Raw genomic sequence first — 72,089 nt, 5'->3', positions numbered from 1 at the left:
GGTTGAAAAAATTTTAGTCAGCCTGAGTCCAAGTGAATCCGCTTGAGGAAAATTTTGGTAAGTCTGAGTTCGAGTGAGCCCCAAGGGCAAAATATATTTCATGAGTGAGTCAGGGTGAGCTTCACATTTTTTGCCGACCTATTCAAGGGGGCTATTCATTGATAGGAGAACCCTGTTTCATCGATATGTGTAGCAAACATTTGAAGTGTAGTAAAAAAAACAGCCTTTTGTTCATGTCTCTGACAAACACAATGAACAAAGACAAACACGCACCACACAATGCTGCCGAGGTCGTTGCAGGCGGCGGCGTACTCTGCGCAGGTGCTCGGCATGCAGGCCCTGTGGTCCTCGAAACAGGTTCACTACGCGGTTGCGCTGCTGCTGGCTCCCGTTGTGGTGGTGGTGGCAGCTCAGCTGCTGCTGGCAGCAGCTCAGCATCCTTGGTGTCGTCATCGTGCCCTTCGAAGACAGGCTCACGTGCCGCCAACGCAATGTCGTGGAGAGCTGCACAAGCAGCAATGATGGCGGCTGCTCGATCGGGATTGTAGAGCAGGGCCCGATAACGCTGTAAGCTTTGGAACCTGCTCTTTAGGAACCCGATGCACCTCTCCACAACATTGCGCATGGCGGTATGGGCCTTGTTGTAGTGGTTCTCAGGGGTGCCAGGAGCTGGTCGTCCGGCACTGGTGTCAGGAGGCACGGTTCCAATGGATAGCTGGAGTCTCCTGCACGAAGGTGGCATGACAGCTGTAGTGATAACGTCTTGAATGGTGCAAGCATTGACAGCACTTACCAAGCAAGCCGAAGCTTTGCTTCCAGGTGCTGACGGAGAGGGCTCCCCCGCCATACCCACGCGTCATGACATGACCCCATGAAACATGGACTGACATCCAGAGGTCGGCATCACATGTCTGCACAATTCAATTCAGTCAAAATTGTACCCATAAAAGACCTTGGGTACAATGTTGGGTATTATGTTAATGTAACTACATCTGTTTGCACTGTTACTGACTCTTAAAACATAGCTATGAACAAACCATCGACAGGGTAGGACTTGTACCATAAGTTCTAACACGCGGAAAATGCAGTGTCAAAGGGTAGTCTGCATGTTTACTGCTTGGAACAACCCATCTTCCAGCCACCAAAGCCTTTTAACCAAATTACTGCTGTATGTTTAAGGCAATGTATCACAAAATACCTACAACATGAAAAACTTGCGACCGAAAAAAGGGTCATGAAACAATGCGTAGTTAATGTACTTGTATTGATCCATGTAACGTCCATCACGGCAATGAACAATAAGGACATACTACGGCACCTTCCGGGAGCGCTAATCTCAACAAATAGAAATCGAGAATCAAGATTCGGGTACACATGGCGAACGAGCAACCGTAATATTATGCACTGTGCAGGCCGCTGAACCAAAGTGTACCCCGCGTCGCATGATTTCATCGCCTTCCCTAAGCGAAGTGCCCTGAAATGAACCAATTCCCGTTATGCATAGATCGAAAATACCGCTCCCACTATACTCAATCGCAACAGCCTCGGTAAACGGAAAGTTTAAGCAATATAAATGAAACAATTCGCTACGCATATAATGCATGAATAATACTCACGATCATGGTGTTGAATGCGTAGAATCCCTTCCGCGACATGTAATGCGTCGTGTCCGCGAAGCTCAGGACATGGGGCTTCTGGATGGCGATGAGCGTACCATCCACGCACCCGACCACAACGGGAATCCGCCCGAGCCGCGCGAACGCCGCCTTTGTTCGCTCTTCGCGTCTGTGGTCTCCGGAAAAGGCCACCCACCGTTTTTGCCCGCGAACGACAGTAATGGCGTGTTCCTGACGGACGACTGCGATAGGCCGAGGAACTCCTCGCTGCCGACAGCTCGCTGGAAGCATCCGATCGCAAAAAAATCTCAGCGCGCACGACACCTTCCGCTCTGTTTAAATCCCACTGGTTCTTTGGCACCCGATGACGGGGCCGAGTTCGTCGCACGACCAAGGTACAGTACGTTTCGAGAAACGAAAGTGATGCCGGAATTCCCACTCGTTCATCTCTTCAAACGCATTTCGCACCTCCTACTGTTCTAAATCTGCTTCGAGAAACGCCAAAGTAGCAAGGAAGCACCGTTGCAAGGGCCATTTTCTCAGAATCAGCTGTTGCGGCAGCCGCAACGGCCGCATCACTCCAAATACATGCCGTGCGACGCCATTGTTCGCTCGAGAGAACGCGCGCGAACGGTCTCGCTCTCCATTCGTTTGTAGCAGACGACATGCTCGTTATGACGCGGCATGACGTCACCAAAAATAGCAAATATCAAGGAAAAAAAAGAACTGGCCACGCCCCTTAGAGTGGCGTGAGTTCTCCGGCTTCAGCCAATCACATGCGCTCATCAGAACGAACGCGAACGAACGGTGCAGAACAGAGATCTGCGATCGCCCACTAGGCAAATTTGTGCACTACCCATCATTCCCATGGCAGCTGAGTGACCGCAGCGCCAGATTCCCCTATAGTTAATTTTAGGAATCTATATGTTTCGGGCAGCCCGACGGCAGCCCGAGGACTCATTTCTGATAGGAAATGACGTGAATCATGCGTCACTGTCACCAGGGGCAAAATTCTCGGGCAAGCGTGGGGCAGCGCGAGGCTGCCGCCACAGCATCACAATAATCGTCTCGCTAGCGCACCCGCGTTCGCTCTTTGTCGTCTGCTATATGGTCGGCCAGTAGACATAGCGGCTTCGGCACACGACTTCGTTGTGCTGCTAAGAGCAGTCGCAGATCTGCTACGCGCCTACGACGCGATTAGAGCGGCAAGTGATGATGTGGAGCATCACACCATCCACCTAATGTTGGCCCGGCTAATGAGGCAGTTTCGGCCCCATGTTCCGTTTTGCGTCGAGTGGGTTGTACCAGCTTATGTGGACCTGGTAAATGTTTCGACTGTCCAGAAGCACATCTTAGGCTTTTGTGGAAGAATCTGAGAGGCCCGCATTTATCCGCAGGGCTCGCGTCGGACGTAGGAACGAAGCTGTCAGCTGAAAAGAAGACCGTGCTGATAGGACTGAGCTATCTCGGCACGCAAACTAGAATGCAGGCTATTGCGGAAAACTTCAAAGTGAATGAGTCGAGTTTGCACGGCGCAACTCGGCGTGTTCTTGACTTGCTAACTGCTATCAGTGCGAGAGAGATCAAGTGGCGAGGCAGCAACGACATCGCACGAAGCAAGCCTGCATTTCGTGCTCCAAGGGGTGGAAGCCCGCCTGCCGGCCTTCCGTCCCGTTGACGGCTACCACAGTCGCATATCACGGCCATCAGAATCGGAGGAGAGACCGAAAGAGTCTTCGATGCCGCGCGAGGGCATCAATTCGAAGTAAACAACACGAAAATTACTCGCACGACAGTGAATTCTCTTACCTTCGGTCACATACACGGGACTACCGTCGTGCAGCACGACGCAACGGTTCTTCAAAAGAAGGCGCACTTCTGTCTGCACCTCGTTTAAAATAATATTTCGTGGCGTTAAGAGAGACGTCATGCTATACGCGGTAATGCCACAACTGAAATGCACTTCCAACTACCGTGAAAGCTGTGAATCAAAAAAGACCGTGAAGACGAGCGCCGAACTTCTGTTCCAAGAATGAACGAGCAGACGACGCGACGAAAAAAAAAACAACAGGCAAAAGAGCGCGTCGTCTGCTCCCATAGAGTTTCTTACAATAATACCTAGAGGGGAATATGGCGCTAGTGTATACGCGGGCTCCAAGGAGGTTAAAAAACTCCTTGCGGGCTCCCTGAGCGGCGCTTCAACCACCATGGGAATGGTGGGAAGTACATTCTTTGGATTTGCTTCGGATGGATTAGGTTCTTGAGATTCGCGACGCTTGTTTGCCCAGTGTAAAACAAGGCAATATAAAGTTATTTCCTATTAAAACTTGCTTCACACTTTTGTACGTAAATCTTATTACAAAAATTTCGCTTGACCGTGAGATGGAAATGTATCCTGGACAAATTCAACCACCAGAATGTGCATTGCTCTGCAATGGTGTTCCAGATTTGGCATCACCAGACAAAGAATTATTTTTTTACAACACTTGAAAACAAACACGCTTGTTTTCCATCGAAAGTACGCATTATCTGTTTATGAAATATTGAGTGAGAAATACTTAACGTAGCGTCTGCTGCGATGCCAGGTGCGTCTGTCCAAGTGATCTGCCTACAACGCATCTCTCGTTTTGTTGTGAAGTCAAGTCAGAGGAGCGTGGCGGTGCGTCTACTTAGCTTCGCCGTCCTTTTGAAGCCGATTTGAACGAGTATTGGCAAGGCGCGCTTACCAGAAGACGTGAACTCCATGCAATTTCCTGCACTGTCATGGGACGCTACATCTATGCGCAGCGGTCAGTGCACGACGCTTTATTAAAACTGCCATATACAACATGTAAAGCTGCAATGAAACAGCAAATCAAAATATCTAGCGGTCTTCAGCCTCTTTGAACAACAAAGGCGCTGCTTGAGTGCTTTGCCACGCACCCCACTACCCACGCCTCGCGAAGAACAAAACTGAAACTGTAGAAAAAGATCCGTAGACAGTTTGCTAGCTAACGCTATCCAATCCGAAGCCTGTACTTCCCATCATTCCCATGGTGGTTGAACGATCGCAGCGCCAGTTTCCTCTTTAGGGTATTGTATGAAACTCTATGTCTGCTCCATTCCTCAATGGTCTGCTCGCGGCCAGGGCCAAATCGTTCCGGCAGGAGAGCGAGTCCGCGGGCAGCCAGCGGGCGGCCGGAGAAGGAAAACCTACGCGTTTGCGGCAGCGTTCCGGCAGGCGGGCGGAGCTTCGGCGCTGCCCCAGAGCTGCCCGAGAAAAAATGCCCCCACCTTCCCGAAGGGAATCGTGAGGAAATGCGAATGCATTTCTTGCGCCGAGAGTACACGGCGTAGTAAATTTAATGGCGTAAATTATTGACGAGACGAGGATTTGTACCGTAACCATTTATTTACACATTCATCAGCACCTGTTTGTTTTGTCATTGTACCTGACGGCCATAATCTCAGCCTTGTGGTCGCCGTTGGCGTTTCACAGCGGCGTCTCGAGCACACATTTGCGGATGTTCTTGAGAGGGCCCAGCCAGCGAACGGTCGAGATTGAGGCGCAAGCGGACGGGAGAGTGGGGCGCAGGGAGGAAAGAGAGCGAACGGCGAGAGAAGCAGCGGCGAAGCACTGCACCTACCCTCTCCTACATTCTCTCGCACCACATGCTCCGGTTGCTAGGGGCGAGGATAAGCGAGCGCGCCCGCCGCTGTTGCTATGGGAGAGGGAGTTAGAGCGGAGAGATAACACCTGCCGTCGCGCGGACAACGCCGGACGCCTGACATAGCCCTACTACGAAATGCATTCGCATTTAAAACGAACGTCTAGCAGGCAGTCGGGCAGCCCACTCGCTGCCGCCTGGCAGCCCGAGCGAATAATCGAAGACGCTCACTGTCCGCTACCTAATCATGGGGAAAGGATAAACTGAAGAGGGGCCCTGACGTCATTCTCTCTGAAGCCTCGGTGAAGCGAGAAGCCGGCCATATTGACTGGGGCATATCCTCCAGTCTTGTTTACGTACGAACAGCAGAGCAGAAGGCACATCTCTCTCTCTGGCTCTAAAACCTCGTGGGCTGCGCGGCGCCGTGGCGATCCGAAACTTATGGAAAGGAACTCAACACGCTTTGCAGCGTGATACCGTTGGCGAACACGGGCCCGATCATCGTTCCTGTGCTGTCCCCCGCCCCACCCTCAAAAAAAGTATATATATACGCAGCTTGCACTTGTGCCGGGAGGCTGGAGCCATCAGCGGAGCTATTGTTCGACCATATCTAAAGTTTTGCTAGCGTTGCCAAGCTTTGGTCGAACAATAGCTCCGCTGATGGCTCCAGCCTCCCGCCACAAGTGCAAGCTGCGTATTTTTTTAGCTAAGTTTTGCTAGCATTGCCCAGATTTTGCGATTTGTTTTTCTACCAATCCTGGGAGCTGCCGCTCCCTTCATGCAAGAATGGATGAAGAAGCCTCTAAGGACCTTCCTGGCGCGCAACCGTCACGTCCGGCAGCGTCAAGAAAACGGGGGAATGCCTCAAGCGGCACGGACAGCGAGGCAATGGAGTTCTACTCGGAGAGCTTCGACTCATCGGACGACGGCTTCACCGTTGTCATGAGCCGAAATGCAAAAAGAAGACTACTGCGGACACCATTGTCGGCAAGTGTATCCACCGTGAAGACTACACCACAGCGCTGGCCGCACACTATGCCCTTCATGGCCATAGACCCTGAGGCCAATTTACAACTGCTAAACAGGCAAGTCCTCTCTGCATTTCTCGAGGGGCTTGTGCCAAATGAGAATAAAGACCTGAGGATCAACCCACGGAAGAATGTCCTGGCAGTAGATGTTCTGCACCGTAGCGCGCTGCGAAGCTTACGGAACGTGACGGAGACTGACAATGTCAAAGTGAGATAAGTGATCCCCACAGACTTTAACGGCAGTGTTGGCGTCATTTAGGATGTCGACGTTGCCATCCCAACTGACGACTTTCCGATTTTAATAAAGCCAACTACAGAAGGTGCCCTCATCACGCACATCGCAAGGCTCGGCCACTCACGTTGCTAGAAGCGTGTGTTTGAGGGCGACAGCCTTCCGTCACACGTCACAGTTGGCCACGTTCATACATACTGAAACCCCTTCAATGCTACAAATATTTCAAGATAGGACATGTAAAGGTGTCTGTACCAACAATGTTCTGTGCCCGCGGTGTGCTGAACCCCATTCAGGTGACGTCTGTCAGGCAATTGTGTTGAAGTGCCCCAACTGCCACGGTGCTCATGAAGCGTCATCTGAGAATTGCCCGCGAGTGCGGAACGACCGTGCGGTACTCAAACGTATGGTGCGCGACAATTCAACACACAGAGAGTCTGCTGCTGCTCTCAAGCGAGGATGGCATCGTCATATATCACGAAACGTCGCATCTGCCGATAGAGACTCGTCATCTACCGCCAAAACAACTGGCCACCGATCTCCAAACTTTGCAAAGACGGATACAACGAAAACAGAGGCAGGGTCGACAGTCGCACCTCTGAAGAGAGGCCCTCACTTTCACGAGCGCAACCTGATTCAGAGTCACATCGGATCCCCCTACCCTCGATGTCTTCACGAGCCAATGATGCAAAGCCGACTGAAGATCGACAAGTCATAGTCATGTTGCAATCACTTATGAGCACAATGCGCATTCTTTTGAGCAATATTAAGACCCCGTCTGTGCAGAGCGCGCTGCAGGTGCTGGACACTTTGAGTCCGGTGCTTGCAGCTCTAGGGTAAAATCATGGCCCGCGAGATGCTATCGTTTCGTGAGGAGGTCAAGAATTCATCTGTCTTTCAGTGGAACGCAAGAGGGCTTAAGCCGGTCATGTCCGACTTTATACAGTATGTGTTCACCAACAAGTTCCCTATCGTTGTGATTTGAGAGCCCAACCTGTCAGCTCCTATAAGACTATCCGGATATGAATGCTTTGTGTCCTCCACCCACGGAGAATGCAGCAAGGTTATTATTTTTATAAGCCGCGACTTGACTTACGTTCGTCAACCAGTACCCCGGGATGCTCGCCGAGAGAAGGGATGCTCGCCGGTTCAACTAAAAACCATTTATTAGCAAAAAAACTACCGTTATAGCGACCTGGGCAAAACACAATAACTAGTTCACGACGAAGTTTCACCGTTCCACGAACAGCTTCCGCGCCGGTGCCGCTAACCCTGGCCCCGGCGGACCGCACGCCGCGCACACACGCGCACCTCTCGACAGTTCGCCGGCAACTCCCCCCTGACCGTTCGCCGTGCCCGCTTATAAAGCTTGTCTGTATCCGGGCGCATGCGCAGTGGCCCTCGCTGCTGTGCCTTGTCACCGCCGGTGCTGACATGGGCGATGGTGGTGACCTGGTGACTATCCACGGTTCCCCACAACACTAATAAGAGTACCGGACCGGATGGAATACCAAATGTGTTCTTGAAGCGTTATGCGGAGTGGAACGCTCGTTATTTAGCGATAATTTTTCGTAAATCATTAGACACATGTACAGTGTCGACAATTTGGAAAATCGCCAATGTAATTCCTTTGTTTAAATCGGGTAATAAACAACAAATATCAACTACAGGCCTATTTCCTTAACGTGTACTTGTTGCAAGCTCTTAGAGCACATAATTCATAAGCATATTCTTCGGTACATGTCTGAAAATGACATACTATTGCAGAACCAGCATGGTTTCCGCTCTGGCCTTTCCACAACTACCCAACTCATTGAATTCACCCATGACATCGCTTCAGCCCTGAATAATCGAGGTCAAGTTGATGCCATATTTATAGATTACAAAAAAGAATTTGATATGGTGTGTCACAGAAAACTTGTTTTTAAGCTCAGCAAAATTATTAGTGACGAGAAAATACTAGGTTGGATAGCTGATTGGTTACGTTTAAGGACAGAATTTGTCACATTCAATCACGCACAGTCACCGTCGGTCGCGGTTACTTCCAGTGTACCGTAGGGCTTGGTTCTTGGGCCCCTGCTATTCATTATTTACATTAATGATGTGGCACAGGTCATTAGGAACACACCGGTGAGACCGCGGTTGTACGCTGACGACTGCGTGCTCTATAACTGTGAACTAACATAGGTGATCAAGAGGGTCTCAACAATGGATTTTCATCTATTTGTGCATGGAGCACCGCGTGACAAATGAGCATCAATTACCAAAAGACGGTACAAATGACTTTTACTAACAAAAAGCAGCCGCTAGTTTTGCGCTACAGTTACCATGGGCACTACCTTAACTCTGTGAAAACATTCGAATATCTCGGAATTACATTCACCGAAAATCTAAAGTGGCACCTGCACATTGAAACCATTTGTGCTAGGGCGCTTAGGAAACTGGGATACCTGAAACGAACCCTCAAGCACTCTACCAGGCACTGCAAATTAACTGCTTACAAATCCCTCGTCAGGCCGTTACTAGAGTACGCCTCGGCGGTAGGTCGCCCTACACTGCAGTTGACATAAGTAAGCTTGAGGCCATACAAACAAAGTAATACTGTTGATTTTTCGCAGATATGACCGCGATTTTTCTCCTTCTGCTCACGCATGCGCTTTGTCGTTAGAATCTTTGCCTCATCGACGCACGCTTGAGCGTATCGCACTACTTCATCAGATTGTACACGGCCACAGTCGCATCCAAGCGTCGATATATTTCAGTCATTCCACTAGGCGTGCCACGCGCCGATCCCACCCATTTACTGTTATTCCTTTTCAGCCATTTGTAAATTGCTTTAAATACTCTTTTTTTCCAAGCGTTGTCAAAATTTGGAGCAGCTTAGATGGCTCCTTGCGGGAAAGGCCAAATGAACAGTTTGTGGAAAATTGCCGAACCACATTTCGTGATGCTTTTATGATGCCTTGTAGATCGAGTATCATGCATTGTAACTCGTGTCCCCTCTTCTGCTTTGTATGATTCAATGTTTTGTATGCTTGTAGTTTTATTTACTAACTCATGTACCCACTCCTGCTATGTCTCGTTCTATCGAGGTAGCAGTATTTGTAAATAAATAAATAAACAAACAAATAAATAAATAAATAAATAAATAAACTCCCCTGCTGCAGAGAAATCGGAACTGTGAAAAATGCAGAATTCGGCTTGTAAGGTTCGCAGAAACCAGCGAGCCGCGGGAAGGCCGTTGGCGCCTGTATGACCGCAGCGTCGTCCGTGCAAACAAAGAGCAGGCGCAGGCGTTGGTCAAGACGGCCACCGGGGCAATGAACAATGCCACCATTACTGGACTGCATGGTCAGTCACCGGAGGCAAGTTGGCGCTGAGGGAAGACAGCCGGTGGCGGCAACTCTCCCGAGTATGCTATCAGGGAAGAACTCCGAAAGTCACCCCTCCCCTTCGGCAGAGCTCTTTCTCCGCAGGTGCAGCTGGACAGACGCTAGGAATAGGCGTGCCAAGGTCGGCGACACCACGTGACTGCAAGGCAGAAAGTAGGTGCTCAAAGGGGGACAAAATGGCTCGACCGTGGAAAGAAGGGCAGTCTGGTCTGAGTGGTGTTACTGCTAGGCAGTGCTCGGGGCCCCCGAAGTTGGACGATGTCCATAGTAGCCGGCCAGAAGTTGTAAATACCTTGTATATATGTTCTTGTAACCACTTCTGTATATAAATCTGCTTGCTCCACAATCTCCAAGCCTCTGACTTGCAAGTCGCCGCAACGACCGTCTCTGACGGGGCACCTCGAGTGTAAAGACTTCACTAGCCTGGTGGTCAGCCTCTGGCTTATTCGCGATCCTCGGATCGCGGGTGAAAAACTCAACATTACACGGCTATAGACGATGAGTCCGAAGAAGAATCTCGCAGTCTGAAGTCGCTCATGCCGAAGGAACAAGCGGAGATGCGTCTACATAAGAAACGCGAATACGAGCGCGAATACAGCTTTGGTGGTCATCCAGCTCCTATGATCGTTGCGTCCTCAAGAATATTTTCCCCGAGACATGTTTTGAACATGTCCACGACATTCATATTGTTGTAAGAGACGTACAGTTGTTTTTTAACGTAACCCACGACGGTGAATGGTGCACTGAAGTGTTTGATTATGATTTGTAACAGGTTATCATAGGTGATGCAGTGTCTGGGACATCTGACGCAGAACGAGCCAAGGTATGCGCTACATCCGGGTGGTGTGTTCAATCATGGGAAAATAAAACAGACAATTTGGTTGGCCTGGTGAAATAAAATCGCTTTATTTGTAGATGACCGGCAATCAACATTCTGATAATATTATTTATGAGGTGACGTTTGTCGCACAACTTCGTTCATTTCAGAAAGTAATATAACAAAAAAACGACAGGCCTGCGCTGAAACCGCAGCACAGCCACAGCGAAAGCTGGAAGACGGCGTTTCTAGAGCCCGTTGTAAGCTCTCTTGAGGCTACTAATACAAGTACACTAGCAAGGTACCCACTACGCCATAAATCACAATTTTTGTGCAGTTGAGAAGCACCTACTAAGCCATTATTCGTCATTCTTCGGGGAAGCGAGGCACCAGCTAGACCTCTGTAAGGCATTATGTGCACTTTGTTGACGCGACGACTGATGACGATGAAGAATTATGGCTCAGCCTTTGTAATGGGTTGGAAGCTTTAAACGGCCCACCAGTTATGTAATTTGCATTAGGTGACGCCCGGTCGCTATTTCCCTCTCCCGTCATGCTGTATAACATTCGTTGACGTGGCAGAGAGACGGGAGGGGGGGGGGGGGCGAAGAACTTTACTGAGACCCTGAGGAAATAGATCATGCGCTTATGGGCTTCCTTGGCAACCAATACAAGTGCACTTGCGAAGAACCCACTACGCTATAAATCATTGTAATTTTACTGAGACCCCGAGGAAATGGATCATGCGCTTATGGGCTTCCTTGGCAACCAATACAAGTGCACTTGCAAGGAACCCACTACGCTATAAATCATTTTAATTTTTGAGATGTAGCGCAGCAAGCACTGTGGAATTTTTCGCCATTCTACAAAGAGCCGTGGTACCTGCTAAACGCATGTAAGGCATTATGCGCACTTTGTTGATGATGTGCCTGATGACGATGAAGAATTATGGCAGAGTCCTTTGCAATGGGTTGGAAGCATTCAACAACCTACTCGTTGCGCAATTCGCATTGTTTGACGCCTGGTTACAGAATTCGCGTTGTGCGACGCTTGGTGCTTATTTTACTCTTCTACCACGCTATATTGCATATGCTAATGTGGTTCCTTCCCGACATGAAGCCGGTATAGGACCTTTTTGCAAAGCAGTTTCAAGCACCGGCATGGCTCAGAGGTTGAATACTGGGCTCCCACGCAGAGGGCCCAGGTTCGAACCTCGTTCCATCCTGGAATTTTTTTCTTATTTCGTTTTTTTTTATTTCGAGCGATACTGGTTACGGACACCGGCAGCGGCGGCGGCGGCGGCGGACAACTACGGCGCCAAAAACGGCCGGTGAAATGATCTCATAACAGCTTTCGCTGTAAAAACTAAAATTCTACAACTTGTAGTGGAACATTTGGGAAATAATGACAAAATGTATTGCTGTTTCAGTTCTATTGAGGCTCTAATATTTAGCCGAAGGCTGGTGTACTTGTTCTCAAATAAGTAACAACAATATTTGATGGCACTGCACGAAGGGAGAATGAGTTCTGGTATCCCGAAGATATCAGTTGTCACGTGTCACAAGGCATTTGCGTAGCATTGCTTCGAATTAACTTCCTGTTTAAACCACTAATCTTACCCGTGTATGACCCTAGATGAGGACAGCAGCAAAAAGAAAGGTAAGAAGGCAGACAACGAGAAAGATGACAAGGCGAAAATTAACAAGAGGAAAGATAAGAACAAGAATAACGGCATGAGTAGTGGCCACGGAAGAGCATGAAATGGTTAGTAAAGTGCACAATCAGGTATGTGTTTTGTGCCATCCGCCTACCATGCCGTAACTTTCGGCGTCAATGAGAAGCACGCGTAGAGTAGGATAGCAAATAAAGCTGTGCAACTTGCAGTTTTCACACCAATCTGCGTACGCAAAATGAGACATTAAAGACAACCTGAATTTCTAATTGGCGTTGTCATCTCTTCATAGGATTATATATACATATATATATATATATATATATATATATATATATATATATATATATATATATATATATATATATATATATATATATATATATATATATATATATATATATATAGTAGTGGGAAAAGAATCACGCGGACCCCGATAGAATAAGGCATGAAGAAAGAAACTACGACTTTCGTTGGTTTGGCACTGTATATTTTCACTAACGTTTCGTCTGGTGGACCAGACTTTGTCAAAGTAACAAGTACATCGCGGTGGGTTTCCTTATAAACACGCTTAAAGTAGATAGATAGTTTCAAAGAACTTATCGATAGCAAGAATGACAACATAAGATAGCGGTCACGCGCAGTCGACATGGATTCATGCGGGCACATTTGGGACTCGTGGCAGCGAAATCAGGTTACACAGGGTAACATAGATTGCACACGCAGTTGATATGGCATTACACACTAGTGATATGACAGAATTGTTGGATTGCACGTCACATGGAAGAAAAGGTGGGGGGGGGGAATGACATCAGATCTGCGCTTTACCTATTTTTTTCGCAGGAACGTAATCACATGCTAGCATTAAACTGCGAACAGTCTGAAATCGCAAACAGAAAATCTACTCAGCACTAAGGTCAATTTTTACTTTTAAGTTCTCCTGAAGTACGCTTCAAACACATCAAGGTTAATACGAGAAGAAGCTAAAAAAACTGAAAAACAGCACAGACACCGTACATGATGCACACAACTCAGTACGTATGCACGTAGTCTGGTACGAAAGCTGAAAAATTGTGGGTGATTACCAACGTAACCGTAGAAGAAACACGAGCGATATTAGAAACAGAGCTGCCTATCCCGTGGAAGACCAGGTTATGATTAACAGTGCTTAGTGGGAACGCTTGTAAGTGTGCCTATGCTTTCGTTGATACCGGATGAGACGGTGTTAAACTTATAGATTAGGTAAGATTCGCGGGCTTCACGATCATGATGAGAACGAAAGCCTGACTCAAGTATAGTGGCCCGAATATTTTCAAAAGAATGCCCAGGTAAACGAATGTGTTTTGATAATGGTAGGCTAGGAAGCTTATTGGAATGCGATCTATGGTTGTTAAAGCGTATTCTAAATGAAGTTTCCGTTTGGCCAATGTACTGTTTTTTGCAGACGGTACACTCAAGCATGTATATAACGTTAGAACTATCGCAATTAAATGAACCTCGAATGTTAAGGGAGAAGTCTGAAAACGTGCTATTGGCTTTCTGTGTCGTTTGCATATGTATGCACACCTTGCAACGTGCTTTGTTGCAGGGTGCACAGCCAGTTATTTCGGGCTTATTTACTTTCGATGACGTTAATAAATCTCGGAGATTTTTAGACCGTCGGTACACAAAGCGAGGTGGTTCAGGAAAAATACTCTTGAGATGTTCGCTTTGGGCAAGGATATTGTAGTGGCGTTTTAATATAGAGTGTACCTTTGGTGCTGATGCTGAGTGTGTTAGTACAAGGTTGGTGCTATTCTGTTTTTCGGGCAAACGGTTCCCCCTCAGAATTTCCGCTCTATTTAATTTATCTGCTCGACCTATTGCGTCATCGATTAAAGCCGATGGATATTGCCGTTTAGTGAGAGAAGTTTTAAGTTGTTCGCAATTCGCTATGAAATCCTCGCGGTTGGAGCACAATCGTTTAAAGCGATGGGCCTGACTATAGGGAATGGCGGTCTTGCAATGTCGTACACGACTGCTCTTGAAATGCAGAAGTGGGTTTTTATCAGTAGGTTTACGATATAGTTTAGTCAGCAGTTTTCCTTCGCATAGCGACACAGTGACGTCTAGGAAGTTTACCGAAAGTGGCGAGTAACTATGCGACAGTTTGATTGACGGGTGGAAATGATTAAACGCATCTATAAATTTCAAGAGGTTTTGTTCCCCATATGTCCAAATCAAGAAAATATCATCAATGAATCGCTTATAAAAGAAAGGCTGCATGTCAGTGCTGGATAAGAAATCATTCTCCAAAATACCCATAAAGATATTAGCATAATTCGGACCTATTCGGGTTCCCATCGAAGTACCGCTTACCTGAACGTAATAGCTATCATTGAATTCGAAGTTATTAAGTTCAAGAATAAGTTTTAGGAGCGATCCCAGGGTTTCTTTATCAAAAGGCTTTTCGACACGACAGTCTTCATACGCTTTAAGGACTGCTGAAATCCCATCGGCATGCGGTATGTTAGTGTAAAGCGAGGTGACGTCGAGAGTTACAAGGATTGAATTATGCGGAATGGTAAGGTGTAATATATCTTGGAGAAAACTATTGGTATCCTTTACGAATGACGGAAATGTTCCAGGAATCTCGTTAATAAGGGAGTCTACATAGCGTGAAAGGTTTTCCGTTGTAGTGTTCACACCGGAAATGATCGGGCGGCCTGGGTTACCTTGTTTGTGAATCTTTGGTAGCAAGTAAAACCTACCAGCCACGGGACTGAGCGGTATGAGAGACCTAACGGTTTTTTCGTCTAGTTTTTTCTGCTTTAGTAATTTTGTGAGCTGATCTATCATCATCATCATCATCATCATCATCATCATCAGCCTGTCTACGCCCACTGCAGGGCAAAGGCCTCTCCCATGTTCCGCCAATCAACTCGGTCCTGTGCTTTCTGCTGCCACGTTATACCTGCAAACTTCTTAATCTCATCTACCCACCTGATCTATCAAAATGGACCTAAAGTTATCGGTTGGGTCGGTTGCGAGGGGTTTATAAAAAGTGGTATCCGAGAGTTGTCTGATCGCTTCCATGATATAATCACTCTTATTGAGAACAACAATCGCTCCTCCCTTATCTGCGGGTTTAATGACGATATCATGATTATTTAAAAGCTCTTCAAGCGCTGTTTTTTCTTCCTTCGTCATATTCTGTCGGTAACGGACACGGGTTTTGTACGCCTCCAGTATTTCACGTTGCACTGCACTTATATACAAATCTAGACATTTATCACGTTGCGCTGGTGGGGTCCAGTGTTTGTATGAGGGCATAGATAGTTTAGCGTCACTAGGATTTTCACGGTTATGGAAGTACTCTCTTAGGCGCATGGTTCGAGCAAAGTTGTCAAGGTCTTTTAAAAGCTGAAATTCATTGAATCCACCAGAGGTTGGGCAAAATGTAAGACCCTTCGATAAGGCCGATATGTGAGCACCAGAAAGAACGAACATTGAAAGGTTAACAACATTGTCGCATGGTTCAGTTGGTCTGCTTCTGAGTGATGGTTCAGTAGGAACAGTATCTATGTTAGCAATACATATAGAAGGGTCTATGCCATCACGAATAAATTTATTGTGTTTGAGCGTGCATAAGTTTTTCTTCTTATTCTGTTTAAATTCTGCCAGGCATTCTAATTCACGTGGCGTTAACTGTGACGTGAAGTGGCTTTCTTCGCTATGTAGACGCATCGTACATGATTTGTAATGGTTAACAACAATACGCAGTAATTCCAAAGAGGCGTTGCTTAGTACTCTTTGCCAATCGGCTTTGTTCGACTCAGAAAGGTCGCAAGTGGCCGGCTTCAGTCTTAGCTGTAAGCCTTTCGGTACTTTAGAAGCATTCAGGTACGTCGACAGTGCGGTTACATGCAGTTCAGAGCGGATGCTTTTCTCGGCAATTTTTCTAGCCCTTAAGAATGTCCTAGAAGGAAGACGCTGAACAGAGTTACCAGGAATCGGCAGTCAATTGACGGCTTTGTCACGAGCGGGGTTCTTCCGGGTAGGGTAGCGGCGGCCCAAAGACGGAGTGGTCTGTGTGCCTCCCTCGTGAAGGTGGCGGCTGTTTGTGACGGGAGAGCCGCGGCTGGTGCCTGGGGAAGTTAAAGAACAGTTCTTACTTGGAGGGGTACGGCTGGAACCCCGATGGTTCCGATGGCTTGAGACTGAAAGGTCCTTGTTGGCGTCTGCTGAGGGTTGACTGTAGCGCGTTCCAGAAGAAGTACGGCTGGCACCGGGAAGGCCACGGTGGTTCGAGACTGGAGGCCAGTGGTCGACGTCTGGGGAAGGCTGCGCGGAGCACGTTCTAGGCGAAGTCTGGGCGGCACCGCTGTGGAGGACACACGATGCGAAATCACGCCACTGTGATACATCGTTGTCAGTGTGTTTGAAGAAAAGTTCACGGATATGGCTGGCCATGAGTGCGACGCCTTCAAAACTCGGGTGGAGGCCGTCGGCGGCTAGAACACGGCCTGGGGGCAGGTACTGGAATCCGTGGTCCACGAAGAAGACTTTCCTCGAGTGGCTGCAAAATCCACGCAGTAGTTTATTGAAGTAGCTGGCTTCTCGGTTGCAGCGTCGGACGAACAAGAGGTGGCGGTTACCATGACGACGATTGGTACAACGAGGGAGAATGAGTGTAGCATAGTGAAAATATACAGTGCCAAACCAACGAAAGTCGTAGCTTTTTTCTTCATTCCCTATATATATATATATATATATATATATATATATATATATATATATATATATATATATGCCGGGTGTCCCAGCTATCTTTAGCCAAGGGTTAGAAAATGTAGTCTTAGAGGCAGGCTAGTGAAGTCAGTTGCAAATTGCTGACAGTCACCTTGCTTGCGCATCGCAGACAATTTTTGTTCTGTAATTAAGTAAATTGTTATTTAGGATTATTTCACTAAATTGTTAAATATTGACTTCAGGCAAGAAATGCGACTTGCAAAGTTTGAAAGCGTCTTCAGAGACCCCCATTGCATTATTTGGGATAAAGAAAGTCTCACGTATACCATTTTTTCCAAGCTGCAAAGAAAGCACGCGAAATGCAAGCAGAACCACGTGACTAGTGCATTCGCGCGACAGCGAACGTGGTGCTCTCAGCCATGGTTTGAGCGAACGAAATCAGTCGTGGCCGCGACTCGCCGGCTCTGTTGCAGCGGTAGGCTGATAAGTTAACGGTGGTTTGTATGCATATATATGTGTATATATGCATGCAACGTTTGCCGTTTAGCAAAATAAACCAGACGTTGGAAATTAGCGCTGTGTCTGCGTGGTTCTTTTCAGCCACTGTAATTTTTGTGTACTATTATGAAAAATAATGTGTATTAACAACGTGCCTGAACATATGCTCCTTGAAGCACTAACTGTGTTTCTCCGCTATATTTTTAACAACTTTAACAAGAGGGAACACTATGGTCTCCTATTTTCGATACTGCACCAACGCATGAACAGCGTGTACTTTCATCGTTGCAGACAATACGAAAATTAGGATATCAACACAAAGAGATAATGCCGACCGGCGAGAGTTAATATGTTTTCCACACTTAAGATCTGCCTTTCAAGGAAATGCTTTTTAATACGTACACCCAAAACTCAAACACTTGCAGCCTTCTCCTATCATATTCTAGCAAGGTACACGACTGGCACCTATCGTAACAGAATGGATGGCGTAGTTGCTGAACAATATATGTTGGCCACGCATGGTTAGTTCAGCATTGGCAATAATATTTACTCACCTGAGGGGGTGATGCAAGTAGTGAAAATTCATGTCTTTTCACTCTGTGGTGGTTCTTAACTGCTTCGATATTGGTTGTGATCAACGTAGGCTTTTGACTTTGGATTGGAAATAAATATTTGCCTCCCCTTATCTCACGCGCATCTGTGCGAACCTATATGTAATTCTTAGAAATCGTGCAGTAAGGTAAAAGCAAACAGTTTGCAGCAAGATATCATTTCGTGACTCCCTATTGAAGGAATGATGAATTGTGGGACAATTAATTAAATACAATAAAATTCAGTTCATTTCAGGTCTTGCTTTAGGAGACAGAGGCTAAAGGCTTTATTCGCCTGACGGTGGCCTCTGCTGTCGCAACAAGTGCAGTACAGAAACCAAATTACAAGAATGTATAAATAAATACACATATATAAGTAAAAAGGTACAGACTAAAATGGCAATCACCATGATACACCGGTGGTGATCGTTATGACACAAAGTTTTGGTCGCCTCCATACAAAAACAAACGCAGATTTCTTCGCATGAAAAGTGTTACTAAAAGAGGACGGCTTATTTTATTGGCAACAAAGACAAATAATGCACTCAACCTTACACAGCAATACGAAATATATACTACTCTAAACGCGGTATATTTCACCAATACAAAAATATATGCAGGATAATGTTAGGGAGCTAGCTACACGACCACGGATTAATGCAGTGCTCTCCAAGGTGGTGAAAAAGACAAGTGTGTTTCGTGAAACGCTCGCGCTCGTGACTCGTCAGTCATCTTGTCTAACTCTTTTAGATATTTGTAACACCTACCTCTCGCCTCTGTCACGGTATATACTAAATATCTCCTACAATTATGAAAGGGAACTGTTTCACTTACAAAAAATTGCGTGACGCTTAAGCTTCGCCTTTAAGAGTTGAACGCGATAGCGATATCCTGCCCCTAGTGCGCACTTTGAACACTACGAGTGTTTAATAAAATGCGCGCACTAAGGTGCGTGCCTCATGTAATGGGTAGCATGCTTTAAAGCAGGAGCAATTATGCGCGAGAAACGTTTTCGAAGTTGCGATGCACCCACTACGTGGTCTTAAGGGAATACGCGCAGTAATGGGTGTGCCTTTTGTAATGGGTGGCTCTCTTTAAACCACGAAGTCGTTATGACATTGACATGGTGTGACGCCCGATGGCAATGTACGCTTGTACCACGCAAAATTACTGCGATATTAAATGTCGTACTGTGACACCTGTATACAGGACGCGTATTTTTGGGAATCATGAAAGTTACTTTCAGTGCAGCTCCAAGCAGAGGCGTGGCTCTTCATCAGCTGTAAAGACGCCATACTCTTCTGGGACGTTCTACAAAGGGCTTTTAAAAAACAACTCGATTTAAATTCGTATAGCATACGTTATCTCATGCCACCCAAAAGCCATTCTATTCCTGTTGACATGCTATTACTAATGGGTATGCACAGTTTATGGAAAACTCGCATGCTAGACAGACATGCGGAACCCATGGTATCATCGCGGTTGCATCTCATTCAAATGGCTCTTCAGCTAAAAGACTTTTACAAACAATTAGAGTTTCAACCGGACTGGTATCCACTCTTCATGAAATGTATAGCTTTAATACCCTTTTAGGGCTTCTGTGTATCGCTTGCACGCTGGTAGAGACCGCCTTGAATATTTTGTTCGCTATGTATGCTAGTTACACACATTTGTAATAAATACCATGAAAGAAAAAAAAAAAAAAAAAAAAAAAAGCAGAGGCGTGGCTGTGTGGTAGATCACCTGCTTGCCACGCAGACGGCCTGGGTTCGATTCTCACTCGGACCCAACATTTTTATTATTTATTTTATTTGCAGCTTTTTCGATTTTTCGGTCACGGACAAGATGATGATTTTTCGCTCACAACCAACAACGCCGACGCCGACGGCGGAATTTCTGCGATACGAGCTCTTTAACGCTATCGCGTTAAAATCAAAATTGGCCACAACCCAAAAACTGGGCTTGCTCGCTCGGTAATACTGTAGAGTGCAACGTTGTTTCAGGGTTTCCTCTATGGGCAAAGGAATTTCCTCTATTGCTATTCATCGTCCTCATCATCTGCACGAGTTTACCAATGGAATAGCGTGCAACACCTGAACTTTTTACTTAAGCACAATGAAAGTTTCTTTTTTTAGTCGAAGATTTATTTTTCGCGTGTGATATCACACGATTGTTTGTGTTGCTTATAGCATTCGTTCCAGGAAAACATAGTGCCCTCTAGCCAGCTTTGGAGGCAGTTTTAAGAATGGCGACGCTTGTATGCTGTTGCTTGACAAAAAAGAACCTGCTCTGCTGGTGACCTAGTTGGTACCTACAGTTTTTGCTCTCGTTGGGGAAAACACGAGATACCAGAAAGTCCACTTTTTCTAAATACCCTCTAATAACCCGTGGTTGTTAGTTCAGCGCTTGTGTCTGTCGTTCTTCTTCTCCGTCCCGTGTTTAGCGCTGTTTGATCTCTTCTTAATCATGTACCAACCAGCTCAGTTAAGCACACTCCTGCACCCTCTAATGTAAAAGAAGAAATGTGGACTCTCCTCAACGATGTCAACTCGCATGCAACGAAATAGTTAACGCTATGAAAGGCAAGGATATTTTATCAAATTTGTACTCATTCTGCACCACCGTTATCATAAGAACAATTGGACAATCGTAATTTTGCTGGTGCCGATTAGGTTTCGAAATATGGGTATACTGGTGGGAGCAACTTCTTCTTAAGCATCCTAAAACCTTCGACGAGTTCTTATGAGCGAGGACACTATCACGCTTTGTATATAAAGAGGAGGGATTGGAAAAATGATATTAAAATTAAGCAATTTGCAGAAATAAATAAAGTGAGCCCCGCAGGTCATGACAAAGTGGAAATCATTGGCAGAGGATTTCGTCCTGCAGTGGAAATAAGATAGGCTGAAGGTGGTGTTCATGATATGATAGGGTGTGATAGGTCCGATATCACATACCAATATGTATGACGAGACAACAGGATTAAATGAATTCAGTTATGTAAATTAACAGTGATGAATAAAGGTTTTAAGGTTTTCACTGTTGAAAAAGTTCGTCCGGGCAAACTGATACCAAGTGTGATCCTTGATGAGAAATGAACCCCGTGGTATCTGTTCCTGAGTCAAAAGATTTGGCAGTCGACAGAAACGCCGCCATAAATACTACGATGAAATTACGAGAACGAGAAGTGCCGCATTGTTGCTGCTCACAGACAATGTCACGAACGGCGCCTATCTACACTTAGAGTGCATTAGCGCAGCATTATTCGTGCTCACCGTCGTGTCGGTAAGGCGCTGCTCTTTGCGTCGGCCCCATGTGCGCATAAGGCCCTTGATGACAAGGTTTACATTATTCTTACTTTTGAACACGAAAGAAGAGCTTGCAAGTTTGCACCTGCTTCTGCTCGCATGAGCTATAGCCACATAATTGTTCTATTGAGGTGCGTTACGTTCCAGGGAATTCAGCACTGCGAAGATGGATGAAGACGTACTTGAGACAGAATAATGCAACCGTAGTCGCATTCTGCCGTTATAAACAACAATGCCAGCTGGTTATTAGGTGTAGGTGCTGTCCGATAGCTTTCTACAGAGTCGCGTGTCCGGTATACATGCATAAACGTGCCGGAAATTGAATCCTACGGGCTGACGAGTATGGGTCTTTAGGCTACAATGAACGTTGCCTTTGTCGCTCTAGCACTACACACCATCGCAGTAATATTCACGGAAATAGATCTCGCTGATGCAAGTGAGTGAATCTTGAGGATATTACCTGCTGTTTCAAGTTTGCCTGCTATTTCCGAACGTCTGGCTAAACTAGCTTGCTCTTTCTCCGCAGCGTCCGCTTTATGCTCGAATTGACCTACTCACACGTTACTTTCAGCTCCACTCTGGCTTGCTTGGGTGACCTGAAATGAAATAGTGCATGAAATGACATGACGGAGTTCTTGAAGTTGCCACCTAAACAGCCTCTAGATAAGTTTGTAGTCAATGAAAGGCAGGCAGCCTTCATGTGAAAATTTAAGAGAAACAGAAGAAAGGGTATTTATGGGCTCTATTTCGGTTAGTAACAACGATTATATGATGACGACGTATGACACACACACACACGCGCGCGCGCACACATACATACGTACGTACATACATACATACATACATACATACATACATACATATAAATATATCTTCACGGTCCTTGAATCCGGTGATTAAAAAGTAATATGAAGCGTGCGCGCACGTACAAAAAAGATGAAATTCCAATTATTCGACGTATCGACATTTAGGGGCGAAGCTCTTTATAGCATCACCGGGTCGGTCGTAGCTCCATCCGGCGTGCCCCCGCCATCGGGTCTGCCGTATCATTCATTAGGTGGCGCAGTCCCATAGAGATGTGTGCAATGTGTGCAAAAAAAGAAAGAAAAAAACAAAAAAAGGGAAAAATAAGAACGACAAAAAGAAAAAAAGCAGTGGCCCCCTGCACGCTAGATGGCGTGCAGTAATCTAAGCGGCGTATCGCTTTGATTACTGCTGGGCGAAACCACTGAATATTTTAGGGTGTAACCATGATTGCTTCAGGAGCTTCGCCCAAGCTCTTCTTCATTCACCCGTGGATATGCTGTAATTTATTCAAGAGTGGAGTTGACAGGTGCCGTCTCTGAATTTATACACGCTCGTTCTGAGAGAGTTACGAGGTACGAGTAGCCATTTTCTTGGCATTGTAATGAAACTCTTACTTCGCACCTCCCTCAGAGCCAACGCGTATCAGCGACTGCATCTGTGAACGCCATTCTTGAAAAAGACCGGTCCCGGTCGAAATGTCGAATAACTGTAAATGCTCCTGTGTTATACGTGCGCCTGCACAAGCACACACACACAGGAGTGTGTGTGTGTGTACACATTTTTCATATATTGGATTGTTTGTGTATGATGTATTTACTGAAGCAGAGAACATTTCACTGAGCATAGAGTTTCCTACAATTACCTAGAGGGACCTATGGCGCTGCGATCGATCAGCCACCATGAGAATGACAATGACAATGACAATGACTTTTATTTTCGCATCAATACAGTGATTGATAAGAAGGGGCGGGCGGAAAAAGCTGTCGTTTAGACAGCTTGACGAGCCTGCCGGCCCCCTCATTAGCGCTACCAGCAGCGATACATTAACAATATATCAACATAATTCAGCAATATATAACACAAGACGCATATAGAAAAAAAGGCACATATGGAGAAAAAAAGCAGCAGTCTAAACAGCAGCGATATGTTAACAATATATAAACATAATTCAGCAATATATAACACAAGACACATATAGAGAAAGTACAATAATGTCTAATTCTACAAAATTGCAATCCTTTGCAGAGACAAAGAAAAAATTACACCATCTCCCGCTAAAGGGGACCATGAGGCGATGCGAAGCCGGAGCACTTGCACAATCGCGTTCCGTTGGCGTTCGTTGGGCATCCTACCGACCTCGCGTCGTGGAACGCGAAGAGGGACGCTACGCGCGTCGTGTCTTCCATCTAGCCTCGCCGTTAATTCTCACAGGGCGAGCGGGGAACGCGTTCGACAGGCGGGCGAGAGGGGGGCAGCGTAGGAGAGGAGAGAGAAGGGGAGGGGACGCGCATGCGCTCGAGCTCATCGCGGCGTTGCGCAGGAGAGAATTTCGGCATGTCTAGCCCACGTTTGAGAGGAAGAGTGGAAAGGAGGAGGGGAGAAGGAAAGTGAAGAGAGGAAGGGGAGAGGGAAAGTGGAGAGGGGCATGGGAGAGGGGGAGGGGAGAGGGTGACTGGAGATGGGAAGGGGAGAGGTGGTGTCGAGAGGGTATGCGCATGCGCAGTAAGGGTGGTCACGCCGCACACCACCACCACCACCACCACCGGATTGAGCTCCGCCTTAAGATACTTCGCATCTAAAAAACCGCGAGATAATAACATTACTCACATGTAACCTTGGTTATTGTAGAACACCAAAAAAGAAAGAAAACACACACACGTGTGCAAGATTTAGAAGTGACAGGCATCAGAAGAATGTTTTTCCATAATATCTGTCTTGAGTTCAAAATAACTGCGTATAGCTTTAAAATACATGTTCTCTAATTGTGACCCTTCGCAAATAAGCTGTTTAATAATCTTGGTAAGTTTTTCCGAGTGTTTGTTTTCCATATCTTGTTCGCACTGTCGGTATTTTCCAGTATTCCTTTTTACGTGTTGCATAAGAGATACTCGCGTGTGTGGAAGTGACTTGGGACATTTTCAATTGTGTGTAGGAACTTTTTTTGTAGAACGTGTATTATGTGTAGATATCCTTGAGTAGTGGTGTCCCAAACTAAATGACAGTAATTAAGTATGGACTGAAACAAACTGTTGCAAATCAGCATCATAACATTCTGCGGCAGTATATGACGATTGCGGTAAACAATACCAATCACTTAGACAGCTTTGTTGCTAGGCAATCGACATGTGCATCCCCGCATAATGTTTCCTGAAAGACGACGCCTAATGTTTTAAAGCTGGATACGAGGGCGATGGGCGAGGAGTTTAGTGTTATAACTTTATTAACCGTAATCTGTATTTTTACTGCGAAATAACATACCTTTTGTTTTGAATGATGGGCAGTACACGGAGTTGCCTAATATTCGTGCTTACGGCTTCTAACGCACTTGTGGCTTTGTTTATTGCTGTGTTTTGGCGTTCGCTTCGGATAAAAGAATAGACCGCTGTGAACTTCGTGACCAGGTTTTAATTAGTCAGCCTAAAAAGGTTAAAGTGGTGAAGTGGAACTGCTGACTTTTGTTGAACTTCCTTTTGCGGCAAAACGGATGCAGTCGACGCGGAGCCAAACCTAGCCGAAAGAACGAAGTTTAGAGAAATCGGCGTACTACCCATGATTTCCATGCTGGCTGAAGCGCCATGCGTTGCAGCTCCCATAGACACTAGCGCCAGAGTTCCCTCTAGTAAGTAGTGTAGGAAACTCTATGGCACTGAGGCTGTTGCTGACGTAAGAAATTCAATGTAAAAATCACACCATCTCCCGCTAAAGGGGACCATGAGGCGATGCGAAGCAGCGTTTCGGCATGTAGAGTCCGCGTTTCAGATGGGGAGAGGAGAGGGGAGAGGAGAGAGAGGGAAAGGGGAGAGGGGAAGTCGAGACGGGAGGGCCGAGAGAGAAAGGGGAGATGGGGAGGGGGAAAGGGGAGAGGAAGAAGGGAGAGGAAAGAGGGGAAGTGGTGAGGGTGAGGGGGAAAGGGGAGGGGAAATGGGAAGTGGAGAGGGAGAGGAGGTGTGCGGGGAGGGCTTGCGCATGCGCAGTAAGGGTGGTCACGCCGCACACAACCACCGGATTAACTCCGCTATGAGATGCTTCACATCTAATAAAATGAAGTGTTGCCGTGTCTTTGCTCTCTGCGCCATCAACTTACCAAAGATTGGAGGAAGGTGTGCTTAGGAGGCTTCGAGCCAGTGGGATCCTTACACGGTCGCTCATTACTGCGTGGAATTGGTAACTTATAACCAGTGTGTTACGGGCCCATATGTTTCCATTCTATAGACAGGTCCTATACAGGCACTACAGACAGGCCCAGGCACGCGACTAATCGGAAACGTTTGATAGGTGATTCCATAAATTTTCGTCCTGACCAACTCTTACCTCGCAGCACAACACAACTGCGTCGCTCTAATGTGATCTCCCTGCACTTCAGCATATTTTTCGTAACCCTGATCTATCATTTAATTCCACAGAGAAAAGAGTATGGACTTTTGTCAGTGGACGGAATTCTTCACTCATTCTCAAGAACATTATTTCTTCGCCTCGGAGATCTTTCTTCAGGCTTAAAGGGCCAGTAAACAGACCCCAACCTTTTTTTACACCTCTCAAACAAAGCTGCTTCATTCGTTCATGTAGCCGTAGTGATCACATTTCGTGAATATCACAGCGCAGACGTCTCATTTTCAAAAACAATTTCCGTGGCCCTTTCGTGCGTCTTACCAGTCTTCTTTTCCCGCGATATGTCATAATGTTGTCTTTCGGAAACTTTATGCAGCACTGACCTCGTTGATTGGTCCTCTGCACTACGAAACAGCGCCTTGGCCGTTTCGGTTATGTGGTTTTGACAGCGCAGTTGTCGCGCCTGTTGCGTGTCTGTTTACTTCGTCCGTGCCTCGCACCGCGCTTCCTCACCGCGCCGCCTGCGTTCAACTGCCACGACCAACACGTTGTGGAAGCCTTGCTCGCTCGTTGGCTGCGCGTCCATGACGCATTCGGTCACGCCGAGCAACGTTGCCGATGTGGGCGTAGTCACGACGAAAGACTACGCCTGCACTTTTGAGCGACGGAGAAGGGTGGCGAGGCTGAGCGCCAAAGCAAAACCAGCCGAAAATTATTGTTCCATTCATTGCAACTTTCATATAATGTATTATTCGCAAAATTCTTGTGGCAGCATGTTCACATCGGACAAGTGCGCAGTTATATCTCAATCACAACTTTCGGACCCCGGGGTTGTTTACTAACCCTTAAGAAGAGGCAGTAGTCACTGGGCCTGATGTCGAAGCTGTAGGGTGTCTGATCTATTCACTACAAGCTGCAGACCTTCGCTGTAGCCTTCATAGCGCTCGCTGTGTGAATTGAAGCGTTGTAGTGAAGCAGGCGGACGCCACAATAAGAATGCATTGGGTGTTCTCCTTTATTGCATTATGCAGTTCATGTACACTTGCGTACCGAGTTCGAACTCATACCGAGGTCTCTTAATAGATGGCGCTATGTGCCTGAGACGGACGTTTTAACAGCGAAGCGGTTCCAACTAGGCGTAAAATGTGTGGTCGTACCCGAAAATTATCAGGGTTATGAACGGGTATGTGCCACAGAATTTAGGCAAATACCACTACTCACCGCTACGGCGTGACCTGTAATAACCCTGATGAGTGAGAGAACGTGTACAGAGAGAGTGAGAGAACGAAAGAAAGAGGGAAACAGAGAGACAGAAAGAAAGACATAAAGAAAGAAAAAAGAGAGAAGTTCTTGCCAAAAAGAAAGTATTCACGAGGCGGGATTCGAACTCGCGTACTCTCCACTCGATAGGCGAGCGTCCTAGCCACTCGGCTATCCAGGCACACTAGCAGAACATGGTATAGCCTTGTATAGTATAGCGTAGCAAGGAGTTGGGAAAGGAAAGTGAGCGTGAGGAGGAGCGAAATGAAGATGGGAGAGAGTAAAGCGTAGCACAGCAAGATTGGGAAAGAGAGAAATAGAGAGAAAGAAAGAAAGAAGATCAACGAAAGGGAGAGAAAGAAAAAAAAGAGAGGAGGCAAGCATCGCGTCGTCTAGCGACCAGATACCGCACCACCTGGCCAAGCTGCTCATGTGCAGTATCTGAGTTACGTCTACCGACGGAGACATTGCGCCAACCTCGGCTAAGTGGTGCATAGACTGGCTGCACCCGATCGTGCCCAGAGAGTCGTTGGGCGTGCTAAGAAAGTGCGAACACCCGAGGAGGAAGCCGCGCATCTCGATGCTAATAGAATGCGTTGCTGGGCGAGTTGGTGAATTGTCTGAAAATAAAAGCAGAGCGCAAAAATACGGGACACAAGAGACAAGAAGACGGGACGGGCGCTCCTACTCATTCCTTGAATGGACCGACAACTGGACAGAACGTGTGATTAGATCCTGGTAGAAATGAAAAGACCGTGGAATACAGTGACAGATTCTAGCATCCTTTTCGCGTTGTGAGTAGGATTTATATTTTTAATTCGTGCTTAAATGTAACAAAAACCGGTATTTCGCGCAGCCTAGAGGAAGAGCCTTGAAGCAGGATTATGAAGACGGTCACTTTGCTGTACGTAGTCTGTTGCTGGCGTGCGTGCCATAATTGGTCCTCAAAGTTAGAGTATGTATATTATTATCTATTTCCGCTCTGTTCTGTGTTGCCTACGAGGTAAAAGGAGTTGCACGGTGAGAAGCAGCGCTGCCTTCGCGGCTGCCAGTGGGTCATGCAGAGCCGCGGCGCATGTGCGCGGAGTGCCCGCATGCGCAGTAAACCACCGCGCTCGAACAAGAACAGCTCTCGCGCTCACTTTTTGCAGCTTGTGTTGTCAAGTGTGTATAGATTCGCCGCAGATAGAAAAATTCTTATTAAAAATGTTTCATGGCGCTTTCCACGTTACCATTCCGTGGCTAGACACGCTGACTAGTTAGCCTTCCAATGCGCTGAAGAAAACAGGTGCCCTAAAAATTGGTTGTCAATCCCTTTAACGGCAGGCTAGACGTGTCGGTCGACGGGGACTACGAGCGTCGACGAGCCCGTGCTTCGCTGTGCCAAGGTTTGCGCGACTTAGAGCAAAATGCCCACATTTATAAAATAGCTTTGCTTTTTCAATGCCAGGCAGGAAATTTTGGGAATCACCCGTATGTTGCTGCAAGCCGGCCTCCGCTACTGTTCTATGAACAGCAATAATCCCTGGATACTACACGCATATATTAGTCTACAAAACAGTGCTTCAATTCGTGCGCGACGCAGGTTTCGCAGCACAAAAATAACACACAAAATATTTCGCCTTGTGGCAAGCCTTCGTAGCAATTGAATTGAATTGAAAACCACTGCATTTGGTAAGGCTGAACAGAAAAAAGAAAACAACATTCACAACAACGTCCTTCTAAGAGCTCAAGACTGACATCAACGTTCTATCTTGCAAAAAAAAAACATTTTCTTCAACGTTCTCGAGAGGTGCTCTCGCTATTTGATACGCGCAAAAATAGCTGGAAGAAAAACAAGACGTCGTCTCCCAGTTGCTTTCACGATCAATGAGCAATGAAATGCGTTTGTTGAACAAACCACCTCGACAAACCAGCCAACGCAAAGCACTTTGCATGACGCTACAATCATATTTCAAGAACTGAACAGCGCCGCTTTAGACTCGTGTAATGGTGGCCACTCCGTAAGCCTCCCATGACACGAGCTGGAGTGATTTTTTTTGCCATGTCTTTTGTGACAGCAATTCGAGCACGAAGACTAACGGTATACAATGTAATATATTGATAATTAAAAGAGATGCAGCTAGTAAGTAGTGTGATAGTGACTTCCTCCTCAATAACATGCACCTACATACGCCTGATCACTTTCTGCTGTTCGTTGAACTTATAGCAATTCTACTGCATTGAAGTGCGAATGTTCTTAGACGCAGGAGATTTACAAGTGCCTTATTATGTGTCTTCAGAGATAGGTCGCAATACCGCAACACTTCCTCGCCGTCAACAGATGCAACAATCGAGTGAGTAAAAACTTCTATCTTTTTAAAAACGCGAAACTTACTAAGCACTGAGCGCATGTACGGGCAATGTCGCATGGAACTCTTTCCCGAGCATCGGTATAACAGCTTCAAACACTGTTGTATTCATTCCTGTAGCATTCCTTTAATGTTCTTGTATTTTTGATACTCCTGTGCTTCGAAATAGCAGCAGTGCCTTCAAAAATTTTCCGAAGATGTTCTTGCAAACAGGCATGCAAATGTCGAGATAGGCACGGAACCTCGTAGCTACGCATGAAAAATATCGCTTTTTTTTTTATTCACATACCCTAAAGGCCCTTGCCGGGCATTACATAGGGGGGGTTACAGTAAACGGGGTGGGGGTGAGGTTACATTTGAATAGAAATACACTTGTTAACACCAGTATAAGCGAGGCAAACAATAATGAACACTATGGCACACAAAATAATTTACAAGGTTCGACATACAGGTCTTAAAAAAATAAATGATAAAAAACATTTTTTTCTTGCTTTTTTTATACAATATTAACCGATTTTTTTAACATATCTACAAACGCGTCGTGGTTTTTTATGGACACAACATCGTGTGGTAGATTATTCCAATGACGGATGGCACACAACAGGGGCGAGTTATATAAGATGTTAGTGCGCGCATATGGTGCTAAAACTTTGAAGGGGTGATCTAGGCGCGGAAAATAGCGATGGGCAGGCAATATGTAAGTGGTAGCAAATGACGAATGATTATGATAAAGCTTGTGAAAATGAGATAGCAGTGCTAGAAGTCTTCTTTTCTCTAGTAATGGGAGGTTCAGTGATGCTTTGATATTAGTGATGCTCGAATGACGTAAGTAGTTTCTCGTTATGAATCGGGCAGCTTTATTTTGGAGAGAGTCAAGTTTGTTAATTAAGTATATCTGGTGTGGATTCCAAATGAATGAGGCATATTCTATTTTAGATCGAACCAGTGAGGTGTATGCTGTAAGTTTTGTCTTCCAGTTAGCTTGATGTAAGTGGCGTCTAATGAATCCGAGTGTTTTAGATGCTTTAGATGTTATTGCGTCAATGTGGGCATTCCATGTCAGGTCGGCGGAAAGGTGAACGCCTAAGTACTTTATTGATGAAACGTGTTCTATTGGCATTGCGTTAATTAGATAGGAATTCAGCGGGGGGTTGGTAGTATTCGTAAACTTTATAACTTTTGTTTTAAAAGTGTTAATTTTCATTTGCCATTGATCGCACCAAGTAGAAATTCTGTCGAGGTCTTTTTGTAAAGCAGTGTGGTCGTCTCGGTTAGTAATCTGTCTATAAATCACACAATCATCGGCAAATAATCGAGCAGTAGATGTCAGGTTTTTAGAAATGTCGTTTTCTGAAATGTCGACATTTTCTGTTATGGTATGGTATGAATAACTTTACTGAGGTCCTGAGCATTCAGTCCGCGACTGGTGCAGGCCGCTCCCACGTCGAGACAGAGAGGCTAAGCCCCTCTGCCTCCACACGGGCCCTCTGGACAGCCCTGACTTGGTCCGCCAACACGTCACTGTGCAGCATCCGCTGCCACCACTGTTCACCTTGAGAGCCATCACAGGCCGACGCCGAGCAACCCCAGGACATCTGATCTAAACTGAGCAAACCCCTACGCTTATAACTCTAGAGTGAAACCCCGCAGTCCGGACTAATGTTTGAGCGATATAATCCTGCATATATATACAAACAAGAAAGATGAGATGTTCACAGGAGCGTCGGCTTGAAGTCGTGAGAAAGCTTCGGCGACATTTCTTGTTCTATGACTTCTTATTACGGCGCTTATATGAAACGTTTGACACGAGTACGCTTTATCTACATCAATGCATTAAAGAGGAAATACTAAGAAAAATCATAGGAAAGCCACAAAGAAATTCGGGTGAGTGTACAGGTACCACTTACTCACAATAGCTGATCTAGCAGGCAGAGCTGGCAAGTGCTAGGTTTTCTTCGTACAAAGTTTTTTCAGTGATACTCGTTAGCGTCAGTGCATTCAAAGTACGTTATTTTCTGCCATGAAATGAACGAATCACGTCTGTGTGTTAATACTGTTTGAGCTGAACGTATAGTCTGCCCTTGCATTGAGGGTGTTTAAATTATGCTGTATGGTCGTGTCCGGGAGCTGAGCGGCAGCATCCAGTCAACAGGACTTCATATGCCGTAGACTGAGACATGAAAATACAACTAATACCAGTTCTTACTTTATCAGAAAAGTGTTGCTATGGCACATAGGAGTAGCAGTTGTCTTTACAAACACCTACCATTCATTAATGGGAAATGCGGACAGCTCAGAACTGCGAGACTTCCGCGTAAAAGGTACTCTCAAAGACTGTGGTGATATTGGACAGTATGCTACAAGGAGAGGCTTGTCCTTTTGATAGTATTAGGGCACCTAGATGATAAGCAGGCAACAGAAGAGGTCTTGGAATCACTGCCTTGTGCGTCTGCAATTTCTAATGCCACGAAAGCGTAAGCGTTTCAGCGCTTCTTGAGATGCACCAACCTACAGGACTGCTTATTACGTTACGAATGCTTTGTAATGTGCCTGTGAATTTCCCAATGAAAGTTCTTCATCTTTCAGTCTCCTATGATCTTCCCTAGAGTGAAAGTGTCACCCGGCTCAGCCGAATTTATATCTCTGCGTTTCCCGTATGATTACTCATTATCTGAAGTTTGAAGTTTGAAGTTTATTTCATTATTTTTGTGGTACATGTATTTACACTTTTAGGGACCAAACAAAATTGTTAAAGGGTCCCTAACGGCATTATAACATCAAAAACTAAATGGCAACAGCATGAGAAGGGAAGATTTAGTTATCAAAAACAAAATAAAGCAGATATCAAGACAGAATGTGGTTACATAGGCAATGGTCACCGTTAATAAAGAAGAAAAACATGACTGACACGATAACGCGATGTAATGAAAGCAACAGCAATTCATTCTGTAATATGTATAAGTGCGAATAAGAACATATCTGGAAATAAGGACTACAAATGACTATTGCATTATGAATTGATATGAAGCGAATGTATGTATGTATGTGCTGCTAAGTGAAACTGGTATACTATATTGTTCTCGCACGTAAAACATATAATTGAGATAATTTCTCGGAAGAAATGATCGTATATAAATGTTACGGTATGCCCAACCACGGCCGGACTGGAAAAGCGTGCGGCCGTTCTTTCTTAAAAAGGAACGCCCGCGCGCCCCTCCAGTCCGGCCGTGGCCCCACGTCGCTGAGCATGGACAGGTGGCTGTATTTATTTATTTATTTATTTATTTATTTATTTATTTATTTATTTATTTATTTATTATTTTTGGTCTGGAGAATTTATTAAAAACGGTCGACATAGGTTAATGAATGGGGATTGTAACGCACGATGTTTTAAGTGCGAAGTGATAAACAAATGTGTTTATGTGTATTTTCAGGAACCAGAAGAATTCTGAAAAAGCGTAATCCTAAACGTAAGTGTGACTGATGAAACAGCCTTATTTAAACGAGGAACGTGGCTCAGTGGTTCGCAGGTGAAATCTACAAACACGGAATGTTATTTAGCCTGGTTTTCTTTTACATATTGCACGAATGCCTTCAATACTGCTCAACGGACGCGACTAATTGAGGAGCCACTTCAACATACTAAACTGTAAAAAATGCATAAAACTAAAGGAAGTTTACACTAGCCACGTAAAGCTTAAGAAATAGTGAAGCCTGTCAATCTTAGGGGCTTAACGTGGCCTTCTTGGCTGATGCTAGGTCTTTCCTTGGCGTTGACAGAGTAGAGTCGAACCACAGCCTGTCAGAGACCGTGCAAGAATGTCCAAACTCCAGCGCCAGAAACTAACGTGCAAATCTGCTGTGGCACCCCCGGTAGAAGCTCGCACCTTTCGTCGCTCGTGCTCGGCTCGCGCCACGCCGGGCAAATTCACCGCGGGCGATGCGCGGACTGTCTCCGTCTCTGGGCGTGTCTTGGCGGCGGCTGCTCTTCGGCGCATGCGCAGCTAGGCGAGGTTATACCCAGGCGGTGCGCAGCTGTGGCTTAGGTATTGTAGCGTTAGCTACACTTGCCTAGCCGGATGCAAACTTCTGGTTAACCTCCCTGCCTTCCTCTGCTATTTCTCTTCTTTATCGATTTTTTTTGCCTAGCCGGAGCCAATTTCGCGTGGATCCTCATGAGCCGTGCTGCGCATGCGCGAGGACCAGTGATGTCACACAGCTGGCTCACCGGAGCCGGCATCTCACGCGCTCTCCGCCACCGCCGCGCGAGGCTCGCCGCTGCTGGTCTACGCGTTCGGGAGGAGTGGCTTCGTAGCCGCGGCAGGCACACTGGCACCGGCGCGCGCGCGGACTCTGACACCGCCGCGCGCGACTCGCCGCTGCTGGTCTGCGCATTCGAGAGGAGTGACGTCGTAGCCATGGCAGACACACTGGCGCCGGCGCGCGCGCAGCTATTCGCCTTCGCTGTGCAGTCGCCGTCTGACACTGCGCTGCAGCCGCTTGATAGCGCATCTGACTGGCGTTTGCAGGTGGGTAACGCCATGAAGAAGCAGAACGCAAATGCTGCTCAATGGCGCAGAAGAGCTGAGAAGCTTATCTCAACGGATCCCGAAGTAGTTGCCTGGCAATTAGTGGTTCAGCGTACGAAGAATGAACAGAAGGCTAATCCTAGACAATCTGCAAAGCTAAGAATAATTAGCTGAACATTTGCTACTTATATCCTGGCATAGCCGAGCTAAGCCACTCAAAATTTTTGATAAGCAACGGCGCGGAGGGTTTTTGACGTCTTACCTCGAGACGTCAAGTAAGACGTCTTACCTGACGTCTTACCTGACGTTTGAAAACCGCCGGAAATGCCGCACATGCGATTGTGACGCCATGCTCAATCTTGTTGCCGTTTTTATCAACGCTGCTGTCGCGCGCTCCGCACTGTCTTTCTATCATGACCGCCGAAGTGCGAGCTCGGAGCAAGCTCATGTTCCCGAGAAGCTCGGGCCATCCTGCATAGCACCATACACCTTCATGCTTGGTGATCTCCTGGTCAGAGTTATTAGATGCAAAGCATCTTATGGCGGAGTTCAGACCGGTGGTGGTGGTGTGCGGTATGACCAGCCTTACTGTGCATGCGCAAACCCTCTCCACCAACCTCATCTCCCCTCTCACTCTGAACGCGGGCTCGACATGCCGAAACGCTGCTTCGCATGGCCTCATGGTCCCCTTTAGCGGGAGATGGTGTGATTTTTTTCTTGCATGCCTCGTTGAATTAATATTATGTGTTATTTTTACACTTGCTGTTGAACATTATATTTGACGTTACCTTGTCTCCTACTAGTAGAGTGTAACAATTATATGTCCGTTGGAAGGTAAGCAGGAAGCTACCACTTGTGACTCTAAGATCTGCTGAACGCTTTTCAATGGATCGCGCTTGTCCAGTACATTTCTGTCTTATGACCTGATGCTTCCATAACGATTGAGCGAGGTCACTCGACACTTTCGCCATTTCGAGATGCCAACAGCTACTTAGTGAATATTTTGTTGCTAGGCTACTTCAGAAGGTTTTTGAAGGCTTGTAATCTTACGGCACGCATACCACTGAAGTAACGAGGGATCCGTCACCCAGTCATAGTCACTAGATGAGTGCAGTTCGCGTCTTATAGCAGAGCAGTTGCTTCATATCAGTCGTAACCTATCATTCCAAGCTATCCTGTCAAGCTATTCGCTAAGCGTAAAATATTTAAATTAAACCCTTATTATGGGCAAAACGTATTGCTTTCCATCAAATATGATACTGAGAAAAATTAAACTGACATTGATATTTCCCGCAGCAACGCACAAACTTGCTTTCAGGCAATATGTCATTACAGCGAAAGCTGTTATGAGATCACAATAAGGGCCGTTTTTGGCGCCGTAGTTGTCCGCCGCCGCCGCCACCGCCGGTGTCAGTAACTGCTATCGCGTGAAGTACGAAAAAAAAAACTAAGCAGGAAACAATATCCGGGATGGAACGAGGTTGGAACCTGGACCCTTTGGCGTGGAGCCCAGTATTCTACCTCAGAGCCAGGCCGGGGCTTGAAACTGCTTTGAAAAATGACCCTATACAGGCTTCATGTCGTGAAGGAATCACATTAACATATGTAATGTAGTGTGGTAGAAGAGTAAAATAACAACCAGGCGTCAAACAACGCGAATTCTGTAACCAGGCCTCACACAATGCGAATTGCGCAACGAGTGGGTTGTTGAATGCTTCCAGCCCATTACAAAGGCCTTTGCTACAGTTCTTCATCGTCATCAGCCACAGCATCAACAAAGCGCACATAATACCTTACAGGTGTTTAGCGGGTACGACGGTTCTCCGCAGCATGAAAAAAATTACACCATTGCCCGCTAAAGGGGACCATGAGGCGATGCGAAGCCGGAGCATGTGTACGATCGCGTTCCGTTGGCGTTCGTTGGGCATGCTACCGACCTCGCGTCGTGGAACGCGAAGAGGGACGCTACGCGCGTCGTGTCTTCCCTCTAGCCTGGCCGTTAATTCTCACAGGGCGAGCGGGGAACGCGTTCAACAGGAGCGCGAGGGGGGGGGGGGCACGGTAGGAGAGGAGAGAGAGGGGAGGGGACGTGCATGCGCTGGCGCTCATCGCGGTGTTGCGCAGGAGAGAATTTCGGCATGTCGAGCCCGCTTTTAGAAGGGAAGAGGAGAAGGGGAAAGGGGAGAGGGGCAGGGGAGAGCAGGTGTGTGGAGAGCGTTTGCGCATGTGCAGTAAGGGTGGTCACGCCGCACACCACCACCAGCACCACCGGTTTGAACTCCACTATAAGATGATTCGCATCTAAAATCTTCATAGTGGCTGCTTCCCTACTTCATAAAAATTATGATGGTTTATAGCGTAGTGGGTTCCTCGCAAGTGCAATTCTACTGGTTGCGAAGGAAGCCCATAAGGCTCCCATGACCCATTTTCTTATGGTCTCAATAAAGTTATTTCCCTCTCTCTCCATTTCTTACGTTAGCGTATGCTATAAAGCGTGGCGGGAGAAATAAATAACGGCCGGGCGTCACACAATGCAACTTACGTAACTAGTAGATCGTTTAAATCTTCGAACTCATTAAAAAGGGCTGAGCCATAATTCATAGTCATCATCCATCGCATCAACAAGGTACACAGAATGCCTAACAGATGGTGCCTCGCTTCTCCGCAGAATGACGATTAATTTCGTGTTGGGTGCTTCCCAGCTTCACAAAAATCAGGATTTGTGGCGTAGTGGGTACGTTGGTAGTGTACTGTATTAGCAGCCACAAGAGAGTTTATAACGGGCTCTAGAAATGCCGCTCTTCCAGCTTTCGCTGTGACTGTGTTGCGCTATCCGCGCAGGCCTGGCGTTCTTGCTTGCCAAACATATAAAACAAACTTAAGTTTTGTAATGAAAGATTACGCATACCCCACAAAGAATTTTATTTTGAGCATGCTGTATTAAATATTTACGAATTTTTCTCGCCTTCTTTGAAAATCTGTTTTCATTGTAAAGCAAGTGCACTGTCATTCTGCACGACTGTAGTCTATGAACTTTTGGTGTCATACTGCCTAAGTTGGCTAAACGTGTTATTTCTGACGATATGCTTATAACAAGACGGAAGGACAGAGAAGATTTTACGGTCAATAAACGGTTGGTAATTAGCGCTCCTATGTCTCTTTTCATGCTTCAAGCATTGCGCCAGGAATAACATGTTTAGGAAACTTAGGCACCAACTCGCCCAGGAACAAGTTTTGCTCTCATACTGCCATCGTTAACAGATGAAAAGGGCCTAGTCAAGCTGTACTAATGAAGAGGTTTTCTCATCGCGACTGCTTATGTGCAGCTGCATGTATGTGGTGAGTTAATCAACCCAAAAACTGATGAGGTAAAGCGAGGTAATGAAAAAAGCTGGCGCTAGCTTGATCACCTTTTGATATACTGCTAGCAGCGCTTTGTGGAACTGTGCAACAATTGCGACCTATATATTCTTCCAAAGCATGCAGCGTGTTGTACATGTGTCTTTTACTTGTTTTTAGGTTTCAAACGTAACAAAAAGCCAAAGGCACCTAAAAAGCCAACGGGTGAGTATGACAGCATTTGTTCACAGTGGCAAAATATATTTATTTTTATTTATTGATTTATGTAAATAATTATGTATTTCTTTCTTCATAGCAGTACCTTCCGCGCCAATAAGACATAACAGAGCAAAGGGGGGGGGGGTGTTACATATTGCATAATTTTGCATGAATGGCTCTTTTCTGACCGTGGAACACAGGAAAAATGCAACCCATCTCGAAAAGCATAAGATTGCGCATCTCTTGCATCAGAAGTGGCACACCAACGAAACATGCCTGAAACCTTTATTTTTAGAGTGTCATCTGAAAGTACTTGAGTGCGCTATATGAATGGTTGCCGACACAGGCAGACAAATCGGGTCATACATGCATACGAAGTGATAGCGTTCACGTATGGCTTGAAATGTTACACGGTATATTTACCATTCTGTTTCTGTAAATAATTCTGCGTAGAGTACATGGAATATTACCAAACGACGCAGTATATTTAAAGATCAAGGGACATCCAGACGCGCATCTACCAAGCATGAATGCTTTACTTCATTTCATATTTACGTTAAAACATTCTGTTGTTGATTCATAGTGCGAAAGGATAAGCTACAAAACTATTGGCTTGTTATAAGTGCAAATATTCAGTTGCAATCTCACGTAGAAAGAAAGGTAGTCGGTTTGTCAACTAAAGTATTGAAAAGCGCTCTCGTTCGTAAGAGTAATCGCAAAGTAATTTTAATTGTAATTTATTACCAAAAGCGTGATACTGGAGAGCAGCGCACTTGCATAAAGAGGTTAATTCTTTACATTATTGTCTTTAACAAATGTGTCTATAATGTCGGGTTAGCGACAACATGCTACAAATGTTAATATATAAGGGTACAAGGGACTAATACTTTCAGAAACTGGGCTTGCAGATAAAACTAAGAGATGCCTACGCGCAAGCTAGCTACAATAACACTGCTAGATTGAGGCATTTCAGGAAAGGCATTAACTTGCTTGAAATGCGTAAATAAGCGGGTGTTTCTACGTAAATATCTGCCTCTCCCGTAATCGAGAGTAGATGTAAGTTCAATAAATGTCTACGGGCAAAGCAGGTTGGCTGGAGATTATAGCCAACAATTTGTGCACGGTTTTCAAGGACCCACACGCCAAACTACACCACACTACAGTACACTGTGCACTCGTCCATATGAACGCCATTGGTTGCTGTTACTGGGCGAGGTGAATTTTGGGATTTGCCTAGCGTATCCGGCCGATGCGGCCACGACGCGACAACAGGCAGGTGCACCGCACGTAGCATGGCGTCATCTCTCGAAGAATGCGGCAACCTACGCCGCAAAACAGCTGCCCCAAAGGTTAGCTCTGGAAGCGCGCCGTTTCCTACCCACCGCAGGCGTGTTGGTGGGTGACACAAACAGCCTTGGCGCTAGCGTTTGAAATTACAATTGTATGGTGTCATATCTGCCTTTGTAACGTCGCTATGTCAAATGGTAAAGTAAGATAATAGTGTACAAGAACTTAAAGTACAATAAAACCAACCTCTGGGCTAGTTGGTACTGCATATCTTATGTTTCAGCGCAAGGAAACATAAGCTGAGAAGTTACCTCTTCAGTGATAGTATGAACGAGCATTAAGAATATCTCTGAAGCAATTTGTGATTTGTTTGAACCGCCACCACTGTATGTAATGCGGTCTTGTAAGACGGGGCGACTGCGAAAGACCACACATTTTTTAAACTATTCGGCTTATTGCCCGGATGTGCCGTTGAAGTCTCGCCACGACGCCCGGATGAAGTAGTTGAGGTCCCTGGATGATTCGATTTCATTGCCCGGAAAACGGAGCTGGCATTTGGCTCAGTCACTTGAAGGCCTTCGACATTGGAAGCTAGAATCATTTCGTGCTTAAAACAAGTTTGCAGTAGCTCTGATAATTATTTTATCGTTAGCATTTCACGGGTAAATAGCCTTTCTAGCAAAAAACATGAAAAAAACGTACCAGTTCAGTCGTTTGGACAAACACAAGGCACCAGCCTACTCGCCGTCGAAAGCATAGCTCTGGTCAAGGTTTCCTGTTTGAATGATTTTGGATTATTTTACAGGTGGTAACCCGATGGGAGGAATGGGTAAGTGCAGCGTCATCATTTATAAAAAAGAAACAAAGCGTCTAGGTGGCGTACCTCGCGTGGTAGCTTAGCGGCTAAGGTACAGCGCTGCTACGCTCGAGGGCTCGGGATCAAATGCCGGCTAGGGCGGCTGATTTTTCAGAGGGGGCAATTACACACGTGTATTCGGATTTAAGCGCATATTAATGAAGAGCACGTGGTCGGAATTAATCCAGAGCACCCGACCACAGTACTTCATAATGATATAGTGGTTTCGGTATGCAAAATTTCGTCAAACTTGTCGTATTTCGTCATTTACACCCACCATGGTGGTCTAGAGGTTATGGTACTCGACTGATGATCCGAAGGTCGCGGGATCGAATCCCGGCCGTGGCGGCCGCATTTCCATGGAAGCGAAGTGCTTCAGGCAGTGTACTTAGATTACGTGCACGTTAAAGAACACCAGATGGTCTACATTTCTGGAGCCCTCCTCTACGGCGGCCCTTATAATAATGTCACGGTTTCGTGGCGTAAAACCTGCATATTATTATTGTTATTATTATTGTTAACTCATTCAGAACTGTCGAGAACTAATCGGGTTTTAAGAATGCTCAGGCCACTGGAGAATCCCCAAAAGCTATTCCAATTTAAGTACACTCGGTAAAGGGTGACACCTTGACAATTTCAACTTCCATATCCAGTAAGCGCTGAGTCTGCACTTACCTTCCAGGTTTTGTAAAGTACTGTGAGGATATTTACAAGAAGAGTATCAAGGAAATAAAGACGTCGAAGATCGTGTGACACAGAAGTGTACATTTCTAAGGTCAGGAAGAGATGAAATAATGTAGATTGACTCGCCGGGAAACGATTAAATGTGATGGTCAGTGCATGCAAATAGACGTAAGCTTCGAGAAAGCTATTCAGTATGCCAAACGAGGAACACACATGGGGATTTTTTGTTCTTGCAGTGGGAAACTTTTCCAGCGTTTGTTCATCTCTACTGTCCCTTTCTAGAGGCAAGAGACGATCACCAGTACATCTGTAGAAGTAGTAGAGGCAGGCAGTATTGGCGTCTCCAACAGTTGTAACAGTCTCCAACCGTGCAACAAACAGCTCTCCTGTTTGCCCCAGTAACTCGATTTACGCATTTTCCCAATTATTTCCCGACTGTTTTCGATTTGAGCTTTAAGAATAAATCATTACAATCAACAAATAGCCCCTCAAGCCATCCTACTTAAGTTTGACGATGCCTGACGTTGATTTGCAGTTTCGGTAAGGAAAAATTGGGGATTCTTAAGCTTCACCTTTTAGAGCTGGACGTGATAGCGCGCGAGCGCACGCACGCACACACATGCACGCACACGCACACACTACACACACGCACACACACACACACACACACACACACACACACACACACACACACACACACACACACACACGACATACCTATAGTAAAGGTAAAGGTTTCCAGCCTCTTCAACAGCACTTTTAAGACAACAGTGTTTTGTGTATCGAAAGTACGAGCGAGTCCTCAGAGCTGGTGAACTGTTGGGGCAACTATATACAGTGCCCTGCACTTCTGTTCTCTGCGTTAGTACGCGTTGAGTTCACTCTTGCACACTTGCACACACAGCACTGACACTTTCAGACACTGCAGTCAAAGTTATTGCGAATGCAGAGAATGCATCACAAGCGTGTCAACAGCCCGGTGGCGTGAGGGAACATCTACGCGCGAGACATTTTTTTCGAAGTATAGATGAACCCTGTACGTGCGTGTAAGAGAATGCGCGCACAAATGTGTGTTCCCTTTGTTATGGGTAAATAGCGATGCACCCACTACGTCTTTTTGAGGGAACATCCGCGCGGCGTGGTCATGCCATCTCTCGGAAACGGCGGGAAAACCGCGGCGCGCCATCGCAACGCCTCCAAGAGATGGTGCGACCACACCGCGCGCCCGTTCCTCTCGGAGGCGGCGGCAACAAGAGTAGAACGAGATTGCGTAATCGGGCCGTGTTTGTATCGCCTTCCCAATCGCTAGCCTGCCTTCGCTTCTCGGTGAAGAGCAAAAGCGTGCCGCAAGGAAAGCCAAAGTGCGGAGGTCCTCCGTCGCATATCGTTATTTGCATCTGGCTCGAATTTTCGCCAACTGACAACGCTGCTTTTTTAAGCAAACCAAAGACGCCGCCACCGACACCGGAATTTCTGCGAAACAAACTCTTTAACGCTGTCGCATTAATAAACACCACGTAAAGCAATATCAATAAACAAAGAAACCTCAGAGAAGATAAGTTAATGTTAACTGCTAACACCAAGGTCTTAAAATTACAGCTTCCGGTCTCATGATTGATTTCCGGTGTCTGTTTTCGGGCACTTAGGTAAGGTGGGGCAAAACGCGACAAAAATGTGAAAATATTGAATATCTTTTTTTATTTCACTTGTTACCACAAAATGTCAACACAGGAACTTTCTTTTGGGTACAAGGTATGCGCTACCTAAATATGGCTTTGCTGTGACTGTTCAAAATAATATTTTAAAAAGAAACAAAAAATGCACCACATGTCTCATTTTGCCCCAACCTGCGGGGCAAAACGAGACCCTGCGTGATGCAAAACGAGACAGCGTGAAAAACTTTTATCCTTTCAGTTCTTGCAGCAGAAGCACTTCAAATTCACTCTGTGGACCACCACGCAGTCTTCATGCGCCCAGTCTTTGCACTCCACGCATTCAATCCACACAGAACCCGACGCTGTGCTGCTCCGAAACTCCTGAAATGCATTCAGTGTCTTATTCATGTCGTTTTCTTCCCAGGAAACTGTAGATGATATTCTCTTGTACGTCCGCACCATCCTTAACAAAGAATTATCATATATAATGATCGTAAATAAATGGTTCACTTAATAAGACACTCTTTAAGGCAATTCAATGCCTTTTTGTCGCGTTTTGCCCCTATCACAAGCCCGAATTCAAAAAAATCTCCCCTTTGGCCCACCGCACCAAATGAACTGAACTTTTGGTGGCCTGTAGCTAGTAGTATAAAGTAACAACATAAATATTTACGTTGTTGTACTGATGCGTAGTAGCTTCACGCACGGATCCGAAAATTTGGCCGAGCAGAATTGCGCCCCTTTTCGGCGAGACACGAACACACTGACATCAGCCGCGCATTTCTTCCCGCGCGAACGCTGTGAGCAATTATCAACATTTACACATAAAATGTCGAACACTACCGGCACCTATCACTGAAATAGAGAAAAAAAGAAAATGTACTTTTTGTATTAGCTTTAGAGGGCGGCTAAGTCAAAATGTCGCGTTTTGCCCCGCGTCTCATTTTGCCCCGCCTTACCCCTAATGCCCTGTCGGGTTTTACTTTTGTCTCCACTTCCCATCCGGTTTCGCCAAACACTACGTAAGTACACATAAAAACAGCAACAAATGACAATGAATAAACATGGAAACATAGCACGAGGAAACATCAAACATTGAAATGATTGAACTGAACTAATATTTTTTATTTTCTTTCCAGGAATGACGGACATGATGATGATGAGTAAGAGAAATTGCGACTTTGATTATAATGCCGTCGCTTCTCCTATGTCTCACACGTTGATTGATGTAGAGTAGCTTACTCTTGAAGCTATTCGCGCTGTCCAGCACCTTTGCTCAGGAGAATCAACATGGCAGAGGTAGTGATGATTGTCTCCATCAGTGCAGATACTTGGGCTTGCTGACACAACTGTGATTGTACGAGGTTGTGAATGAGCGTGACTGTTTCGAGAAGCCGCCAGCTTACCAGCCGAGTGTCGCAGAGCGTATTGATATACCTTTCTAAACAAGTGCGAAAAAATCTCATCGAGCATGACGCTGCCATTGATGGCAGACGCATTGTATTATATTGATGAAACAGCGCACAAAAAACAGGATAAACCATATCAGCTCCTGACTAGTGGTGCCAAGCCTAAAGAAAGAGAGCAACTGGGTGGCTTTCCTCCTTTCTCCTTATTGCTTCTTCCTTTCTCCTCTTTCGTTCTCATTATCTCTGTTTCTTGTATCTCTTTTTCTTTCTTTCTGTCTATTTCTATCTCTATCTATTTCTTTCTCTTTCTCGTTTGTTCTATCTTCATTTCTTTTTCTTTCTGTATTTATCTCTCTCTCTCTCTCTCTGCCTCTTTCTCTCTCTTTATATGTTTCTCTTTATTTTTCTCTTGGTTTCTCTTTCTGTTTTGCTCTCTGTTTCTTCTGTCGTGTTCGTTTCTCTTTCATTGTATCTGAATAGCGGCTTTGTTTATTGGCATTACTGGCAATTCAGACAAAAACCCCCTCTGTGACAATATCGAAAGAGCACAGAAAATGCATCTTCCCCATTCATCTGTCAATTCCAGAAATACGCGAAAAGTGTGACCAACCTGTTTCGGCACAATTCCAATTAGCCCAGTGGAACTTATTTGAAGAATTCGGAGATTGCATTAAAGTATTTACGGACGCATTTGTACGCAGCGATGGCCTAGGTGCTTCTGCAGCTATCTTTTGTCCTTCCACAGACATCAGACGGGCGCCTAAAATACCTCACCCATCATCATCCGTGACTGTGGAACTAGCAGTGATGGATGTCACCCTTAACCCTTTCGGCCCTGGCGGTGTCAATTGACACCATGACACAGCATTTCCCCTAGCACCTCGGAAATGAAACCAAATCTGGCCATCCTTGGGGGAATACTTCTTCAATGATCCCCACTGCGTTTGACACCAAAATGGTGACATGCTTGCGGAGCTGGGACCCAGAAAGAAGAAAAAGCTTGACCGAAGTCATGGGTGACGCCGTGGCGGGTCAGCTGAGGCGGCTAAGCGCAATTTTCGGGTCGACGTACCGAAGCTGTTTCAATGAGTATCACATTGAAAAATGAGACGTGGTTCACATTTTGTGTACTCTAGTGAATAGCAGGAAAAAAGATGCATTTTTCTCATTTCACAACCGCTGAGCCCTGATGACCTAATTTGATGTCATGGTTGTAAATCCATTAATAATTGCACCACTGGCTCAATTTTTTGTTTGTGGTCTTCTGAGGTCATAACTATTAGGAAAACAAACAGAAAAAATGTCCCCGACCAAAATAAAAAATCCAGGGCTGAAAGGGTTAAGTACGTGCAAGAAGGATTACCTACATCGAAGGTCGTCATCCTTACAGACTCTCGTGGTGCCCTTAGCAGTCTCACTGGAAAAGAGGCCGACAGCCCTACTCTATGCAGTATCATAGAATCCGCCGACAAAAATTATCTCATGCGGAGTGTCCCTAGTTGCCCAGTGGATACCTTCGAACGTGGGTATTGCTGGAAATGAAGAGGCTGATTGCCTCGCTTCATCTTGTAATTATAATGACTTTGACTGCCTGGAAATTTCGTTTATGATGGACAACGCTCGTCTGCTAATATGCCGCCACGTCCTAAAGGAGTACCCAGACCAGCGAGTCAAGAACGGATCGTTCCCTGCCCGTGTTTGTGGTCGTGGCTTGCCTCATCGTTCCAGAGCACTGTTATATAAAGTAAGGATCGGCTCAGTATTGTTGCGCGAACGCTTATACGAAACACTTCAGCATCTTATATTACATTGTCCCGCGTTTGTTACGCACCGGGCTTTGCTGATTAGAGAGAGAGAGAGAGAGCAGCTTTATGAAAATGCCTGCAGAGACAATTAGGCTCCCTCCACGCAGTGAGGACGAGTTTTCATCGCGACGCGGCCACTACGTCAGTCTCGTGTGTTGTGCTCCTCGAGGCCTTGCTCCCTCGCTACTTCCGCGAGTTCTAGAAAGCCGCCGCGGAACATAAATTCCTCGCATTCAGGTGCGCGACTACTGACGATTATTTCTTTCCTAGAGATTGTGCAATTCGGCGCGACAAGACCCATCGAACTCTGCTGACCTTTATGGACCAAACGGATCTGGCTACCCGCTTATAAGCGTTTCTATTTTTCGTGTGTGTTTTTACGTATTTGCGTTCAAGTATTTGTGTCCATTTTTTTCCTTTACTTTCCTATCTTGTTTCCTCTTTTTCTCCCCATATCTTCCTTTCCTCTGTCTGTTCCCTCCTGCCGAAAGAGTAGGCAGGCGTTGTGCCCCTCTGGGTGGCAATAGCCAGCTTGCTCTCTTCCTCTTTCCCCTGTGTCCTTGTGTTTCTTTGTATGCAAATAAATAAATAAATAAATAAATAAATAAATAAATAAATAAATAAATAAATTGATGAATAAACAAACTCTCGCTGTGTGTGTCTTTCTTTGTCTTTCTATATTTCTTTCTCTTTCTGCCTTGCTATCTGTTTTTCCTGCCATTTTCTTGTCTGTTTCTTTGTATCTCTTTCTCTCACTTTCTACGTCTTTCTATGTTTCTACTCCTTTCTCTCTCTCTCGGCATCTTTAGCGCTCTTTCTTTGTTTCTCTTTAGTGCTATCTTGCTCTCTGCTTTTTTTGTCATTTTCGTGTCTGTTTCTTTGTACCTCTTTCTCTCGCTTTCTATGTCTTTCTTTGTCTTTCTATCTTTTTCTATCCCTTTCTCGCTCTGTCTGCTTCTTTATTCCTCTTTCTTTCTTTTGCTTTCGGTCCTGCTCTGTGCATTTTTTGTGTCCGTTTCTTTGTATCTCTTTCTCTGTATTTCTGTTTTCTCCAGCTCTCGATCTGTTTATGTCTTCATTCTCTTTATTTCTTCTTTCTTTCTTTCTTTCTTTCTTCCTTCCTTTCTTTCTTTCTTTCTTTCTTTTTTTCTTTCCTCCTTTCTTTCTTTCCTTCTTTTTTTCTATCGCTTTCTCTTTCTTTCCCTCTCTCTTTTTCACATTTCACGTGCTCCATTTATCCGAGCCGAGTTTCGTTTAATGGTCGCACCTGCTGTACTGGCTAGTTGGAGTTGCCCAATTCGTTTGGCGCATACCAAGCTGTGGAGTTTCACACGATGGAGCACAAGTTGCCGATAGCTTAAACTGCTTCGCTCTTAACAACGCACACATAACGCACACATGTTTTCTTGTACAAGAAAACAATAAAACAAATTTTGAAATTGAATTGAAACAATGACGCAAACACAAACGCTGCTTCCGTCAGAGCTTGCGTTTGCGTTATTTTTATGTGTGCGTGATTGTGTCTTTTGTGCACTGCTTCATCAATATCGCGGCTCCCCAACTAGCCCATCAGTGCATATTACGCATTTTATAACAAGGAATCGAACGCTGGGAGTGGTACCGCTAAAATGTGAACGAATGTACTGCTGACGGCCACGCTGCTATCTAAAGCTAAAAGTGTAAAAATCACGCGCATTCGCTATACGAAGCATTCCAGAATGTGTCAATTTACTTGAGCAATTCTTGTAAAGAAAGCCGTCATTATGCGCACGAACAGGGGGGAATTGATCACGAGATTTTCGTAGTGAGCGTGTCGTAGCTGACATTTCACGAATTCGCCGATTAGTTCCCAATATTTGTCTTCCTTGCCCCTTGAAAAACGGTGCGAGCATATTTAGTAGCGTTAGCTACACTGGCCTAGCCTTACCATTTTCGCGTGGCTCTTCAAAAGCTGTGCTGCGCATGCGCGAGGATCATTGATGTCACACAGCTGGCGCATAGGAGCCGGCACCTCCCGCGCACTCCGCCGCTGCCGCGTGCTACTCGCTGCCGCCGGTCTGCGCTTTCCAGAGGAGCGACGTCGTAGCCGAGGTAGACGTACTGGCGCCGGCGCGCGCACAGCTATTCGCCTTCGCTGTGCAGTCGCCGTCTGACACTGCGCTGGAGCCGCTTGATAGCGCCTCTTACTGGCGTTTGCCAGTGTGGTTTAGCCATGAATAAGGAGAGGGCAAATGCTGCTCAACGGCGCAGAAGAGCGGATAAGCTTAACTAATGGGGTCCCGAGGTAGTTGCCTGGCAAAATAAATATATGTGTGCCACATAATATGTATACCATGTGTGTGTCATTGGAGCAGCAGTAAGCATGATAATCAAGCTAATCCTAGACAATCAGGAAAGCTAAGGACAGTCAGCTGAACCTTTGCTAACGCTACGTTATCCTGGCATAACCGAGCTGAGCCACCGCGACATTCTTTACAAATGTTTTGCAATATTTATTGCATCATGTGCACACGTTGGCTATTCTCGAAAGCTTTCCGTTGAATCCAAAGTGCGGTGTATCCCCCTGACGTCACTAATTTCAACATGCATTTTTCAACTTAGAATCAGCGAGAGCATAATAAAAGCGAACCGTTTTTAGGTTCTGCGTTTCACCTTTTTAGAATAAAGGCAATTGATATTTTTGAATGAATGAATGAATGAATGAATGAATGAATGAATGAACGTTTATTCCAGCAAAAGATACAGGAAATGGATCTTGAACAAAAAGCTACAATGGAGGCTTGAGACAAAGTCAAAATTTGATATGTGAAAAGACAGAAATTTGCCAACGAGCTCACAAAGATGCAAAGCAGACGCGTCCTTGAAAACCGTGACGTCACTGTGAAGTGAGGTGGTACTTTTTAAGGCGACATCAGTATCCATGTTTTTTTTTCTCGCTTTTCTTCAGGCTTGCAAACCTCCCTCTTAAGATGATGGTGTTTTTTTCGTGGCGTTGTACTAGGGTAGCTTACTAACACAGCTAAACACACTGATGTCTTCTGTTTCGCGTTTATAAGAATGTTTGTAAGCATTGAATCGTCTAGAAATGCCGTTTTTCTCGTTCTAGGTTCAATGATGGGCGGAGGAATGGGAATGGGAGGGATTGGAATGGGAGGGATAGGAATGGGAGGAATGGGAATGGGAGGCATGGGAGGCATGGCGGCACGGGAGGATTAGGAGGTAAGTGAAACTACCTATTTCCTGTTTATTATCAATAATGATCTTCTGTATAACAACTAAAATGATCAGTGTCAAATTATCTTGAAAACGCTTTTTAGTGCGCTAGAAACACGGACAAAAGAAGACAGGACGTGCGCAGACTCACAACTGAATCTTATCAGGCCAAAGATGACACATATACAGCGAACAAAAATTAAATAACATCAACTCATTAGTAATCCAAGGTCATATGAACGCTGCCGTCAGTCTTGCGTCTAGTTATTGCACCATTGTCACAGCAAGAGTCTAATGATATCTGCGTAGCGCGAGTATACTGGAACCGGTTGCTGTAAAGTTAGAAATCACTGTTACGCTGAAGCCGGCAACCATACTCTTATACTGGCAAGCTGTCTGCAAACACTTCTCATTCAACACACGCCCAGTACCAGCCCTTAAAGCACTTCTTTGAATCCCCAGCGCGGTAAATCCCGCTGAAGTCAATATGGCAAAGTTTAGTTTTATTTGGGACATTATGGTTAGGTTAAACTGAAACGCGTCGGGGCACAACCTACACGTTAGCAACACCGGAGAACACAAAAGAGGACTTTAAAATTCAACGGCATCACATTGAAGCGATTCGGAACTTTCAATGGGGGCTTCACTATGCGATTCTTTTTTTCAATTGTTTTTCACGCTTTTGCATAATTTAGTCACAACGGGAGTCACTCTCTTTTTGGTGCTGTAGGGAACCTTGCTACCACAGATATGAACGCTGATCTCCTCTGTGCCACATTTACGCTAGGATACTTTTGTAAACGCTGTATCGTGTGCAAACGTAGCTTTGTACTCTTATAGGGGAAGGGCTGGACGGTGGCTCGGGAGGAGGAGGCCTAAGTAAGTGAATATGCCAATTCATTTCAAATGTTTACTCCCAACTACTGTGTAGCACCTACATTGATGTAAATCAAATTACTTTAGGCCCTATAGGTGTGTTATTTTCGCTTCCTGAATATGAATCTGTAACGTTCCTACAAGACAGAGCAGTTGTATGTGACTTAAGCTGGGTATGAGCTTTTCAATGATCAGGCTTCTTTTGGATCATTGGAACCGCAACCTAGCATAAGGTACCCCGACAGAAAACACAATCATGTCACTGAAAAAAAAGGGAGGGCAATAAATTTTGCCTCATTACACAAATGACACTACGATCATTTCGCACCAACTCACGATCACGCTAAAAGCATGCGCTGTAGATGATATGGTGAAGTTTTGAACAAAAAACCCTATCAGACGTGTTACGTTGGATGCCGTTCATCTTTCGACCTGCTTCTAATGAGCACCCCCAACGCAGCACCACAACAGCTTAATGACGTTAGAGTAAGAAACAAAATTCGGCAGATCCCACGTACCGTGGGAACCGATGTTATGCGAAACATGCGCGGGAAAGTGAATGTGGTGTAATTTTATACGTTGAGCAAAACGCGACGGAGTGGCGCTAGATAAATGTACAAATGGTACACACACATTTGTTGAAGGGTCGCACATGTAATATGTAACCAGTTGTTAACAGTTAGACAACGATGCCAACAGCAACATGGGTGTTACCAACACCAGACACGGGGAGCTGATATGAAGTCCTTATATTCTTCAATGTTGGATACCACAGATTCGAACAGGGCAAAGAAGGAACACAGATGCAGATGACAGGTGCTACGCGCAACTAAGCTTTCTTCAGAAAAAAATTCTCTAGATATATACACAGCAGAGTGGCACGCGCAGCCACCCTGCACGTACGTTTCACTCAGTTACAGTTGTCACAGTTGCGTTTCAGATGTTGTGCTTATACTTGTCCCTCATGACGGACAACGCAAGCACGTTTCATGAACTCATGTGCATGTGTGGAAGGGGTTCTTCACAGTTCCTGAACAAGGTCATCATCACCGTGATCAGTGAGCACCAGCAGCTGGACAGGACTTTTCATCGAATCCGTTCATGATCGGGGCTGCGAGGGGTATAAGTGTAGGCATATAATCGCAATGTTGTTGGCGCTGTGCCGAACGTGTCCTTAAACTCCCGTGTAGCACGTCACTTACCCCTTCACTTTCTGTGTTTCAACTTACGATGCTTGATGCATCACGGTAAGTCTCAATGTATGTCTCACGCTTGATGCATCAAGATAATGTATAGACGAACATTGCTGCCTTAAGGTCGGTCTGTGTTTACACCCACGTGTCGGATAGCTAGGCAGGCATTGTTTCCCAAAGCAATTTCTAGTGACTAAATGACTTACACTATAGTAAACCGGTGTACAGGTGTACACCGCTGAAAACTACCCACCTGGAAAACATGCACAAAAGTGCCTGTCAAAGCTTAGTCATTTCAGGTACAACTGATACGAAGGACAAGAACACGAACGCCTGCATTACTGTGTTTGTTATGGCTCCTGTGATGCTTTGAAACAGAAAACTAAATAACCATCATTGTCAGCTGACTGCACTAATTGTACAGTGCTATCAGGATAAGATGCTTTTTTCAAACGCTCATGGGGCCATCACATGTTCTTGCTTTTTTTGTAGGTGATACATTGAACAAAGCAAGAGAGAAGCGGAATAAGGAAAAGGGTGAGCACTATCTGCAGTGCTTCCGAAAAATTAGTGTTACGTGCCGGCCGAATCTTGTAAGACACTCATCTCATAAGCGCTGACAGCTGTCGTATGCGGCCGTCTACACCATCGTTATTTATTTTCGCTTGGCTAGCACTACCCCACTGGCCTCATTCCTATGGACCGAACATACTATAGATTTTATGCCACTGCATTTTCGTGCAGAATGATGTTGCCTCCAATTCCTTATTACGCAATTTACCATTTTTGCCTCTCTTATTGGCCCTAATGGGCCACCGTGGGACGTGAATAAAGCTCTCGCAAAACATTGCAGTAGGTATTAGAGCTGAATGAACACAGAACAACAAGAACAAAAACAATAATAATAATAATAATAATAATAATAATAATAATAATAATAATAATAATAATAATAATAATAATAATTTATTTAACGTGCTTAGTAACAACCCTAAGGTCCTTGTGCAGGCGCACGCAAAAGGAAAACAATAAAATTAAACAATACAACACAGACAGTCTCCAGAAATAACAAGAGCACTAACGCGTAGACAAAGAGGAATGAGCACTAAAAGGGAGGAGTAAGATAAGACAACACAAGAAATATTGAAAAGTAATGAAAAATTAGATTTAATATATACAAGTATGCAGAAGGACGGAGAAGGGAAGACTTTGTACATTGTGCCATACTATGTCAAGACAGTGCAAAGCTCGGATAAAAACAATGACTGTGGACTATGAAAAACGTCAAGATCAAGCAAATTAACATTATAGAGACTTTGTATTCTGTGAACGGTAGAGCGTTGGAAGAAGCAGGCGGGTACATGTAACGGTCTGTTCTCTCTGGTTAACTTACGCGGAATTCGAAAATTAACACAATTGAGAAGTACAGGGCTGGATATGATACCGTGGACTAGCTTGTAGAGATATAACAGATCAGAACGATTTCGTCGGCAGTGAAGTGATGGCAGTGATAATGATTCAGCAGTATTTGAACGAGATCCAGAGTCATTTTTAGCAAAGCGATGGTTATATATGCTGAGGAATTTTTTCTGGACTCGTTCAATGGCGTTACCTCTGGATTGAGCAATTCGAATCCATATCACGGACGCATGCTCAAGTTGTGGAAGACATATTGCGGTGTACAATTTATGGAGGGCTATGGGAGACCTGAATTCTCGAGATATTCTGCAAACACATCCGAGAGAACGAAGGTCCCGCATAGTAGCACGCTTAACGCGAGCAGCATAGTTTAACGCGCTATCAACAACAATACCAAAATCACTGATGTCATAAACCTTGCATAATGACACAGAATTGACATAGTATTGAAATGTCACGCTAGATGTTTTGCAAGTGATACACGTGAATTTTGCCTTTGAGGTATTCAGGGAAAGGTTATTGCAGTTGCACCATTCGGAGAAAGAACACAAATCTGACTGCAGCAAGCGACAGTCGTTAACCGAATGAATTTGCTTAAATATGTTGATGTCATCTGCATACAAAAGGAAAGAATTACGAGTGGCAAAAGAAACATCAACAAAGTAAATTAAAAATCGCAGTGGGCCTAATACCGAACCTTGAGGGACCCCACTAGTCAGTTTATACAAAGAAGACGTTTGGCCTTTTACGGCAACATAACAAGATCTACTGAGCAGATTGCTGTGCAGAAGATTCACAACCGACAAGTGAACATCAAAGTGCGCAAATTTAACCATATTCAGTGTGTGGCTGACTACGTCAAAGGCCTTGCTCAGGTCACAGTAGATTACGTCCACCTGTCCTCTCTGAGAAATAGGTGTGGAGATCTGCGTCATGAAATTAGCAAGATTTGTGGTGGTTGAACGGCCAGCGAGAAAACCACGTTGATTAGGCATCATTGAGTTTTTCACACCAAAAGACAATATGTTGTGAAGAGCCAGCTCGAAGATCTTTGACGTGGCACATAGTAGAGATTTCGGGCGATAATTAGAAACATATATTTTAGAGCCCGACCTAAATACTGGCAAAACACGAGCAGTTTTTGACATGCTAGAAAATGTGGAAGTGTCCAGGCAGTTATTAAATATTGTTGTCAGTACTGGGACAAATATACTAGCATAAGCTTTTAGTATGGCGGAGGGGATGCCATCTAGGCCACATGATAAGGATGGTTTTAAGCGCTTATTGCATTCGCAGATAAGATTTTCATCCAGCGACAAAGCACTGGATGAGCTAACTGCCTTGGGCTGTTGTCCGATATCAGTGCTAGAGTCTGAGGCCTTATAAACGGGTGAAAAATGCGTGGCAAAACAGTAAGGGACGGCATGCACTTCTACCCCATTTGAGTCCAGTAGTCTGAAGGACTTTGCTCTTTTGTTAGACCGTTTACGTACATACTTCCAAAACTCAGCTGGCCTGTCATAGGCGCTTTTTTCTAAGAATTCAATATACGAACTATGATCCCGTTTTATAGGCGTTTAGAGAGAGTTCGAAAAAAGCTGAACTCCTCCTTCCACTAGCTGGGTGGAGAACATTTAAATTACCCGTGTGTGCGATCTTTATGCTTCAGTGCACTGATAAATTCAGAATTCAGATGAGAACCAGTGGGGACATTTACGTTGTTTAGGTGTATATTGCGGAATAAAATTACGCATGCTGCTCAGTGCAAGCTCCGGGAAACGATCAACCTGGTCATCAACATTTGGTTTGTCAGTAACATGTGACCACTCAACGGTGGACAAGTAATTGTACAGGCCCGTGTTGTATCGGATGATATCGCTACACGTGTCGGTCAGTCACGTGATCTTTGTGTTTCGCTCTCCTGATCCGCGCATGTATATAAGGCGTGGTGCAATAAACTTATCATCATTCTTCCCGTTACGCTCGGACTGTCGAGATGCGCCGACGACAACAAACGATACACGTGTAACCACCTGGCTTGAAAGCAAATCTGGGAGACTTGTTCACATAACTGTTGTAGCTAGTTGTTTCGGCTGCTGCAGGTAATAATAATAATAATAATAATAATAATAATAATAATAATAATAATAATAATAATAATAATAATAATAATAATAAATGCAGTTTATCTGCAACAGTGTCAGGATAGACAATGCTGCGGGAGACTGAGGAAAGAAGATGATCTTGACAGCGACCTCGCCAGCCTACAATCTCGTAACAAAATGCACAAATAAGCACAGAAGAAAAACCATTTTTTCATGCAACCACTCTCGCTTGCCAAGCGAGAAATATTTATGTTCAGCAGACTCTATCCGAACAATTTCTTTGGTGAAGCATTGCAGTGGCACATTTATTTACATGTGTCATCAAGAATTCATATTCAAATTGTGAACGCAAATTGAGTAGTAAATAGAGCCTTTGACGAGTGGAGCGCGTGATGTGTTTTATGGCGTGTATGCTTGTCCAGTTTGAAGTATTTCTAACTGCAGCTTCCTTTCAGATCTTGGCGGAGGCGATATGGATGGACTGTGTGATTTAGGTGGTCTAGGCGCGACGGGCGGCGACACAAAATCAGGCGAAGAAACAAAGGAAGGAGAAGGTGAGCACTTGCACCACCCCTTGCTTAACCACGAACGTTATCGTAGTCAAGTAGTTCCCACGTAATTAATTATTACATCAGAATTTGAGTAAAGTGTCATAAAACTGCGGCGCGCCTGTCATTCGTCTGTGCAACAGAGTTGTGCTTGGTGGCTTGTCTTCTAACCCTAAATACCTTTTCGCTGCAAATGTAAATACTCCGCATATTATAAATTGAATGTTCGTCGTACCCTTTAAATGTTACATTTGGAAGAGCAGGGCAGTCGTAATCATTGCTAAACTTTGCCAGTGGGTTCAAGTTGTCGACCGAAAACTAGAGACACGAGCCTGTGCCTACATAGGAAAGCCACCTACTTGAAATACGCGACACGCTCTTGACGTCACGTAAAGAAACAATTGCAATCGGATGGGTCATTTATGCAAATACTGGGAGGGACAGTGACGGCTGTGGGCGGAGCTTACATTTGTTCTTAGGTTGTAACCCGCTACAGTGTCACGCGGTCGTGACGTCGACGAAGACAAAAGCTGGCGTGGTCAAGATGAAACTCTTTATTTGGCTGAAGTTGTGGTCGGGAAACTGAAAGCCAAACTGCAGCAATACACTGATAGCGGCGAACAGACCATCGAACGTCAATCAACTGACAAGCGGTCAAGCGCGTCGGGTTTTATACAGGCGCTATCGAACTTTCCAGCGATATCACTGGTGCCAGCGTTATCTCTCGACAAAGCTGGAGCATTCGCGGGCGGCGCGCAATCTTAACAAAACGATCTACTACAATCGCGCAGCTTCTCGAACACTGCTTCGCGGACACCGTCGAGCGTTGATAACCGTCCTGGGCGTGGCAATAGCAATATTCTATTTCAATAGCAATATTCTAGTGGGCGTGGCAATAGCAATATTCTATTTCTTCACTCTGTCTCTGTGCCATCGCACTGTAGCACGTACTGGCAATGTCGCAATAGCTAGATCAAACGACTACGATTTTAGAAACTGCGACGCACAATGCTGTGTTCAAAATTGTAGGACACAGCAAGAAATATCGCGAGAAAACGGGGCAAAAAGACCAGCTGGACTGGCGCTGACTACCACTACAGACGCTCAGGTATAGCCCGAATTCACAACCTTCAACAGTTGTGGGTTCGGGCACAACCAACGAAAAGGGTGTTTTTTTTTGTCTGCTTTTGTTCATTCCAGTTTATGTCATAATTACTACACTGCGGGTAACAGCAACAAATAATATGCGTTATGCTTTCCTAAGCCTCATTATCTATTGCATGCATTTATTTGCGTCTAACAAAATCAAGTACTTCGAAGCAATCCAGTTTTGTTTATATAAGCTTGGTCATGGTGACGAAAAAGCAGTCATTTAGAACTTGTATACGAGTGCCCACGCAAGAAAAGGGCGACGCATTGCTATATTAGTTAGATAACAGTTGGTAGCGCAAGATTCGTCCTACGAGGAGTTTGCTGCTTGAAATAAAGAATGCGTGGTGTCCAGTGCACCGTTGCCGCATATAATTTGATTGAGCAATCGATAGAAACTTGGTAACACAAACTTAAGTCATAGCGCACCGATAAAATGAATACTTCGAAAGTGCTGAATAGCGGCCCGTGACATACAATGATGCTTATTTAGCAGGCTGGTTGTAATGTACTATAAGTGCACACTAGTAGGACATCGTTGTGCATAGTATGAACTTGCCAGTGTGAAATGGTGATTATTTTTAAGTCGTTCAGTAAGGCTCTAATCGCATAATTTCAGGCAAGGAAAAGTCGCCGAAGGACAACAAAGACGAAAATAAGGAAAATGAGGAAAAGGAGGATAAAGAAGGGAAGGACAAGAACGACCATAAAAAAGAGGACAAGAACGAGGATAAAGAAGAGAAGGACAAGAAGAAGGGCAAAGAGGAGGAGAAAAAGAATGAAAAAGATAAAGGTTCCGACAACAAAGCACGTATGAAACATTCTTGATCTGTACAAATTTAAGGGAAAGATGGAGGCTTGAAGTGATGAGATGTTGTTGAAGAAGGAGCGTCGTCTTACCTCCCTCGTCAAAAACGTTCGCGGAAGTGACAGTGCTTATTCAACAACTTCTTGTTCTTCGTCCATGAAGGCTAATTTTTAGATGTACGCTGTAAAACTCGAAGTCTCAGTAGGAGGCCAAGGGAATATGAGTAGTCTTTAAACTTGACGCGTCTTCTTTCTCCTCTTGCACGGCGGCATAACAGTGCATGACATTGCATGAACTGTTGAAATTCGTGAAGGATTTCTCTTGATATCAACAATTATGGGTTGTGCATTAGTTCACTTCTCATCATGATAGAAGACTAATTTCGCAAAAAAAAAAAATAAATGAAAATACAACTGTCGCAGTGTGCCATCGTCATATGTAAAAATGCTGACGTTGCATCGCTTTTATATTTCGCGGATATTGCCAATGCTTCCAAAAAAGAAAATGCTTGAAAAGGAAGAGCTATCCTCTATGATAACGCTATCCTTCTTTTTGTTCGGAGAGATCATCATAATCAGACTCTCTTATGTCCACAGCAAGACGAATGCCTCTCGCAATGTTTGCCAACCCACCCTTCCCTGATCGAGCTGATTCGATTTTATGCGTCCGAATTTCGTCGCTTCACCTAACCCTCCGCATAATACTATGAAAAAGAAAGTTCACTTTGATTTTAATTGGAAAAGTGGCTGAAGATGTAAAGGTACTGCGCGAGACAATCACCGTAAGGCGTGGGAAAAGAGGACACAATACGCATCTTACCACTCCCTACGGTGATTGTGTCGCGCAAAACCTTAACAAGCTTAGAATGAACAAACTAGGCAGCAAACGAAGTTCTTATGCTAAAGTATCCGCCGATCAAGTTGGGCTCTGCGATAATCAGAATCTAAAAGTGAAAATGATTTAGTTGGCATAATAATAATAATTGTTGCAGTTTTACGCCCAAAACCACGATATCATTACTGCGGATGCCGTAGTGGAGGGCACCGGTAGTTTCCATCACTCGAGGTTCACCCAAGTCTAAGCACACAGGCCTCGAGCATTTCGCCTTCGTCGAAATGCGGCCGTCACGACCGCGATTAAATCCCGCGATTTTTGATTCAGCTTTCGAGCACCATAACCACTAGACCACTGTGGCGGTTGTAGTTGGCCTAGTGATACAACATGGCGTTATCCGCAGTACTACTATTAGCGTTATCGCAACACTATTTAATATGTCACGTCGGGCACGAAGGTTGCGTCATACAAAATAGTGCTGATAACTACGATTTAAACACTTGATTTGGAAACTATGGGAATTAGTGGAAAAATAAATTGCTGTTCCAGTTGTATTAAAGCTTCGGATATTTGCCTTGAGACTGGACTTTATAACAACAGCAGTGATAACAATGATGACGACAACAACATGAATAAGTACTACATACAAAAACTACTGCTGCGCAATAAATGACAGGAACTTGTCAGAAATTAATTCTGGCATTGAGGGCACATGTGTTGGCAAGCGCCGTAAATGTCCGTATGACATCTGTTGCGAACGAACTATATCGTTCAATCATTAGGTGATAATGTTACAATCACTTACATTAACATTGCTTATGCGTTTTCTTGGGTGAAGATGACAAGGAGAATAAAGAATATGACAGAAGCCGCCGAACAGCTTGAAGAGCTTAGTCAAGTGCAAAAAGAGGTATGTGTTTTATATCATCTTCCTACTATACATGAATTTACCACTACATTAGGAACTTGGCGAAAAATAATTTCGATGACCATTGGTAGTTGAGGCAGTACACATCTCCTTTCATTGTGGGCAATATGAGCTAGCAGAGACAACATGGTCTTCTGCTTTACTTCCTCTGCTTCTTTCTGGTGGAATATTTTTGCTATTTATGCTTCAAAACTTGCGGCTCCAGGTCGAAGTGCAATACCTCATACATAAATGGGAACGTTGAATCATTTGCTGTGACACAGAAAGGAAGGAACTAAAACCGAAGGGAAAGAAAACGCTCAGTTAGCGCTGCACTATATTATACTATACGTACACCAATTTTATTGCAAATAGAATTGATTGTACAATTAACCTGTAATATCTTTTCTTTCAAGAGATTTTCAGGTTTTTATGCACCGTCGGGTGATCTTCATCGCCTGCTTCCGTATAGCACCAAGACAAGATCAATCGAAACTGTTATTGTTACAAACATTACAGTGTTTAGAATGGACACACCAGCAATAAATGAGGCGAACTGACGATCACTGTGCATACATTGTGCAGACGAACACATCAAATGACTTCTTTTAAGACGTTCACATCAATGGCCAACGTATCTTTAAATGTATTCAATAAAACCTCTGATATTCGTCTTCAGCTATGATAACTTGTCAAGCTGTTATCATGTGATTCGTGAATTGCAGAGGCAAACGAAACTGATGCGTGTAAATATTAATATGCATATAATTAAAGTAAAGTTTAACAGTTTCGAAAATAGATAACAGCGGTTTGCAATAGGTAGCGAATCACGGAATGGTAAACGAATACGTTTACTCAGAGAAGATGTGACCGCAATCCGGCACATGAGGCTCAAGTAATAAAGGGACACTAATGAGCAAAATGATTTTTTTCATATTAGAAAAGTATTCTTTCACGATACAAAAAACACCACGCTTGCTGCGAGAAGACACTTAGTAAGGCAGACAACGCGCAAAAACAAAATGTGGGTGGCGACGCCACCTTGAAGTTTCCGTACCATTCGCCATGAAGTCACATGTTTTGACGGCGGCTACTAGGGACTAAAAAGTTCCTAATCGGTAAAAATGAAGTACATTGTCTTTTGAGGGGGCCATAGACTTAACATACCAAGTTTGGGGTAATTTTGTTGTGCCAAAGGCGTCAAAATACGATCAATACACTTCGAAATTCCTGACGTCAAGCGGGGAGATTTCGGCTCGAAATTTAAAAATGAAACTTTGAACTTGATTTTCTCCTCTAATAATAAACCTATGATGGCGAAATTAACGACGTTACAGTTCTCAGAGCACTGTTTATCGTTCTAAACCGATTCATTGTTTCTCTTTAGTGTCGCTTTAAGAAAGGTAAGAATGTGTTGGAGTACGTTCAGCAGGTATTTTCAGATTATGAATGGCAGTTTACCAGTATTCCTCAGATTACGAATGGTAGTTTACCAGTATCCCGCAGATAATGAATGGCAGTTTACCAGTATTCCTCAGATTATGAATGTAGTTTACCAGTATTCATCAGATTATGAATGGTAGTTTACCAGTATTCCTCAGATTATGAATGGTAGTTTACCAGTATTCCTCTGATTATGAATGGTAGTTTACCAGTATCCCTCAAGCGAAAAGCATATAACTTCTGATGATGACGAAGATCATCATCATCATCATCATCTGTTACTCAAATATTTCTTTTATGCAACTTCATATGTTAACCACCAAAATAGGTAGGCTCGTCAGAACGCAAGTTGTTGACTGAGGCTTCCAAATGTTTAACTATTGTTTGTAACTTGAGATCAATATCTTTTATGAAAGGGATTATTTAATCGAAGAACTGGCAGATCCATCACAGGGTCCGAATTTAAGTGAAACGAATATCGATTGTTCGCTATCGTAGAAAGCCGACACCCACGGAATGCGAATTCCTCAGCGATCCCCAACTCACGAATAGGGAACAGCATTGAGCTTCCTGTCGCCATTTGGGTGCGCCACTTATTATATCATACCATTAGGTGCTGTTTTCGCGCCTCTCTTGCGTGCTTACCGACACTCATCCCAGCAAGCATAGCGTAAGAGTCACTAGTACGTCAGTTGAAATATTACTCACGTAAAGTGAAACGTCGACCTCTGTGATTTTAATATTTTCAAACGTTAGCGTTTGCACTATTGTTTACTTTTGACGTAATGCCTTGAAAGACAATAGCACCTCGTGGTGGTTCGGACAGCAAGGCTTCGCGTCTCAAGACTGAAATTTTTACACCGATTAGTAAAACTGAGTGTTCGAGAACGCAAATGAATTGAAGACAGAATAAAGTATCCACTGAGATGGACTGAAATCGCCGTGCACCTGTCGGCGGCATGAGCAAGTGTGCCCGCCCGCACTGTGCTCAATCGCGCTGACAGCAGCAGCTCTGACTGTCATGTGCGTTTCTTCAGATCCTCCACATTTTGCAGTGAGCCTTTAAAAAAAAGGCAGCTTCGGACTAGTGGTGCCAAGCCTGAAGGAACAGCAGAGTTGGGCGGAGTTCACTCTGTTTTTTCTACCTATTTCTTTTCTCTGTCTTTCTCCTTTCTTCCTCTCTCGCGCTCTTTCTATCATCCTTCACTTTCTTCCCTTTCTTTCTCTCTCTTTTTTTACCTCTCTCTATTGCTTTCTCTTTCTGTCTTGCTTTCATTTTCTTCTGTCTCTTTTGTTTGTTCATTTCTTTCTATCTCTTTCTCTCTGTGTATTTCTTTCTCTGTCTTTCTAGCCTTCTTTCTCTTTCCGTCCTGCTCATTGTTTTTTCTATCTCGTTTTGTGTTTGTTTATTTGTCTTTCTCTCTTTGTCTATTTCTTTCTTTGTAGTTCTATCTTTTTCTCTTTCCTTTCGAAAATGCTTGAGGCATGTGTGCTTAGATTTACCTGCACGTTAAAGAACTCCAGGTGGTCCAAATTTTGGGAACCCGCCACTACGGCGTCTCTCATAATCATATCGTGGTTTTGGGATGTTAAACACAACCAATTATTATTATTTCTTTCTCTCTATGTTCCTCTTTCCATTTCTTTCTATCGTTTTGTTTCTGTCTCTGTCTCTTTTTCTTTCTCTCTGTACTCGTTCTCACACCCATCCGAGTTATTGCATCCCACGCCGGACAAGTCGACGCATCGGGAGAGAGCGCGCCAGACTCACCTGTTTGGAGGGCGAATCAGAAGATGAAGAAGACGAAAAGAACACGCACCGGCCAAGTTATTGCGTTGAACGCGCTAAACAGGCAGATGCCGTTCATGATGATGATACTATTTGTTAACGCAAAATTGCAGAACCCGAGCTTCAAGAGCTGCGCTGTCGGAAACTCACTGTTTCGCCGCAAGGGCGAAGCAATGAATGCGATAGCAACAGATCGCGATGTTATACAAAGCAAGGCTATTGCAGCTAACTTCTTTTGGATCCGATCATGCGTAACTCTGTTATACGCTGGCGTTAGGGAATGCGGCTCTCAGTCATACTTTCTGTCATCTCAACGCGAAGTAAGCGGTGAAAGCGCAGCACGTAGAAGGGTGTACGAGCCGTCTACTGATATCTGTAGAGATAGCACGCGCGACTTCGCCATTTTCATCGAAGTTCGTGGTTGCTGCCCGACCGACAAGCTCGCAGCCTCCCCCAACCACCCCCGCCGGCGCCCCTTCATGCTCCTTCGCACGACGAAAGACCGGCAGGGCGTTTACTCTCTGCTTGAGGAGCCATCGACGGCAGGCCTCATCCATGGGCGATGTTATCGCATTCACCCTTCTTGCGGCGGAGATGGCCGTCTCGTTTCGTGTCTGCCTCAACCGCGTTCGTCGGCTGCACTCGTGCGCTCTTCCACCTGTAACGTACGAGAGGCAGGACGATGTTGTCGTTTGGACTTTACACGGAACATGGCGGTGACGTTAAAAACCTGCTCTGAGGGTCGATATAATTGCTATCGCAATAATAATACTGCTCAGTTTGCGGCATAACGACATTGTCAATTCCAGCCCAAGAGAACGCTGCCTACAAATGCGGGCCACAGTGCGCGCTGTGCGGTAGTTTGCTGCTCGAAAGTACACGGCGTCTGCATGACAATCTGCGTCTTGCAACAAGCGCCCAGCTCTTCGGCTTGAACTTATTCCGCTCTAGTAGTGTCTTCGTCTGCCGCCAAGCAGCGCGAAAAGGCATGCAAAAGCAACTACCGTATATAGGTGACCGCTCTATGCAAAGATTTCTTCGTTTGCATCTGAGAACGTGAAAGTATAAAGGTAGCGGAAGTGCATTGTGTAACGTATGCGGAGTTCTCAAGTTTGCATACTGAAAGTATCATCGTTCGTGAAACTAAAACTATGCGTTGTGTTTGCATAAGCTATCGCGACACGTTGGGGTGAGATGTGCTGCTTTCAAGACAGGTGCAGCCGGTGCTATTAAACTACCGAGTAAAGGAGAGGGCGTAAATGAAAAAAATATATATAATAGATAGAGAGCGACAGTCGCATTGTGTCTTGGCAAATAGCAATGCCGGCGGCTTCTTGAGTAAAACCGTTTGCCTCAAGCTGTGGTTGCATGCAGTTTACGGCACTCACGATCAAAGCGCGTAACAGTCACTGAAAAATGTATCGTTAGGTATTGACAGGCTAGTTGGCTGGTCGTAATTGTTTGAATAGGGCGATTGCTGAGTGGCAGACGAGTATATAACGTACACCGGTTGCCGGCTCTGGTAAAGAAAGAAATAATGAAGGTCGCCTTAGTCACCACCACACTTGTTCTTGTCGTTATCATAGCCACCGAAGTGGAGCTCGCCAGTGTAAGAGGTGAGTGATTCTTCAGGATATAGCTGCTACCTCCGTACGTTTTATTGCGAGAAGTCGCGTGAACGCGGTGAAGGAACAATTTCTTTCATGTCTATATTCCCGTCGCTGCAAAATGTTTATCCTATCAACAGCGGCACCCAAACGCCGGTATATTATGCAAGTAAATCACAGCGATCACAGCATATCCCGATAAGCTTGGCTAGGCGTGTCAGCGAAGAGGTTGCAAAACTCGTAAATGAGGAACTACCGACTATATATGGCCGTTGATTGACACTCGAGGAATCGCTGTTCATGCGTACGGAGTTATCTTTTCTATACATTGAGTTGCCACAATAAGGTCGTTATTGCTTGAAGTTCAAGAAAGTAGTATCATGAGCCAGGCCCGTCGCCAGGAACTTTTTTCGGGCATGAGGGGGGGGGGGGGGCATTTGCTGAAGACCTTGACTATTTTGGAAAAAGACCTGTTTTCCTTACTTATTTTTGGTCCCGATTTTTTAACTCTCTAACGCTTCACTGATGCTGACAGAGTCTTGCACAGAACGCATTTACACGACGGACGACGGCGGACACGCCGCGCAGCCGTCGACTTCGCACCAATGGTCTTACATCGGAACATACCACCTGCACCTGCGCCTGCCGGCTGGTGCCCCTGAGACCCGGCACCAGGGACCGGTGCACTTCGGAATTCTGGTCCTGTGCTCCTGCTGGCCGGGGGGTGGGGGGGGGGGGTTCGGGCAGCTAAGGCACCCCCCTGGCTACGGGTCTGCCATAGCATCGATTATCGTAGGCGTGCGCAGGGTTTTTCATGGGGGGCGAAGGGGGCGGGGCAATTTCAACGCAGCATCCACTCCTTCCGTTTATCCAGTCCGAAAGAAAGCGAGCATCGATATTAGTGCAAATGAAAATGAAGCGATGGCGTCATTCTAACGAAGGCCTCTTATTGGTCACCGGCCGTCCGGGGCAAAGGGGGCGAGTAAAGAGCTCTTTGAATTCAACATCAGGAGTCCTTGAGCGCGATTATCGTCAAAACCTTGCGTAGCCATAACACTGCACTATAAAAAGTGGCATGAAAGATCAGACTGGGCAAAATTGGCGCCCCTATTTAGATAATTAGGGAATGCAGCACCCCCCCCTCGATTCTCAGGGCGTGCAACTGGCTGGACTTACTAAGCTGGTAAATGTATTTGTCTCAAAATCCGTCACAGACAATAGCAGTGCCTGCGTACAAAACACATTGATTGGTGCAAGGAAAACTGATTATGATGTGGTATCTTAGGTTACTTTTCTTCAAGCGGCCGCGTCATTTGTTGTCTATTGTGAAAATGTATTTTGAAGGGGCAGTTCACTTCAGGTATTATTATCGATCGCGAATGAAGTCACTAGTGAAATAGTCAAAGCATGCTGCCTCAGTATTTGTAGAACAGTGAAAGGACGTATGGTGCAGTTAAGGGGCTAACATCATCGGCCTTAATAAACATCTCCACGTGGTTCTTGTTCAGCTCAACAGTAAACATGAGGAGTGCCGTCTACAATGCAGACAATTAACTAATAGTTATACTAATTAATTTTATTGGAAATTGCTCAATACTGTGTCCGCGTAGCATAACTGAATGCGGTTATAAATATGTATTTATTATACCAAGAAAATCCACTTTAATAAACAGCATGACACAGGTTTAATTAGAGAACAGTTTTGTTCATCATTGTTATAGTGACTTGCCGCTTTTAGGCCGTAAACACGAACAGTGCATTTTGCAGACTTTTCAACATATTATTGGCACTGAAAATATCTGACTCTCCCACGCTTAACAAGGCGCGAGCAAGCATTAAAACGACCATGTTAAATTTGGCTTTCAAAGTGCGACATTATATTCGAAAGCGACGATGGAGAGTTAGCAGCAAGAAAAAGAACAAAGCCCACTCCTCCGATAAAAGAATGAAGCCTTGCTAGTATTGATTGCGTCACTGCGCAAACAGTTTGACATCTGACAAATTGTTAGGAACTTCCATATTGTTTCCGAAGTGCGTCATGAAGGACCACAGATATGACGCATCCGTTTTTAACACAATAAGCTCGAAATCAGTGGGAAAACTTAACATGGGCACTAAGGAGCGCACAATATATAAACGTGCATTTGGGTTACTGCTGTGTCTATTTCACTGGTATATTTCCGAAATGCATTACACAGCTAACAAAGCGATTTCATTTCAGCCCAGTATGCAATGCATTGACGCAATAGGTGGATCAATTCTTATTTAACAAGGCGCGAGCAAGCATTAAAACGACCATAAATTCCGATAAATTCTTATCCAGTATGTCTTCCAGTTATTCTCTTTGGTGCCGGTCTGCGCGACAATAAAAGTCAACAAACCCTTAATTATTTTCAAGGAGAAAATTTTTTAAATATCAACTTTAAAGTCCGAGCTATATTTCGGTGTAAGCTGGCGCACCACGTGGACATATTTTGCCCCTACTTTTTCCCATCTCTGCCTTTCGCTTCTAGCCATCCCATGATTTTAAAGCACATCAGCTCAGTGAAAGTGTATAAAAAACAGCATCTACAGAGCATGACGACAGCATATCATCACAATGTTCCTGTTAGGCATCGATTTGAGATCAGTATTATGCACAATGAGTCCAGCATTTTTTTCTGCGCAGTTTTTTGTATCAAGCATTCGCGAATGCGCCCACAGCAATTTGTTATTGGGAAGTAATAGTATTTATTGTGGAGACAATGGTTTTCGGCAGTGGAGTGGATATTTAAAACTATTTGTGTTTAATAATTCCTCTGCCGATTTTTGCGTTACAGAGCTAGTTTTATTACGATCTATTTCTGCCGTTGGGTGCCGGTTTACAGCGAGCACCAACTACACGCACTATGAGAAATGGCGTAGTTGAAAATGCGTAATAATTCTTACCCCCTTCTCGCGTACGAAAGTATCTGAAACGAGTATTTCGCAGTGATGGCGATGAAAGTGCCGTTCGTACTCTTTCAATATCTTCAGTGGCAACGGTAATGATTTAATTGTTCGTGCGAAGTGACAAACAGTCGGTGACTATACCCAGAGTCACGACACGACACATTTAGCACGTGAAATGACGAGATTGTTGATGCAGCTTGCACCTTAACAAGAAGGTCTAGTTAAGAGCCTGGGCCTGCAAACACGGACACAAGAGAGAAGTCGAGGCAAGTTGTCTTCCCTCATGTGCCCGTGTGTGCATGCCCAGTCTTTTAACATGAATACCTGCCAACTAGCTCACCTCTCTGATATTCTAAGAACGTCAAGTCAGTCCTTTACACCTGTCCTGTTTACGACGCCTCGCTTGCATAGAGACCTCAGAATGTGCATATTCTTTATTTGAACGGGATCATGTGAAACGTGCATGTCGTCGAAGACTTGTTACATTGTTACATTGTGATCCACGTCCAGCTGCCGGATGTATTCGATAATGTCGAACATTCCGCCGGGCATGAGGCGCTTGATCAGACAACACTATGGCGGATTTCGAGTTCCGAGGCTCCCGTGTGAGATGGCGAGCTGAGGATCCCAAAGACAACGAGAGCCCGTCGCTCGAGCCTAGGAAGCGTCTACTCCAGAGCATGTTGATGATAGTTTGATGATGGCTTGATGATATACTATACATGTTATGTTTTTTGTAAGTTACTGTGTTATTTCCTGAGAAAGGCCATGTATGAAACGCGCAATGTGAATATGCAGTGCCTGTTCCCAGAAGTCACACCAAGAAGACATTGAATTGGAAGCATATTGAAGGAACGAATGAGTGGCTTTGTATAGTGTGATTAGATTAGAATGTATTCGCTTTTCTAAAGCATATATCTAGTACAAATTGCACTAATCATTTCCTACGGAAACTAATTTAGCATATTTTTTTTATTTAAGAACCTATCAGGTTACCACGTCTGCTGTGAAAGTGGGTGTTGAACTGGGTGCATCGAAAATGGTAAGGGAAAAAGTGCAATGTCTAATACATCAGTTGTTACAAATCTCTAGGTATTAAAGGTTCAATACTTCAAAGATGGAGGAAAAAGCCACCGAGTAGACTACAAAGTACTCGTAAGTATATAGTTGCTATATGCCAATGAAAGTTCTTTGCATGCTCTAATATAAAAAAAAAATGCTGATATTGTCAGAATAAGACGGAAATGCTGAACACTGCCTGAAACGCTAAATCTATGCAGTTCGACCTCTTTTTATGAAACAATAAATATGTTTTCTCTTGTGTTGGTCTTGGTACTATATCCAGAAGCTGCAGCCAGTTCAAAGGTTCTAGAATCACATAAAATTTAACGACATAACTAGAGGGCTTGTGCATGTCAAAAACTGCAATATGATTATGAGGCACGAAATAGTCCAGTACTCTGGACGAGAGGAACTCTGAACCAGATAATTTTTTTTACACAGAGCTTCGGCCAGTTCAAAAAGCACTTTGCATTTTACCATCGTTGGTACGGGATTGAACCCATAATCAACACTGAGAAGTTGAACGCGATGTCCACTAAGCTACGGAGACTTTGACGTTGTTCAATGTAATAATTATTAAAATGAGAGCAAGACACATGCGAGGGAGTGGGGTGGGAGGCGGGAGAAAGTATTATGTAGGAGTCTTCCAAAACCACGGTTAAGATTACGTGCGATGTTTTCAACTGCAACACCATTAACATATGAATATATGAAATTTTTCAGCGGAACCAAGACGCTTTTTCAAAAAGCGTGCATCTGCAACAAAGGGTGAGCAAGACTCCTTTCATAATGATCTAGTGGGTGCTGCTTCTTTTATCAGCTCCTGATGCACCTATTGCTTGTCTCAACAGTGCTCCCGTCAATGCATTCCTTTAACGCGGCAGCATTTTAGGCGTTTGTCGCCGAGAGTTAGTCGCTCTTGCGTGAACAACCACAAAACCTAGGTCAAATTTCTTAAGACACATTATGTCGTATATTTTACTTTTAGAGCTCGTTACCGCTGTAGGTGCATCAACAAACGCGAAAAGTTACCGTTGGCCACGGGATCAGAGGTTATAGCTTGATGGCGCCATCATGGGACATAACCATATCATAGACTGCCAAAATTTATTAAGTCATTAAGACGTCACATGATCACGTCATCATACGACGTCGTCACTTGGTCAAACCTGGCCCGATCTCGGATGCAGTGCCACAAAACAATGTGAGGTGCAGCAGGCTGCGATACCTCCGATCCTAGAGGCACTGTGAACCCATGTTAGGTGCAGACAGCCTTCTTGGGTGTAGGGAAGATCAATACAATCGACTGAGCAGAAGAAGAAGAAGAAAAAAGAAAATTAGAAGATGGAAAGCGCTTTCAAGCCGTCTTTGATGAATGCATGAGACCCTGTTAGCTTTCGTAGGATGTCATTAGGTTAGCGTTTTCTACCCAATGACAATTGAAGATGCCAGTCCCGATAATGTCCTCATTCCACGCCCCTGGCTCAAAGCATCCAGCGCTCGTGTTGTCAAGTCTTTCTGTGTCCTACGTCTTTTGCGCTGTTTCAATATGATCAAAACATTCATGTTTCTCGTCGCACAGCCATAGACACTCTCACAGATCACTCGACCCTTTAGAACAAACCAGATGAATAGAAGTGCTTATAATTATGAAGTGCTAAAAAAGAATTGAAGAGCTTAGGCAGATGCGACTGCGGTAATCTGTATATACATAACCAAGTTTTGAAGGATCACTATGGTACTTTTTATGGTTCGAACGAATTAGCTTACGGAAATTTTAACTCCGGGTGTTCTTTGGCAGCAGTGTGATTTATGCGTTCTTTATATTCTCTAGACAAAGGACACAGACACAACGGACATGCGACCCTCATGGAAAAACAGAAGACAAGTGAGCATCCAGCTAATCACCTGCTCATAAACGTCATTATTTCGGAAGAAGGAGTGGCTGCGGCAATTGCCGCTAATAACCAAGTGTTTGTGCAGCTTTGCTATAATACGCAGATCATAACATGCCCATCCTGTCGGACAAAGCAGACCGACCGGCAAGAAAGACAAATTCTAAAAAAAAGTGAAGGCAGCTTCGCACTAGGGGTGCCTAGCCTCTTTCTTTCCTCAGCTCTTTCTTTCTTTTCCTTTTTCCGTTGTTTACGTCATTTTTCCCTCTTTATTTCTATTTATTTCATCCTCTTTATATATTTCTTTCTCTTTCTTACTCTTTCTATTTTTCTTCCTTTTATTTCTCTCTCTTTCTATTTCTCCCTTGCTTCTCCTTTTCTATTCTATTTTCATACGCGGTATTGCCTGCGTTACGCCAAGCGACGACAGCATACGACAGCCCGCACCCCTAAAGTGCTCCGCACTTATCATCATCAATCCGCTCGAAGAACATGAGGAATGAGACTTCTTGGCGCGAGCGCGCACTCAGTATGTTACAGATGGCTATGCTATTCGTGGTTTTGCCTGCGTTACCCCAAGCTACGACAGCATACAATGTGCCGGTAGACTAAAGTGCGCCGCACTTTCCACCTCAACAAGAAACTATTATCATCATGAACTGCGCGCGCTCCCTTCCTCCTCTTCTTCGTCTTCTGCTTCGCTCCTCGAACACGTGCGCCCGGCACGCCCTCTCCCACGGCGCCAATCTGTACAGCGTGGGATGCAATAACTCAGAAGGGCGACAGAATGAGCACAGAGAGAGAGAGAAACAGATAAAAAGGAAGACAAAGATAGAAATAGAGAGAAAGGCACGGAAGAGAGAGAAAAAAAAAAACATACGAAGACATATAAATAAATCGACAGAGAGAGAAAGAGAGCGATAGGAAGAAAGAAAGAGAAAAGTAAAGAGAAACAAGGAATGCTGCCCAGCTGTTTCCAGCCTGGCGCCGCTCGTGCTAGCTGTGCTAATTTTAAAGACGATAGTCTTTCTTGGGGAACTTAAACGCAGAAATTTTGGTCTGTCTTTCTGTCTGTCTTTCTGTTTGTCGGCACGTCACTCGATTGAGGCACCCGGCCAAAGTTGAACCACTTGCCCAAGGGTCAGCCATCTTGAACGGCTTGCTAGGTTGATACTTGTGTACAATGTTGATCAAAAAGCAAACATTACCCATATCCGAGGCGCAACATCACTAGGTAAATATTTAGGTGGTGTGTTCCTTTAATAGAAAATACATAGATACGTAATTCTAGAGACCCTAGTTTCTTAAGCTGCGCTGAAAATGCGACTGCGCTGAAACTTGCCTGCCTCCGTGCCCTCTGCACGAGCTCATTGTTGTGTTTCGGTTTCGGTTCAATGTTGCACTGTACGAATGTCATGGGGTGCCGCTCTGGCATTCCTGTTTTACACAGGTGACGTGTAAATAAAAGAGTGTGTGGAGAGTACTCGTTGAGTGCGGACGTTTCTTCTGCTTCACCGCTTCGCGCCAAACCGCGTGTTCGGGCTGGCTGGCGTCCCCGCCGGTCACGTTGGCCGCCGCCGGTATTCGCCTGCTGCTGCGCCGGGACTACCAGCCCGCAACACAGCACTCATGTTTCCCGACGTATTGCCAGATGGCGTCCATATCTCAAGCAGCGCCTCTTCTATCGTCTTTAGACGACATTTTCAGCGAAGCACGCAGATACGCGGCCAATTTTTTATAATGTCGCATTCATAGCTTGCAATTGCTTTCTCCGGAGGAAACAAAATCGTAGCTCGCTAAATGTGCCAGTTCATTACTGCACATCAATGCGCGTAGTTTGTGGAAAAACCGTAACAGCATTACTGCATTTAGGTGCTCACATTGCCGTTCTTTTTTTTACCCCTTGCTTATTAATTTCATTGAACTATTCCGGCATAAAATGACTTGGGTTCAAATGGTCTGTGTTTTGTCTTGAACTGCAACACTTTGGCTCCGTTGTAGCGGAGCGAAGTCGAAGTGTGTAGATTTAACCAAGACAAGTAATGAAGTTATATTTCTACAAACTAATGGTCTTCTTCATTCCCAAAGCAAGCAAAACCGAGATATCGCATGACAAATTTGGTGTAAAATGGTGAACCACGGCAAATTTCGTCATACGTTCTTTCTACGGACGAAACATACTCCTTTCGACTAAGCCCATTAGGTGTGCAAACGATTATTGCAGCAAGGAAGACTTTGTTGCAGTATTTTTAATTGTCCAGGCGCCCTTTTTATCTTCTTAGGCAATAAAATTAAGCACCCAATGGGAAAAGGTGGCACGAAAATAGGCAAATGCAGATCCATTTTGTTATTACCGCCAATATCCTCGCTACATCTACTTGCTAAATTAATGCGTCGCTTATTGTTTTATACCTTGTGGTGTTTTATGGCGTTTTCAGTTAGAACCGTGTATGTGCAATAATAGCTTATGCTATAGTTGAAGCACAGTTGCTGTTGAAATTATTTCCCGTTTTCATAATAATAACAAGAAGTTCTCATACAAGTACACTAATATTTGCGGGAAAGTCAGGTTAGACGACTCGTAACACATATTTCAATAGTGCTGCCCCGGAGTCCCACTCAGTGTGATGAAAGAGTTAAAGAAGGCAACACTATCACGCACAAAATGTCAGGAGTCATATCACTAGTGCTACTTTTGCACCATGTCGTGCAGAGAAATTGACTAGCAATGCTTCCAGGTTGCCAGGCTTTCCCGATGAGTGGCGTTGATTTATGTGAAACGTCATTTTGGGTAATTAGTAAACTTGCTTGTTGAAAGGATAGATTACACTTATCTTTTTTTTCCATGGACATCTAATTCTCAAAAATCCCATCTTTGTGACTGTACTATCCGGATGCGTCTGTGTTCAATTCAATTTGAAAAGTTCGTTTACTGGAAAATTCGGCATAAAGGAAAGGTACTGTGGGTTGTGGTAGCACAATCGGGCATGGTCGCCATGTATTATTGAGTGTTATGGAAAGGGGTTTCA

General features: G+C 44.9%; 2 protein-coding genes across 2 annotated transcripts; both read left to right on the top strand.

The window, feature by feature from the left end:
• Positions 1-21,775: 21,775 nt before the first annotated feature.
• Positions 21,776-48,497, top strand: LOC119398695 (uncharacterized). The gene is made up of 7 exons (XM_037665520.2): positions 21,776-21,967; positions 29,430-29,483; positions 32,933-32,968; positions 37,547-37,591; positions 39,678-39,701; positions 43,207-43,230; positions 48,388-48,497. The coding sequence occupies exons 1-7, from the start codon at positions 21,892-21,894 to the stop codon at positions 48,495-48,497; spliced, it is 369 nt and encodes a 122-aa protein (XP_037521448.1). The 5' UTR covers positions 21,776-21,891.
• On the top strand, positions 48,486-59,021 carry LOC119400686 (uncharacterized). Its single transcript, XM_049417704.1, has 7 exons — positions 48,486-48,500; positions 49,335-49,373; positions 51,056-51,100; positions 54,543-54,641; positions 56,404-56,595; positions 58,265-58,336; positions 58,750-59,021. Exons 4-6 carry the CDS (start codon positions 54,560-54,562, stop codon positions 58,309-58,311), a joined length of 321 nt encoding a protein of 106 aa, XP_049273661.1. The 5' UTR covers positions 48,486-48,500; positions 49,335-49,373; positions 51,056-51,100; positions 54,543-54,559; the 3' UTR covers positions 58,312-58,336; positions 58,750-59,021.
• The last annotated feature ends 13,068 nt before the right edge of the window (positions 59,022-72,089 follow it).

The sequence above is a fragment of the Rhipicephalus sanguineus genome, chromosome 7, assembly GCF_013339695.2.
Source record: "Rhipicephalus sanguineus isolate Rsan-2018 chromosome 7, BIME_Rsan_1.4, whole genome shotgun sequence".
NCBI lineage: Eukaryota > Metazoa > Arthropoda > Arachnida > Ixodida > Ixodidae > Rhipicephalus > Rhipicephalus sanguineus.
Note: the sequence above shows the minus strand (reverse complement) of the source record. Positions and strands in the feature narration are given on the sequence as shown.

Coding starts and splice junctions, on each gene's coding strand:
- LOC119398695 (XM_037665520.2), top strand. CDS start 21,892: ATGAACGTTGCCTTTGTCGCTCTAGCACTACACACCATCGCAGTAATA. Junction 21,968..29,429: donor AATAGATCTCGCTGATGCAA/GTGAGTGAATCT, acceptor ATGTGTCTTCAG/AGATAGGTCGCAATACCGCA. Junction 29,484..32,932: donor TCAACAGATGCAACAATCGA/GTGAGTAAAAAC, acceptor GTGTATTTTCAG/GAACCAGAAGAATTCTGAAA.
- LOC119400686 (XM_049417704.1), top strand. CDS start 54,560: ATGGATGGACTGTGTGATTTAGGTGGTCTAGGCGCGACGGGCGGCGAC. Junction 54,642..56,403: donor AGAAACAAAGGAAGGAGAAG/GTGAGCACTTGC, acceptor GCATAATTTCAG/GCAAGGAAAAGTCGCCGAAG. Junction 56,596..58,264: donor AGGTTCCGACAACAAAGCAC/GTATGAAACATT, acceptor TCTTGGGTGAAG/ATGACAAGGAGAATAAAGAA.